Source organism: Spermophilus citellus (assembly GCF_964194105.1).
Source record: "Spermophilus citellus genome assembly, chromosome: 4".
NCBI classification, from domain to species: Eukaryota; Metazoa; Chordata; class Mammalia; order Rodentia; family Sciuridae; genus Spermophilus; species Spermophilus citellus.
The window spans coordinates 20625950-20696490 of NC_138185.1; the positions used below are offsets into that span (position 1 = coordinate 20625950).

Below are 70541 nucleotides of genomic sequence, written 5' to 3' on the forward strand. Positions count from 1 at the left end.
CTCTCTCCTGTAGGAACAATGGCCCCAAGTCAGAACATGGCACTTTCAAACAGACATCATCATCTCAAAGTCCTGAACTGGGCAGTCTAGATGAGCAGAGGAGTTCACAGAGGAACCCCCTTAGGGCAGAAGCCCATGGCTTCAATCCAATTTAAGAGGTGGGTCCTGAGTGGCCATGGGGCTGCGACCCCAGCTTCCTGGGAGGCCGAGGCAGGAGGATCGAAAGTTCCAGGCCAGGCTGGGGGACTTAGCAAGACCCTGTCTCAAAACTAAAATTCTGAAAAAGGGCTGGGGCGACGTTCCGTGGAGGAGTGCTCGCCTGGCTCTGCGAGGCCCTGGGGTCCAACCCCGACTTGGAGAGGGAAGAAAACCACCATCACCATCACCATCACCATCACCATCACCGCCACCGCCACCCCCACGCCCCCTCCCCTTTGCACAGCTGGAGAGACCGAGGCTCCTGTGACTGCTGGACGCGGAGGAGGGGACGCTGGCCGGCTCGCCTCTGCCGGGGACTACTTGGGCGGGCGCCATGGGGAGCGGGCGGAGCGGCTCCAGTTCTCTTGGCAGCCGGTGCGCGAGGGGCGGGCGGGGCGCCTGGTTCTCATCACGGCGGCGGCGGGCGGGGGGCGAGGCGCCGGCACAAAGGGGCCGCTGTCCCGCCCGCCCGCCGCTCGGACCTCGGCCCGCGCCCGCCCCGCCCCTGCGCCGCCCTCGCTCTCGGTCCCCGGCTCCGCGCGGCTCTCCCGCCCCGGCCGCTGTCCCTGGCCCGGATCAGCTCTCGCAGATGGAGCTGGGGTCAGCGCCCCGGGCCGGCCAGTCCCGCTGTCCCCGGGGCTAGGCCTGGCGGCTGCACGGGAGGACCACACCCCCGACCCACAGACCCGAGCGCAGGAGAGGAGCCGAGAGGAGCGAGGAGCGCCCCGTCCCGTCACCATGGTAACGCTGCCCAGGCTGGACCACCCCACTTGCTCCTTTCTCCCCTAACCCCCGGGCCCCTGGGCGGTGCCACGACCCTTACAGACAACCCTCGGTGCCTGGCCAGGAGTCCACGCCTGACCGCCCCAACCCCAGCGCGGGTGGGGTCTTAGGGGTTGCAGAGTCCTTTGCTTGGCCAAGTTCTCCCTGGGCCTCTCCAGGCTTGAGATGGATGGACTAAGGGACGATGTGTTAACTTTCCTATTGTCCCAACCCAGAGTCAAGGGCTAAAGTTGAACCCTAGCTCGCGGGGCCTCCGACAAAGCTTGGGGTGGTTTTGCATTTTAGATGTGGGGCAGATGGTCAGCTAGGTACGATTCCATCGTGGGGTTTGGGTGGAGAGGGGCCCAGCAAAGCAGGGCAGGGAGGACTCATGGTGCAGTGGTGCAGAGGGCAAAAGGGACTGCTTCCCCAAACTCAGAATGGGTCTGCTGTTTTAGACCCAGGGCTGGAAAGTCTGATGTCCTGATATGGGGTGCTCTGGGAGGAATGGGGGAGGGTTACCTGAGGGGGGGGGGCAGAGGAAGGGCAATACCTCCACACCTGGGCCTTCCAGACTGGCACCTCCAGAAGGCTGGGACACTCTGGGAGAGTTGTGTATGTGTGTTGGTGCCAGAATCTGGACACGGAAAATGAAAGAAAATACTGTTTTCAAAGACTCCCAGCTCAGCTCCAGACAGGCCCAGGAGCCCCGGGCAGATTCACAGGAACCATTTTCTTAATCAGGGGATTTGGAAAGCGGCTGTGAAGACAGACCAGGGCTTTAACTCCTGGACTGCGATCCATCAGGCTGAGTTTGTGTGGGTTTTCATTCATGTGCACACCCACACAGAGGAATTCTGCACAGAAGTGGGTTCACACACACACGCACACACACACAAACACACACACGCACACACATGCACTCACGGAGCACACCCAACACACTCCCATTGACTCACACAGCTCCACACATGTGCCTCCTCATATAAGCAACCCTTGTCCACCTGCTCTCCCATGCTGCCAAAATGTGGGCATATACCTGCAAAACCAGGTGCCTAAATCACACCAGCAGGACACACTGCCATACATTGCCCTTGGAGCTATTCGAAAATAACCATTACAAACTAGTTGTTATTTACCTCTCCCTACAGGCAAGACCTTCCACTATGTATGTGGGAGTTCATGTCATACCAATGTCATTCACACCAATGTGTGTGTGTGTGTGTGTGTGTGTGTGTATGTGTGCATGTGTGTGTGTGCACACGTGTGCAACTGGAGATTGAACCCAGGGGTGCTCTACCACTGAGCTACATCCCCAACCCTTTTTATTCTTTATTCTGAGACAGGGTCTCACTGAGTTGCCCACACTGACCTTGAACTTGCCATCCTTCTGCCTTACCTCCTGAGTCACTGGGGTTACAGGAATGTGCTGCTATGCTGGGCTTTACACCAACTCTTAGGAGTAGTAGATCGCTGATATCTCTACCCCACAGGCGGGGGCCTTTGCTCTGGGAGCTTAGGTGACTATCCAAAGTCACTCCACCAGGAAGTGCAAGTCAGGGCAGGCTGAATTCTAAACCTGCATCCAGCTGTACTGCCACCTCAAGCCACACCTGCACAAGGGGTGTTTGCCCACGTCTCCTGGCTGGACCTAATCTAGTTATTAGTTTTAGAATCCAGACACCCCTCACCAAACCCCAGATACTTAGATTAAGGGTCAGTCACTGGGCTGGGCCTCTCAAAGACTCAACATCTCTTTCTCCATTGGGTACAATGGGCAGATTTTCCTACCTTTCTGTCTTTATATATTAAAGATTATAATCTGTCCATTTTTCTGGCCTTACCTACCCACTCCAGCCACTCAGGCCTTGGTTTAGAAGCTCTTATGGTTTATGCTTCCTTCTGTCCCAGGGCCTTTATACATACTGTACCTCCTGGGAGAAGAAGCACATTTACCTAAGGAATACTTATTCATCCCAGAAATCTCCACCCAAGTATCATCTTAGCAAAGATGGCCCTTGCTCTAGCCTGCCAGAGACTCCTCCCTCATGGCCTCCATTACAGTAGTAATTTTTGTGGAATCTTTGATTAATGATTGTCCAGTGTTCAGGGACAGCTCAGTGTTGGAGATTCTTACAGTAAAGGGGTTTAGGGCTTATCCATTTCCACACTTCCCAAATTTCAGTATCTATGGAAAAAACTTATGAATCCACTTATCTGACCAAATATTGTAAAAGTTGCATGTGATGGCACACACCTGTAATCCCAGTGGCTTGGGAGGCTGAGGCAGGAGGATCATGAGTTCAAAGCCAGCCTCAGCAACCTAGCAAGGCCATAGCAACTCAGTGAGACTCAAATTAAATACAAAAAAGGGCTGGGCATGTGGCTCAGTGGTCAAGGGCCCCTGAATTCAATGTCTGGTACAAAAAATGTTTATATATATAAAATAAATAAATAAAAAGTAACTGTAAAAATCTATGCAATGAGGGCAGATCTGTGTTAGTCAGTTCTGGCTGGATGAGGCTGACTGTGGACCCTTCCTCGCCTGAGGACTGGTTTCATCTGCTAAGGGGAGTAATGATGAGGTGTCTGAGAGGTCTACCAGACACCTGACGAGGCTCTCTCCTGGGTGTCGACAGGAGGCCTGGAGAGGGGAGGAGTAGGTTTCTTGCTGTGATTTCACATCAAGTCTGAGTCCTCCCAAGATGGTCTTGTGGGCCACCTGCAATTCCATCCCACACTTTGAGAAAAGCTGCTCAAATCCAGTTCAATTCACTCCACATTGCCAAGGAACCTACTACGTGGTGGTCCCCACCCAGCCCCTATTTGGACTAGGCCCTTGCGGCCTCAAGGTCCCCAGGGAGTGCAGGCCTGTTCACTAAGGGTCCTGAGCTGTCTGATGGGTGGTGGGAGGCCCCTCTTCCTGGAACCACGTGTGTCCTGGAAGGCTCAAGAGAAGTAACGCAGACCACTGGGCTCTGAAGTATAGAAAGGAGCTTGCCCAGTCCAGGGAGGGGTGCAGGGTGAAGGGAGGCAGGGCCGCATCCAGGCAGCCCTTCCTTAGTTGGGGTCCCCACCTTGGATTCTAGCAGGGAGATTTTAGGTGGCACTTGGGTGACCATTTTTTATTTTACAGCTTTTCATCTTAATGAGCGTTAGGGGGTTTTTAAATAGCAGAAACACATGACAATCAATAAAAATAAATTCAAGTTGCAAACGAATAGACAAAAAGAAAAATACTAAGCAAATCATCATAAATCTCTATCAAGCAAATAATAAATTAGGATATGCAAGAAAACCTCTTGTGTGCGGCCCATTGATGACTGGAAAGCCCTGGCTAGAGCATGCAGTGTGTCTAGAAGAAGTAGGACAGGAATGCTGGGAGCTGACTGGTGACTCCAAGCACCAGTCCAAACTGGATCTCTATATGAGAAAGGCCACTACGGGGGGCAGAGGGGAACCTGGACTGGTTCTCAGTTTTATACCCAGCTCTGCCATTTATTAGCAGGAAAGTTGTGGCCATAGTTTTTCAACCTGTGAAATGGGAACAAAACATCTGGCCCATAGAATTATTAGGATGGTAAAATACAATGATCATGGGAATTGCTTGGCACAGGCCTGGCTCCAGAGACTCACTTCTGTAAGAAGCAGCACCCACTGCAATTATTGTTATGTGGCTTGGATGGGAGATGGCGCACCCCAGGGCAGAGGCAAACGGGAGAGGGAGAGAAAGGAACGGATACAAGAGTAAGGCTCAAGGCAGGCGCCGTGGCGCACGCCTGTAATCCTGGTGGCTCAGGAGGCTGAGGCAGGAGGATGGAGAGTTCAAAGCCAGCCTCAGCAAAAGTGAGGGGCTAAGCAACTCAGTGAGACCCTGTCTCTAAATAAAATACAAAACAGGGCTGGGGATGTGGCTCAGTGGTGGAGTGCCCCTGAGTTCAATTCCCGATAACCGCCCCCCCTCAAAAAAAAAAAAAAAAAAAAAAAACAAAACTAAGGCTCGGAGACGAGAAGTGACTTGCTGGAAGTTACTCAGGCGATACCCAGTAGAGCTGGACTTGAACGTGGGTCTTCTGGGGCCGGCTCACTTCTTGGTTCACTGTGTCTGGGCTGTTTATTCAGTTTTGAAAGTCTTTTGTTGTTGTTGTTGTTTTAAATAAAGAGCCAATTCTCTCTCATATCTCCGCCCCCACACACAAATAAAAAAAGGGCTTAGTGCAGGGAAGTGAGCAGAAATGCTGGATTCAGCACCCCAGCCTGGGCCAGTTCACGAGGAGTGTCCCGGGTAGTTGAGTCCAAAGGTCACAACCCGATACCTGCTGGGATGCACCTGGCTCACAGATGGGTTTGGAGAGGTTTGACCAAAAGATCTGTAATCCAGGCACAGAGGCCACAGCCATGAGTGGCTGATGCGATGAAATGGGTGTTGCCCCAGGCCCCATGGCTCCCTATTGCTTCCCTGATGGGGACAGTGACCGTCAGGGGCTGGAGGGGTTGCTTTCTCGACTTAGACCACTTCTGTCTTCCATATCACCTGGTGGTTCCCTGAAGGCCTATGAGTCTGTGGCTACTGGTTTAGGTCTCCCTGGATCCGAGGCAGAAAGACACACCTTTGGAAGTTTTCTCAGCAGCTAAGGTCAACTGGTCCCATTGAGAAACCACCTCCTGGCTCCAGACCTTCCTGAACCCGATTTCGCTTTGAATTCTAGCATGTTCCTAGCAGAAGAAGGGTCCTTGGAGACTGATATGCTCAGTGCTTCCCTTTTATGGGGGGTGGGGAGGGGAACTGAGGTCCAGTTCACTGGCCAGTCGGGGGCAGAACCTCCCCTTCCCCAGGCATCTCTGCCCAGGTGGAAGGCAGCCCTGGGGCTCCTCCCACCCACCTCAGCTCTTCTCATATGAGGTGATGCTGAATCCTTCGCCTGTTGGACTAAATGGATAAACTGGACCTTTAAGAAAAGTTCAGCCCACGTCTCTGAAGGCCCAACTAACAACATCTGGAGAGACCATTTAAAAAAGGAGGGAGGCAGCCTTCCAAACACATGCAATCACACCCTCCCATCATAAAAGCTATAGGAGCTGATTATAGAACTTTTGAAAACGCAGCACACTAGGAAGAAAATTCAAATACTGCCCCTACCTGCCCTCCCCCCTCCCCCGCCCTCGGGGTAACTACAGTGAACACTTCATTGAATGCCCCTTGGACTTTTCCTAGGCTCACACACACTCTGAAGATCACACTGTATGAAAACTTTTCTTTAAAAAAAAAAGAAAAGTTTCAGCAGTATGTGGGGAAGGGGGTTTGGCCATGAAAGAGCCTCTTTGTGGGGTGGCGGAAATCTGTTGCGTATTGATCTGGATAATGGTTACAGAAGTCCATCTCTAGGTCCAAATGTATAGTCCTGTACATTTTTTATTTATTTGATTCATTTGATAAAAAAATAATACAACAGTAATAGAGGCTCATTACAAAAGACATGAAAATAGACATCTACGAACACAGCTGCTCCCTGCGCAGACACAGCGTCTGTAGTAGGTAGTTTTCTAGGTGTCCCAGCACAGACAAGGTGCCCACATCAGTAGGAACAATGGCCCCAAGTCAGAGCACATGTCAGCGTCTACTGGGGCACAGGTGGGCTCCTTCTCTGGCCTGGAGTGCCATGGTGGCAGGCGGGCGGCGGCAGCTTTGACTTAGCTCCTTGTTCAGCTTCTCTCCTGCCGGGAACAGTGAAGGGTCCTGCCAGGCTGCCTCTCTGGGAACTAATGGAAACAAGTCTATTAAATTTCATGGAAATCATTTTGAGGGCTCCACGTCTCCCCGACGTGTTTGGGTTCCTGTGGCCCCGGGGCTGGGCTGATTGGGATGGCGAGTGGCCAAGGCTCCCCTTTCCCTGTGCGATTCCCTGACAGCCGTGAGCCCCTGGGGTTCAGGCCTGGAGCAGGTAGCGTGCTGGCCAAGAACACCGAGTCCTGGGAACTTGGAAGGGGCTCCGCTTTGCTGGCTGCCCCTTAAATGGTTACAGTGTGTGGTGAGCAGAGCCAATTTGTCAAAGCCAAGGGCACCTCAGTCTGCCAGGCTCGCTCTTCCAGAAGTAAACAGTTTCCTGAGGCATGGTGGAGACAGGGAAGGACAGGGTGCTGGGCAGGCCACCCTTGGGCTGGTGCCTCCAGGCAGAACAAACAGCTGGAGGCGTCCGTCCATCTGTCCGGGATGGCGCTGCTCCCTGTGTGTGTCAGCCAGAGAAGGTGAGTTAGGGCCTGGCACAGGGGGTGCCTGGAGCCTGCTGTTGTCCCTGGGGTGACAGTAGAGGACTCAGGAAGGCACAGGAAAGGAACTTGGACCTCAGCTTCGTCTGGCAGGCTGAATCAGCATCAATTACAATGAAAACATGAACTGCAGCAGTCCCCGCTCTTTCCCAGAGAGCAGTTCCCATCAGGGCAGGGTGGAAGGCAGGATCCTGATTACACATGGGAAAACCGAGGCTCCAAGAGGGAGGAGAGTTTGGCCCGCTGTTTCCTAGTGGTTGAAGCACTGCAGTCAGCTACAGTGACGACCTCACGTAGGTCTCTGGCCAGAACTTAACAACCAGGAACCACGTGGTCAGACAATCCCTTCAGAGTTCTCTGATCTTCTGCAGACTTAGGAAGCCTTCCCCTGGCGATCAGATGTCTTTACCGCCTCCCTAATGTGCTGCAGTCTGGCTTTGGGAGAAAGGAAGAGTCTGGCCGAGCCTTTGGGAAGTGTCCAAAACAAGACAAACAGGCAGCCCAGCTCAATCTGCATGGGAGGAAAGAGGCCCAGAGAGGGTAGGGACCTACCCTGCACAGTGAGGTAGAAGCCAAGAGAGCCAAGGTCCCAGCCTAAACGATTGAGTGTGTGTGTTCACAGAGGGTAGATGTCACCCTTGACTTCCCATCCTTCCTCCTGCGGTCCTCAGGGTTGCGTGGGGTGACAAATGTCAGGGTTTAACCTTGCTTAGTGAGGGTTGGGAGAGTGGGAAGAAGGTACCTGCTGTTCTGCCACCCTGAAGATCCCTCTCTGCAGCTCACTGTGCAAATAGCTCCTGCTGGGCACGTGCCCTTTGTCACCAAGTCCCTGACAGCCAGGCATCCCTGAGAGCCCTCACCATGACAGTACCAGGTCCACCTTCCTTCAGAATGGCTGCGACATTCCTCTGTCCCCCCTTCTTCAAAGTCCCTCTTTTATTTCCTTGTATTCGGGGTCTTCATTTATAGAAAGGGCCCCTCTCCTAAATAAGCTCTATGCTGGGTTTTTATTTCCATCTCCCTTCGCACCTCAGCAATCGATGGACCAGAGTTTGTGGTCAGTCAGGGGCAACCAGCATGGCTTCCATTACACTATTTAAGAGTAGAAAATCGAAGCCCGCGGACCCACTTGCTGCAGATGGTTGACAGTCTCTGGCCTGTTTTACAAATGGAAAAAAAAAATGTGGTTCAGGGAAGACTATTTTCCTGCTTCCAAATTTGCTGAGCACCTATTTTGTGCCAGGCCCTGGATCAGGTATGGAGGACCCAGGGGTGAATCGGCGCCAGCGTGCACTGTGCTGGCTTTCTATTGCTGCTGTCACCAATGGTCACACCTGCAGGAGTTTAGAGCAGCACGACTTTATTAGCCCGCAGTCCTGCAGACCCCAAGTCTGACATGGGTCTTGCAGGCCTAAAACCACCGTGTGGGCAGGGCTGCATTCTTTCCTAAAGGCTCTAGGGGAGAATTCCTTTGCTTGCTCTTTACAGAGAGCTGCCCACATTCCCTGGCTCTTCCTGCCTGTTCAACGCCAGCTACTTGGCATCTCTCTGACCTTTTTGCTTCCACAGTCGCATTCCCTCTGTCTTCTGGACTATCCCCTCCCCCTCCTTTTTTTTTTTTTTTTTTTTTTTTTTTTTTTGGTACTGGGTATTGAACCTAGGGGCGCTTTTTACCACTTGGACCTTTTTATTTTTCATTCAAATCTGTCTCATTAAGTTGCTGACACTGGCCTTGAACTTGCAATCCTCCTGCCTCAGCCTCCAGAGTCACTGGGCTTAGAGGCATGTACCACCCCACCTGGCTCCTCTCCCCTTTTGCAAAGCCCTCTCAGTATCCTAGGCCCACTTGAGACTCCGGGAGACTCTCTGGGTTTTCTGGCCGGATGATCGGCAACCTTCATTCCATCTGCAACCTTAATCCCCTTTTGCCTGTTAAGTGACCCAGTCACAGATCCCAGGGGATAGGAGGTGGGCATCTTTGAGGGCTACTCTGCCTACTCTTAGGGATCCAGAAATCACAGTGGGAACTGCTATGATAGGGACACAGAGGAGGGGACACCTGACCCTTCTGGGGTCGAGGCAGGTACCAGATCAGAGACAAGGGCTGACCTGAGTCTTGGAGAATAAGGAGCTGGCCAGGTGAGGGGGCAATGGAAGAGGAAGGTGCTCGGGAGGAAGGAACAGCAAGGGCAAAGGCCTGAGGGGACAAGAGAGTACCCGTGCCATCGTGGTGAGGCATGGAGAGGCTGGGCCTGCACGGTGCCGGGTCCGGGAGCTGGACACGGGGCTGCACGCATCCTGAAGGCAATGAGGAGCCCTTGAGGAACGCTGAGCAGGGGGCTGACATGTGGGAAATGTCACTCTGGGTCCCTGGCGGAGGTCGCTGCAGGGAGGAGGGCCCGAGGCCAGCATCCAAAGTGAGATGATTCCTGGGAAGAGGTGATGGAGACCCAGCTCGGTCAAGGGCAGGGGACAGGCTGGTGGCAGGAGAGGGCAGCTCAACACGCGGGTTCTGGTCTCCTAGTCTGACGGGAATGTTGGGACGTCCCTGGGCAGGGAGGGGGTGGAGGAGGAGCATGTTTGGGAAGCTGTCCCTGAGTGGGGTGTGAGCCAGGGGGAGGGGATAGGAGTGGCCGGCAGCATTAGCAGGGGCCTGAGTCACGGAGACCTGGGAGGTCACAGGAAGTGCCCACTGCCCTTGTCGGGGTTGCTACCATTACTTTTTCATCCTCTCCTTCTGTCCCCCCAGGACCCTCCGTCCCTAGATGCCGCCATCCAGCACGCCTTGGCTGGCCTCTATCCCCCTTTTGAAGCCACAGCACCTACGGTCCTGGGTCAGGTGTTCCGGCTCCTGGACTCTGACTTCCGGGGAGACGGGTTGAGCTTCCTCTTGAATTTCCTGATCCCTGCCAAGCGCCTGTGTGAGCAAGTTCGCGAAGAAGCCTGTGTAAGTCGGGAGGGCGGTGGCGCCAGGGACAGTCTGTCCCAGAGGGCCAGGGGCTGGAGGGGAGCAGAAGCAGGTGGGCAGGGGGGTGTGTTGACTCATAGAAGAACTGAGGACATGGATGGTTTTCCACATATCATTGCTTGTCAGCTCCCAAGTGGAGCAGGAGGGCAGTTGGCCCTTATCCTCTGACATCTGGGAGTCAATTACAGTGCACTTCCACCAGCAGGAGGAACCGCTGCAGAGAGGCATCTGGGGATCCTGGTCCTTAGGAGCCTGCCTGGGGCCTGGCATCCTGGCCATCACCAGGCGGCTGCCTTGGCCAAAGTGGGGCACTTCCATGGAGATTACAGAGAATGCCTCATAGGTTTCCTGGAGTCCCTGAATTATTAGAATGTGCACTTTCAACTGTGGAAACCCCTCAAACATAGATCCCAGGAGGGCCTCTTCCATGGAAAAACAGAAAAAAAAATTAGGCAAAACTTATGGGCTACAAATGACAGAGTCCCCTCTCAGACCAGACCTGAGCTACCCTTGCAAACCCCTCAGTCTCTGCTTCTCTGCTTTCCAGCATCTTCTGATAAGCTGGGTCTCTCAAAGGTTGCAGCTCAAGGAAATGAACTAACTCTTCCTCAGCAGCTGCAGATAGGAAAAAAAAAATCTCAAGGAAGGATCCTGATTGGCCAGATTTGGGTCACATGTCCATTCCTGAACCAATCACTGTGGCCAAAGGAATGGGGACATCAAGATTGATGAAGCTTGAGTCACATGCCCACCTCCTTGGTCAGGGGACGAGACTGTTTTTTAAAAAGGGTGGGGAGTTCCTTGAGGTCCCTAAGAAGATCAAGCCCTCTGATGCCTACAGCATCACACCCGTCACTGGTTTGCTAACCGCTTCCTGTTATTTAATTCCTGCTGCCTGAGACCCCAGGGTCAAGAACCACAAAGGTTCTTGACCACCGTCCCCCACCCCTGGCCAGTCTTGCTCACTGCCTGTCAGGGACATAGCTCATGAGGAGCAAAGCATAAGGGTGGGGACTGTGTGTGTCGTTTAGGAACCAGGATGGAGATCATCCCTCCCAGCTGTGCCACCCAGCACCTGGCAAATGGGAACCCTCAGTGCACAGGAACTGGCCTTATAGGAGGGAGGTGTCTCTGGAGACATCAGGAGGCTTCCACACGTCCATCCGTGCTGACATTAGTTCATGGCGATCCTCCCCGATCCTTCTCCCTGATAAGCTTCGCAACCGTCACTTCCTGTATTTGGCCATTAAAACCATATCTGCACTGGGCCCTTCCTCGGCTCTTTCAGTGTCAAGGTCACAGCCTGTCCACATCTTTACTTTTTAATTGTAGGCAAATTTAATTTGACCACAATTACAGGCAAATTCATGTCCCCGCAGAGCAGGCGAAAGTGATGTGGGATCCACAGGAGGTCTCTGGGGTCAGGTGCCCAAGTTCAAGTCCCAGCTCTATCACTGTGAACCTGGAAGAGCTGAACCTCAACTTCCTTGTGAGTAAATTAAATGAGAACAATAATGCCGAGCAGCCGCACCATGCATCTCTGGGAGAGTCCAATGGGACCAGCAGAGCTGTCACCTTGGTGGTGCTTTGCCTTTTGCAAAACACAGCTGGGCTCTTCTGTCTTGTTTAATGAGAAGGCGAGGGCAGCGTGCTGGGGGGGGGGGGCGCAAACACCATCAGCTCTCACCATTGCCCCAATTAATAGTTCCAGGATACTCCGGGTCTTTTGCACCCATGTCCAAATTGTGCAAAATTGTCTGGGATTTACTTCATCCACGGGATTCAGAATCTTTTCCAAAAGTCAGGTGGAGAAAGACCTGTTGTCCATCCAGGGGACATTGTTACTGTTGTCCCCGCTGAGCATCTCTGTTGAACACTGGTCGGCACAGAAAGGGTAGAGAGGGGGGCTTGGCTGGGAGCGGATCGTCCAAGTCAGGTCTGCTCCAGGCCTTATCTACCTATTCAGAGAATTTCTGGCACCTTCTCCTCTTTAAAAAAAAAAAAAATATATATATATATATATAAATGGTTTGCCTCACCTAGCCATGTCCTTACTCGCTAATGGGAAATTAAAAAATAAATAATAAACAAACAAATAATAAGCATTCGACCCCAGAATGACTTTTGGGTCAGAATGAAAATGTGGAATGTCTTCTTCAAGGTCATCTAGTAAATAAGTGGCGTGGTCAGATCTCCTGTCTTCTCATTCAGTACTGATCCTGCTTCTCTCTGCTGCTGTTCTACTTAAAAACTAGAGGATGACACAAAACAGCAAATGAATTTTTATTATGATTGAAAATTACCACACTTTTTTAAAAGGATAAGTGTTTTCGAAAGGACAGGGAAGGAGCCATGTGCAGTGGCTCGAGAGGCTGAGTCAGGAGGTTCATGAGTTTGAAGCCAGCCTCAGCCACTTAGCAAGGTGCTAAGCAACTCAGTGAGACCCTGACTCTAAATAAAATATAAAAAAAAAAAATAGGGCTGGGGATGGGGCTCAGTGGTAGAAGGCTTGCCTAGCACATGTGAGGCACTGAGTTCTATCCTCAACACTGCATTCAGAATTAAGTAAATAAAATAAGGCATGCTGTCCATCTACAACTACAAAAAATTTTTTAAAAAACAGGAAATTAATATTTAGAGAACATTTGCATATTATATATTAAGTATGGTGTTGGCTTTGTTTTTAATGTTTTTATAAGTGCACTGTAGTGATATATAATATTGGGGTTCCTTTTGACAGAATCACACATGCATGGAATATAATTTGCACCATTTTGGTCCCTAGGACCTCCTCTTCTCTCCCCTCTCCCTCCCTCTGTTTCCCTTCCTCTACTCCACTGGTCTTCCTTCCTTCTTTGTTTTGTAAATTGATGCCTTATAGATACATGCAAATGTGGAATTCACCGTGGTATATTTATAGAGCACAATTTGGTCAATTTCATTTCATAGTTTCCCCCCTTTTCCTGTCCCTCCTCTCTCCCCCTCAATCCCTTTCCTCCCTCTCAATCTCCTTCCTCTACTCTATGGATCTCCCTTTTATTTTTAGAAAAACCACATCCCACCCACCCACCCACCCGCGCTTTTCTTTCTTTCTCTCTCTCTCTTTTTTGCTCTAGCTTCTGCATATGAGAGAAAACATTTGATCCTTGATTTTCGGAGCCTGACTTATTTCACTTAGCATGATGTTCTCCAGTTCCACCCACTGGCCAGCAAAAGTGTACTGACTTTCATAAATCATAAATATATACATATATATTTCATAATTTTTAAAATTATTCCAGGCTCAGATAAGTTAAATAGTTTGCACGAATTAGTGATCCATGCCTTCACACCCACGTCTCTCTGACTTTACAGCCCAGTCCTAGGGCTTGAGCTGGATGGGGAGCAGCATTGTGTAGACGGGGAGGAAAGGGTACGAGAGTCAGGTAAGAAGATTTCATGGAAAAAAACACTTTGCAAATCGTGCCTGGCTCTCAGCGTTTATTCCTTGGTGCGGTGGTCTAGAAAGTGTTTTCAAGGTCAGGGTCAAGTGAGGCAGAGTCAACCCTTGCACAGCCCTGAGAGCCAGGGCCCCTTCAGTGCGGCACCTGGGTACCTCTCTTCCCGTCTCCATCCCCAAGCTGTTCCGGATTCATCTGGAGAGGGCAGGAAGCGGATCCAGGGCTGAGGATTCTGGGGTCCTGATTCTGTGACGTCCTCCCCCACAGGCTCCCTACTCCCACTGCCTCTTCCTGCACGAGGGCTGGCCGCTCTGTCTACGGGACGAGGTCGTGGTCCACTTGGCCCCGCTCAATCCCCTCTTGCTGCGCCAGGGTGACTTCTACCTCCAAGTCGAGCCCCAGGAGGAGCAGTCCGTCTGCATGATGATCAAACGCCTCTCCCTGGACCTCCGCACGGTGGACAAGAAGCCCGTTCCCGAGTCATCCTACCCTATGATTTTCACCCAAGAGTGGCTGGAGGCCATCAACAGTGACTTTGAGGGAAGTCCCTTACACCACTGCCTGGTGGCTTCCGAGAATGGGATTTCCCCTGTGCCTTGGACTAAGATCGCCAGCCCAGAGTTTGTGGATGACAGACCCCCAGCTGTGAACGTCCCCTCCCCAGCCTGGGGCTCCCTGCAGTTAGAGGCACTGGATCTGAGCACCCCCCAAGAGCTGCACCAGGCCAGCTCCCCAGGCAGCCAGAGGCTTCTTGTCCCGAGTTTGGCCAAGAGCAGGGGCAGGACGTCTGGGGACAAGTATCCAGGCCTCATCAAGGTGGAGCAAGCCAGGCCTGGGGAGGTGGCCCTCAGGATGGACAACATGGACAGCCAGGGCTTGGCAGGAGACTACGTGGCTCTTCTGGACCCTTCTCAGGAAAGCAGAGGAGGGTCTCCCACTAAGGAGCTGGGGACACCTAGTGGCTGTACTTTGGGGGCACTGGAGGAACTCTCTAGAACTAAGGAAATGCCTCTGTCCGAAGGGCTACTGCCCCTCTCTGAGTCCAGTCGGGGCCCTTCCTTGGGAAAATGGGCTTGTGCGAAGCCAGCAAGCCCCGAGGAGGAACCCTGTGTTTTGGGCTCCAGGAGGAAGATCAAGAGCAAATCACCTGCCCACGACTCAGACCCACAGCCCCAGGGACCCTGCCTCAATGTCCTCGGGGAGCCACTAGACTGTGACTCTGGCTTCAGGGCAGGTGTCTCGGAACAGATGGCTGCCTCCAAGGTACAGGGACCTCTGGGAAACCCAGAAACCCTGGTCCAGCCCAGCCCCGGACCAAGGCAAACGTCCTCTCCTTACTTGTCCCCAACTGCCCCCGCTACCCCAGCCTCTGACACAAAGATGGACAAGACCAAGCGAGAAAGCGGGAGACATCCCCAGCCCACGATGTGCTCCGGCCGAAACACCTCCTCCTCCAGGTCTCCCATTCCCAGACTCAAAGTCTCCTTCTTGAAGGGGCAGAGGCAATCCCCGGTGCCCACGGAGAAAGCCTCGCTCCAGCAGGATGGGCCTTGGAGAGCCCTGTGCTCACTCTACCCTCCTAAACCCACCCGAGCCAAATCCCCAGGGAAAGGTAAGGTGCCCCCAAGCTCCACTGGACAAGGAGCTATCAGCTGGGTACTCTGAGACCGGGGTACAGGGTGGTTCTGGTTGTGAGGGGCAGGGACCACTGGGCTGGCTTTGCTTCAGAGGGTTAGTGTACAGTGTAGCATGTTAGGGCTGGAAGGCTCATGGGCCTGGGATTCGCTTGCCCAAGTTCACATCCTAACTTTGCCATGCACTGGCTCTGTGACCTCGGCTAGGTATTTAACCTCTCTGAGTTCAGGTCTCCCTCTCTGTGGGATGGGGATCTCACCTACTTGATAGAGATGCTTTCCTGGTCCAAAGAGATACTAGAAATAAGGCTCTTACACAGGGCCAGGCATGGAGTAGGTCAATACATGTAAGCTCTATTGTCCATTCCAGGATAGAAGACAAAAACATTTTCGCCTCAGAAAAATCCATCTTCTGCTTCACATCCTTTACTTTGTTATTGCTTTTCCCCAGATGGAACGACTCACACCAAAACATCTGGCCCTCCCGCTGACTCAGACCCACAGACTGGGGGAGAGGCCGGCTTCTCGGAACCTTCTGAAGGCCACCCAGCAAGAGGCCCCAGCCTGCAGGAAGAGTCCCCTGGGCCCGTGCCCAGGACCGGAGCCCTGGGTGTCGAGGTTTTCCACTCCAGGATAGCATGCCTGCCAGGTCCCGGGGGACTAGCGGGGAAGCGGAGGGAGACGGGAGGGAGCTGGAAGTCCCAGAGTGTCCTCAGGCACCGGTGGGTGGAGAGGAGGTCGGGAAAGCCCAGGAGGCCAGTGTTCTAGCCCCAGCCTCCCTGGGCCTGCTTCCTCACCTTTCCAGGGAAGGATTTGGGTTAGATGAAAGCAATTCCTAGGTATCTATCCTCTAGCCATCTACTCACCTGCCCATCCATTCGAATCTCAGTGAGGCAGCTAAGATAGAGCTGGGTTCCCTAGAAGTGCAGCCCAAGACAAAGATGAGCAAGCTGTGGTCTGACCCCCACAGGGAGCTCTGGAGCCTGAATGACAGTCATTAACTGCAGGCTGATCCTGGATCTGTCATCATTAACTGCAGGTTGATCCTGGATCTGTCATCATTAACTGCAGGCTGATCCTGAATCTGTCGTCATTAACTGCAGGCTGATCCTGGATCAGTCGTCATTAACTGCAGGCTGATCCTGGATCTGTCGTCATTAACTGCAGGCTGATCCTGGATCTGTCATCATTAACTGCAGGCTGATCCTGAATCTGTAGTCATTAACTGTAGGCTGATCCTGGATCTTTCAGTCATTAACTGCAGGCTGATCCTGGATCTGTAGTCATTAACTGCAGGCTGATCTTGAATCTGTCAGTCATTAACTGCAGGCTGATCCTGGGTATAGATGCAGGGTAAGCCAGTGATCTAGTTCAGCCAAGGGCAATTCTTGAGAAGGAGGCACCTATAAGCCATTAATTGCCAATACTTCCAGGCTCTGGGGGATCAGTGCTTTGCCTACCGAAGGGTTTTGGGTGAGGCATTAACAATATCCAATACTGAAAGTATTATCATTTCTGTTTAATGTTTGTGCAGTAAATATTAACTGAGTCTCTGGGCATAGCACTGGGGATTTATTAGGGAACAAGTCTGATGTGCTCTCTGTCCTCAGGAAACTTATATTCTAGTGGTAGAGAAAATTCAACAGCTTATTAAAACCTGACGTAAGAGAATTAGAACCATGAGGAGTCCAGCCCCTGTGGAGCACAGATGGGGCCCTGGCTCAGGCTTCTGCTGGGACAAGTTAAGTGATATAAAATGCAATTGTACAGTGTGAGTGGGCAGTGAGCAGGTGAAGTGTTGGAACAGCATTCCAAACAGAGGAAACAGCATGTGCCAAGGTCTAGGGACGCCCGAGACCTCAGTGCTTTTGGGGAACTGACTCTCCTGCAATTCTGTTTTCCTTCAGAGATTTCTACATCTCTGGAGGACCCTGGACACCACCTGTTGGTTCACAGCTCCTGGAGGGCACTGTCTGTCCTTCTGGTCACTTTGATTGGAACTTCTGTCGCTTGTTCCCATGTGAACTGCCCACAGGGATCCCACCATTCTCTGGGGCTGCCTTGTTCCAAGGGCTCGGCTTTTGTTCATGGAGGGTTAGGGTTAAGGTTAGGGTTAGGAGAACTTGGTTTCAGTTTCAACTCTATGGTCAGCTCCTTGTGTAACCTTGGAGAAGTAGCTTGCCTTCTCTGGGCCTCAGAAAGAGCCTGGCTCCTTGTCACTTTTGCTACATTACCTGTGTTGTGATTCTTGGGTCCCAAGTGCCTGGCACACAGTAAGTGCTCAGAAGGGGCATGATGATGAGTGAACAGCACCATGCGGATGCTCCCTCTGCTCCTGCCTTTGACTGCCCTTGGCCTCCTCTTCTCCAGGGATCCTGTCCTTGTCCCCCAGTGACAACTCCCATGGCCATTCCCCATCACTGACTGCTCCCTCCCTGCTTTCAATGTTGAGATTCCTACGCTACTGACTCACTCACGGCCCCAATCTTAATTATCTTTGGATCCTCCTGCTCCCCAAACTTCAACCTATCCTCCCAGCCGCCTTCTCACTGTGTCCCCCCAGTGGCCAACATGTCCTCAGTTGCTCCTTCCCGGCTTAGACGCCCTGCTCGTCCTTATAACCGCTTCCTCTCGATGGCTCCCGACTCCCTTGCCTTTCTCTGTCCCCTTCACTCTTGCCTGGAGAAGCCCCGGAAACTCTCCACCTGCTACCTTCCCCACACACAAAGCTGGGAAATGCACACCACCTGGTGGGTCACATGGACCCTCCTCCACCCTGGGTCTTGAGTGACCTTTCGCCGTCCTGAGCCCGTGACTTCTCTCCTCTGACCGTCAGTGCCCCCCCCATACCCAACTGCACTTTCAGCTGGTGACCTTCCTTCGGGTCTCACTGTGCTACTGGAGTCACCTGCCCACCACATCCAGGCCACAGACGCAGCAAACCACTGGGGACTGTCCTCTGTGTTCTGAGGCCAACCCCCTGGGGCACTGCTCCTCTTTCCCTACGGGAGACACCCTTCCACCACCTCACCTGGTCACCCTCCCGTCTCCGTTGCCACCAGCACCAGAACACCCAGAGCCCTGCCCGGTTACCAGGAACCCCTGAGGACCAACATCATTACTGTCCCCTCTTTCTCTCACGTGGGAACTCCACCCAGGAGTGGCCGTGCTCTCCGTCTCCGCACCCTCTCTCCTCTCCACTCACTCTACGCAGGACTCCCTCCCCACCTCGACGCTGAGGCAGGTTTCGTCAAGGTCACCGGGGACTTCTCGTTCCTAATGCCAAAGAGAGAGAAAGAGGTCGCTGATCTTGGCCTCGCCCTGAGACCTCAGTGCTCTAGACCTGCCTTGGACCTTTGGTCTTCACCATTTCAGCCCCGTGGTGCTCTGCTTAAGACTCCATTTACCCTTGCTTCCCGTGTGAATGCTCTAAGTTGCTTGCTCATTCCATTATCTCTCCCCCACCCTCGGCACAGAACGCTGCTAAAAGGTACAACAGGTTTTCCGGTGGCTGTGGGTAGCCCCCTGCCCACCCCTGTCCCAACCTGCCCTTCCCACTTCCATCTGAGATGCAGAACCCAGGGGGGACATCACAGCTTCAATCTAGGGTTCTGAGGTGACCGTGATGGCATTTCCAGCACCAGTTGTCAGGCCAGGGCAACACTTGGGGCAAAAGGGTCTTCCTTGGCCCAGTCAAAAGAAAATCACGGGGACAGCTGCTTGTCATTCTATTCAACTCAGGCAGCACTGGCTGTGTGCAGATCCCTGTTTCGGGCAGAGTTTGATGGGAAACAAGTCACATGAACTAGTGTCAATCGCTGGGTTCCACGGCAGAACATCCTGGGTGCTCGAACCCTTCGCTACTCAAAGTGTGGCCCAGGGACCAACAACCTGGGCCTCACCTGGGAGCTTGGAGGAGATGCAGAGTCAGGCCTGCTGAGTACGGTCTGAGTTCTGGCAAGAGCCCCAGGCACCCGGGATTTGGAAAGCACTAGGCTAACCCTGCCTTCACTGGTCCCAGGCTTGGAGGGTGTGAGCCCGCGTCGTGCTGAGCACTGGGAAGCAGCAGAGAGCTTGACCCAGAGTACACCCTGCACAGCTCAGTCTCACAGGAAGTGACAGAAGCCTGTGTTTGCTGTGAGAACCCAGAGTGGGCGACAAGCTTATATAGAGGGCAGGGAACAGGGACAGAGGAGCCAGTCTGGGCCAAAGGCCACAAGGGGAGACATCATGCATCAATTTGCTTGGACTGACAGGACACAGTGCCACACAGATGTGTGACTTGACTTAACAGATATTTCTTTCCTCACTGACCTGGAGGCTGTGTCCTCATTGGCCTCATGACCCCCACAGGAAGAGTGAGGCACCCAGCCCAGATCCCCGGGCCGGACACAGCCTGCCCAGGCCCCAAGGCTGACAGCCTGGCTGGAGAAGGGAACAAAGGCGCTGCTCACAGCACAGCTGCCTCCCGGGGATCCCAGGTCTCTCAGGAACTGTCTCACTTGATCCTCAAAATAACCTCATCAGCTCGGTGTTTCATTTGTCTCATGGAACAGATGAAACCGAGGCTGAGAGATGCAGGAACTTGCCCCAGGACACGCAGAGTCTGTGCTGGGCCAGGACGGAGCCCCTGTCCCTGTGACTCCAGAGCTCACTCCTCAGGCTTTGCCTCCCAGGGTCCCCTGTACGCAGGATGGCCCCAGGGGCGTGAGCCACCCCCTCTGTGGAGGGGGGTTCAGAGAAGGCAGCTCTCAGGAAGTGGCTTTTAGGCTGGGTCTTTGATGGTGAGGGGTCCACAGCTCATAGAAGGAGGAGAGGAAGGGCATTCCAGGCAGGGGGACCGGCATGGAGGCCACAGAGGGGGTCCCACAGGCAAGGGCTCTGCTCAAGGGTGTCCTCTGTCCTCCAGGCAGTCAAGACAGGAAGGGGCGGCCCCTGCTTCTGGTGTCCACCGCAGAGGCAGCCTGGGAGGCACCGTGGTGCTCGGCCTCCGAGGTCACCAAGCTGCTCTCCTACCTGTGCGGCGTCCCCAGGTAAGGGCCGGGCCGCCTGACCACTCCACCTCCACCCTCTCAACCCCGCCATGGGGAGACTCCCAAGGTGGAGGGGGGGAGGGATGGACAGGTGACTTTCCAGAACAAGGTGTAGAAAACAGAGGGACGTTGACGGTCTCTGGGTTTGAACTTGAGAACCACTAGCCTCAGACTCCCCTGATGGGCTGTGAAAACAGATTGCTGGGCCCCACCTCCATTTCCAATTCAGTGGGTCTGGGGTGGGGGGCCTGGGGAGCTGCATTTCTGATGGGTTACCTGGTCATACCGCTGCTGCTGGGCCAGGGACCACACTTTGAGAACCACTGTTAGAGTGTGGGGGAGGGGCGCGGAGAGCTACTTTCAATTAGCAAATCAGAAAAGGTTTCCCTGAGGAGGTGGTAATTGAACTGGCATCTGAAAGATAAATATCTGATGAAAATGTGAAGGGGTGGACGAGGGAGGGAGGGAGGGAGGGAATTAAAGCATGAATGTGAGTGAGGTGGGGGCCCAGGCTGGTCTCCAACGCCCTTCCTCTCACCGCTAGCCCCCCACCCCCCTGTCCTCAGACTCCATGTCGGCCTGGCTGGGAAGAGCCATGTCCTTCCCTCTGAGACCAGCCCCCGGCCAGGGCAGCCTTAGAGTGGAGCCTTGGGACTGTGCACAGACCTCCCACCCCACCTGGAGGTTCACTGCGGAGGGTAGGGTGAGGGACCCAGGGCACCCTTGGGGACCTTCTTTCATGCAGGGAGTCATTACTGCCACCTGCCGGCCACTGAGGGTTTTCTTCCTCTCGCCCCAGGTGGGAGGCTTTTCTAAAGGAGGGTCTGGGACCCAGCTGAGAAGTGGCCAGTGTGGTAGCCTGGTGTTCCACTGATTTGCTGTGTGACCTTGGGGAAGTACCTTCTCCTCTCTGAGGCTCTCCTGACAGAAGGAGATGGCCAGTGGGTTCTGAGGACCCAGTGTCAGGGGAGGGAATTGTGCCATGGGGACTTCTTGGTCCCTTGTGCAGCTGGCCTTTCCATTTGGGCTCTGAACAAACATTGGTGGGACACCTGCTCAGGGCCCAGCTTTATGCTGGATGTGCCAGGGACCTGAGGAGTCTCCCAACAGGCCCTGTCCTGGAGGGGCCTCCAGGCTCGGGCAGAGACAGGTCTGGAAATGAGTCACTGTTCCAGCAGGGGCCTAGCCAGAGACGGGCAAGGTGTGGGACAGGAGGTCAGGGACCTGGTGTCACCTCCCAGAGACTCTCCTCACTGTCCAGTGCTTTGCCTCCTGTGCCTCGGTTTCCCCTTTTAGGACAGTAACAATGGCAAAGTTTTGTAAAAAAAAAAATTACGTCTCTCCTGTGGTGCACAATCACTGGGTGCATGACATCGATGACCTCATCTGTCCCCACGAGGCCCCCTCAAGCTGGTACCATTATTATTCAATTGACTCAGAGAGGTACAAGAACCCGCCCAGGTGACCAGATACTAAAGGCAGTGCCACAGCTCAGCACCCACCCACACGGGGCCACCTCTGGTTTCGCCTGTGAGTTGGAGGATTGGAAGAGTTGAGGCAGTTGGGGTTATGATCACCTTTCTGATCATCGGAGTGACCAAGGGCATTCACAATCACCCAGACCCACCCTGTACCTGCTGCCAACTGTCTCAGGGGACAGGGGAGGAGGTGGGATGAGGAATCCTTATTTTAACAAATGCGGACACTCGGGCCAGTCTGGGAAGTCCTGGTGTAAACGATGGAGCGTAGCCCCCCGTCAGCTCAGCCCAGGGGGTGTTGGCCATGAGGAACCGATTCCGATTTAAAACGTCTGGTCTGATGAGCAAAGGTATCAGTCTGAGTCTCCGCCTCACAGCTCTTTGAAGGAAATGTTCAAAGGAGAGAATGTCTTTCTCCAAAGGCCCCGGGGAATTTGCCCTCTCATCTCACTGGGCAGAGATATGTCACATGATCTCCATCTAGACCCGTCATTGCCCAGAGAAATCGGTCGCTCATTGGCCTCCACCAATCAGAAGCCAACCCCTGGGGGAGTGGGATTCTTGAATTAAATGAGGGTTTTGCCCACAGAAAAGGTCACCCTTACAGGTGACCCACTCCAACTTTATAAGTGACTGTCTTTAGGACTATTGGGCCTTGGGAGAAGATGCATGGGGCAGTGTGGGGACCTGTGGGGAGGCACTGGCTCTCCTGGAAGAGAATGGGGGGGCTTCCAGCAGGGAGACATGGGGCTTGACCCTGCAGGGTAGGCCATTCACCACCGAGTCAAGACTCCCAGCAGCCAGTTTCTGTGGCCTTCCATTTGGTCTTGCCACCTGGAGAGGCCCCAGGGCTGCCCAGCGAGACGTCATCCTGTTTTCCAACCACAGGCCCGAAGATAAAGCCAAGGGGCTGGTGGTCGTGGTCGATGCCAGGAATCAGCCCCCACAGCCTGATCTGGTCAGCGCCCTGCAGGCCACCCAGGTGAATACAGACAGAGCACCCCGGCCCTGCCAGCCTTGGGGTCACCTGGGGCCTCTGACACGCTTGGAGTATGCGGCAGGCTCAGGGTTGGAACCAGGGACTGCTAACATCCCAGGGCCAAAGAGCTTTAAGTCAAAAGGACTTCACTGGTTCATGTAGCTGGATAATCCAGGAGTCCAACCCAGCTCGGTAGGACTCCATACAAGGGCTCCGACACTGTCACCAGACCGTCCCTTCTCTCCATCTCTGGCTCTGTCCTCCTGGGAGGGTGCCATCTCTGACAACCCCCCTCGGGCGGCCAGATGGTCCCCGCAGCTCTAAGTTCCCATGGTCTCCCACTTACATCCAGCAGAAAAGAGGGAGAGAGTATTTCCCCAGAGTTCAGCAAGTTTCTTGTGTCTCTCTGGTTCAGACGTCCAGCCATTAAAGGATCCCAGGGCCAGGGAATGGCACCGCTGTGATTGCCTTAGCCTCGGGTACCAAAACCTCATCCCAGAGCGGGGAGGGGGGAGGAGAGTCCCAGGTGACCCCGGGCAGCAGGGGCGGTGGAGGTCTGCCACATGCTCAGGTCTGAGCCCTCCTTTATAGACGGGCAGACTGAGGCGGGTGGGGCAGGGCATCCAGGAAGGCCTGCAGCCCAGCCTGGGCCTGCTGCTCTCTGCACTGTCCCTCCAGACAGCACACAGTTACTCCCACCCTGGCCACCATGGGACGCATTTGCCTGCATCTTTCCAGGGCAGGAGAGGCCATAGAGGGACAGGAGGCTCAGGGGAGGCTCGGGCAGAGCAGCCCTGAAGCCGTTCTCATTGACAGGCTCTGGCCCCAGCCCCGTTCCGCAGCCTGCTCTTCCTGGGGGAGAAGGAGGATGCTCTCCAGCTGCAGGCCGTACCTGACGTCCAGGTGAGCAGGAAGCCGCTCGGGCAGTTGAGGAGGGGGTTGTTGGGCTGGAGCTGAGTGGAGGTAGAGAAGATGGAGAATTGCAGAGTGGACAGGTCAGGCCTTGAAATAATCTAGTGTAGGGGAAGAAGGGCCAGGCCTGGGGCTGCCCCTCTCCAGGCTGCCTGCTGTGGCAGACATCACCAAACCATCACTGGATCATTCCCTCTGGCTCCCAGCAACTCCTGGTGGACACTGCCACGTGACATGAAACCTACTGAAGTTTCGCCTAGTCAGGCCATCCCCTGTCTTTGCAGATGGGGATATCAGGCAGACGGCCACCCAGCAAACCAGACAGAGCAGCAAGTCCTGACCTGAGGCCCAGGGCCTCATCCACGCTGTCCCGGCTCTGACTGCGGGTTTGTTTTTGGGTTTTGGCTTTTTTTTTTTTTTTTTTTTTTTTGGTACTGGGTTAAGTACCAGGGGCACTTAATCACTGAGACACATCCCCAGCCCTTTTAAATATTTTATTTAGAGATAGGGTCTCACTGAGTTGCTTAGTGCCTCACTAAGTTACTGAGGCTGGCTTTGAACTCTCGATCCTCCTGCCTCAGCCTCCCGAGCCCCTGGGATTACAGGCATGCACCACTGTGCCTGGCTCTGCCTGCGCTTCTTTCCCTAATTAATACAGCTGGAGTTGATTGGGAACGTGGCAGAGAGCCCTGAGCTCCCTTTAATTAGTGCTGTGCCCAGCCTCTGCCCCACTTCAGAAACGGTGCAAAAGGCCCCTGCTTCCTGGTCAGTAGAGGCACAGTGTGAGCTGGAGGCTGTACTCCTCAGCCCTGGATGTGCCTGGATTGTGGAGGTTGGTTCCTCAGCAACAACTCCTACGCTGAGGAGCCGCCTACCCGGTGGGAAGTGGCCTGATGTCAGGTCAGGGACCCAGGCAGGACAAATCTCTTAGGGGTCTCGTCAAAACCTAGGCTCTGAGTGGGGCCTGGGGTCCTGCGTCTCTAGTGTGCTCCAAGGTGCTGCTGACCCACAGCCTCCTTTGATGATCAGGGATGGCAGATGGGCCCCCAACCCTGCAGACTCCACCCCACCCCAAGCCTGGGTATCTAGAGCTATCCCCAGGATAAGCCTGAAACTTCAATGTCTGGGAGGAGCAGTCACCTTGTCCCTTCTCCAGATCTTTGGGGACACTGTTAGGCTTTTGTGGCTTTTCGCATCAGGCTGGGCGGGTCACTAGAGAACAATGCAAGGATTCTAGGGAAGGCTTATCACAGGACCAGCTGCAATCAGTTTGTGGGATTGCCCCAAAAAACTGGGAGAGAGCCAAGCTCAGGTGGAACAAATGCTGCGATTGATTAGTGATGTCTGCCTCGGGCACAGGCTGGCGACCGGGGTGTCCCAGTGCTGTGGAGCTGCTGTCTTAACCCGGGTCTGGTTCTGGATTGTGATTGATCAGAGCTTCCAGAGAGATCCGGTGCCCAGAGAACAACTCTGCATTTTCCCTCTGGAAGATGAACTGGTTCCGGGGCAAGGATCTAGGCGGGACCTTTTCAAAGTCTGTTCCCACAGTGAACCCTCTGGTCCTCCTGACTCACTTCTTCTGTCTGCAGATGGAGGTGCTGACCTCACTGAAGGCCCTCAGCCACCACGTGGACCCCAGTCAGCTGCCAGCCGCCCTGGAAGGCCCCTTCCCCTACTGTCACAGCGAGTGGGTGCAATTCTTCCAGGTGTCTACCATTACAGCCTTTAGCCCTGTCCCTCCTTCTCTTCTCTCCTTCACAATCCTGCCCCACGGAGCCACCAACCCTGTCAGTTCAAACGGATGTTTACCTCGAAGATGGAGAGTGGAATGAGTAAGGGCTCAGCAGGGCCAGCTTGCCTGAGTTCTGATTCAGCTCTGGCTGTGTGACTTTGGGTAGGTTACTTACCTTCTCTGAGCTTTGGTTTCCATCAGCAAAAAATGCAAGGGGAAACAATAGTACCTCTTCATGGGGTTTTTGTGTGAACTGGATTAATGTGAGTGAAGGGCTTAGGCGAGCGTCTGCCACATGCTGAGAGCTAGGTGTTAGCTCAAAACAAATGACAGGTGTCTGTTCTGCAGACCTACACAGGTCTGTTGGGGGGTGGGCGGAGGAGCTCCCTCCTGTATGAGGAAGGAAATAAGGGATCGGCCAGTGCTCAGCTCCTCCTGCAAGCCACGATCCCTCCCAGCTCACCCCTGCGAGGGGGCCTTTTATGCCCAATTTAACACCTGAGGACACACGGGGAGGGGTTTCCCAGGACAGCCCCGATCCTCCGCTCAGGACATGGAGAAGCCAGTGCCCACAAACCCTCCCACCTGGCACGCTCCACCTCAGCCTGTTCCCACCCGAGCCACCGTTCCTCTCTGTTGGGAGCTGCCCTGTGCACTCTGGTGTGTTTAGTGGCCCTAAGGTGTGTGTGGCCTCTCCCTACAATTAATGGCACTCAAAAGTGTCCCCAGACATTGCCGAGTCTCCCTGGGTCAGGTCTCTCTCCCATTGAGAACCCTGAGGATTGATTTGCTGTTTGCTCAGGAGCAGCCTCTTCAAAATCACGTCTGGTTTGGAGGGGGCAGTGGGTGGCCCCGCACACCCTGGAGTCCCCACCATGGGCTCGGCCAGCTACGGAATGAACATACTGGGGGAAAACATTGTCCCTGCAGTGAACACGCACGGGCTGTTTCCTTGTCGTTACTCCCTAAACCGCGCTGAGAAACAGCTGTTTACAGAGGGTTCCAGCGTGGCAGAGATCCTAGGTGACGTCGGGTGATTTAAGCACACAGGACAATGTGCACAGATTATGTGCCACCGCCATGCCACCTTCCATAAGGACTCCTACCTGTGGAGCTTGCTGTCCACGGGGTCCTGGACTCACCCCACAGATCCCCAACGGTGACTGTACATTCCGATTTCAGGTGACATGTGCCGAGAAATCTCCTTCCCTACTCATCCCCGGGTTCCCAGTTCCCTTTTGAATTTATACTTCAGCAGTCAGACCTTTCCTTTAAATCAGTTCTGAACTCTGACCCGGAGACCCAGAATACAACATCGATGACGATGTCCAGTAGGCTCTATTCTAAGTGGCTTCCCAAGTGAGTCCATCCAATCCTCACTCGACCCTACAAAGCAGGAACTCCTGTGGCCCTCATTTCAACAGAGGAGGAAGAGAAGGCCCAGAGAGGTTAAGTAACTTGCCCAAGGTCTCACAGCGAGGAGTGGCAGAGCTGGGCTGAAGTGGGACCAAGCCAAGGATGTCCCCCTGATCCTGTCCTCCTACTTCCCGCCTCCCCCTCCCCACAAGGTGCCCCCCCCTGCTCTGGGAGTACCTCTTTCTTTTCTTTCTCCTCCCTCTCTCATTCCCAACACCAGTGGTTCCCAAAGTGTCCCCCCAGCTCCCAGGCCAGCAGCAGTAGCATGGCCCGGGGACTGTCTGCAAGACACTCTCCTGCTCTGCCCGAGGGGACCTCAGCAGGAAGCTCAGCGAGGGTCCTGGAGGTCCATTTCACCATCCTTCCAGATGATTCTGAGGCATCTGAAGCTTGGGAACTGCTGCCTAATGCCCCCCGGGTCCTCCTGGGTGGCGGGGGGCGTCCTCCCGCCTGGCCCAGGCTGACAGCCCGCCCTGGCCTCTGTCCTGCAGAAGATGGACCCTTTCCTTGCTGACCTGCGCCAGGCCTCGGCTCTGCTACGGGCTTCCATCGAGGCGTTGGAGAAGGGGGACCCCCCTGGGGGGGTGCAGGTGAGCCTGGAGCGGAGCCACAGCACCCCCAGACTCACGGACCCCGGGCTCAGTGAAGGGGACAATGGGAGGGCGTCATGGTCCCTGTCTTGTTCATTCACTCCGTGAGTGTTTGCTGGGCTCCCGGGATGTGTCCCACACTGGGGCCTCAGCCTGGGGCCAGCAGACTCCCCTCTGCCCTGGTGGGGCTCATGCTGCGGGCAGAGGTGGTCATTCCAAATATAAACAAAGAAATAGACCAGTAGTTGCCAATTGTGCCAAACTACCATGAAGACCCAGAACAGACGGAGGAGGGAGGGCCTGAAATTCAAGGAGTCTGCTTTGGAGGGAGACCTTGCTCCAGACAGAGAACCAACGTGTGCCAAGTCCCTGGGGCAGGGTGCTGTTTGGGGCATGCAGGAAGCTGGAGTCACTGTGGAGCTGAGTGAGTCGAAGGGAAGGAGAAGAGAAGCTCTGGAGGATCCTGGACGTCCGGCAGAGGGCTGGACCCACACACTGGGCTGAGACTCCATCTTGAGCAGGGGATGACCATCTGCACTTTCCCATCCCTGTAACTGCCCAGGGGAACTGGCTGTAGGGGGACCAGCAGAGGCTGGAATGGGTGTCCCAAAGAGAGGCCACGGAGCTTGGAGGATGATGGGAGTTGCCGTGGTGATGAGAGGGGGTGGCTCGAGGGGCTGAGACTTTGTGGAGGAGCCCAGATGCCACTCTAGGGAAGTGGGGCTTGATCTGGGGTCGGGGGTGTGGAGGGAGAGTGGGGACTGAGCCTCAGGACACCTCCCTCTGCTGGCAGGACGCTGCCAGGTGCCTGGGCAAGTCCAAGGAGCTGATGGAGGCGGTGCTGAAGGACCCGGGACTGCTGGGCCTGCAGCGGGAAGGTGGAGCCACCCTGGCCGGGCTGCAGCGCGAGGCCAGCAGACTGGACTCCAACCCTGACGTCAGGTACAGATGCCCAGGCCCTCCCCCTCCCCGAGCCTGGGACTCGAGGAGCCAGGCCCCATGGAAGCCCAGCATCAGGGCTCTGTCTTGGCCGGAGGCCCGGTCACAGGCCCCCTTTTCTCCGTGGCCCTCAGGGGACCTTGCCTCCCTGTTTCTGCTCACCCCCATGGACCAAGCCCTTTTCTGGCCCAGACATTGGGCTGAGCCCCTCCAAAGCCCATCTCATTTATTCCTGGCAGGACCCCTGTGAGGCCCAGGGCAGCCTCATCTGGGGACGGTGACCGAGGCTCAGCCAAGTGAATTAGCAGCCAGTGATGGCCCCCTGGGGACCCAAAGCCAGGACCGGCCCTGCCCTTCCAGCCAGCTGCCCGGCACGGCCCAAGAATCTCATGGCCGTCAGGGGTCTCGGAGCCTTGGGATAAATGACACCCCAGGAAAGCACCAGCTTTCTTCAGTTTACAGAGTGGGGAAAGTCCGTCCAGTTTAGAGGGCCTCCCGAATCTGAACATCAGAAATAAATCCAAGATGCTCCAAAATCTGAAGCCTTTTGAGCACAAGTGGAAAATTCCACGTTCCGAAACTTTGTTTCATGGGCAAAACTATTTAAAATGTTTTATAAAATTGCCTTCCGGCTACATGGAAGGTGTGAATTTCGTGTTTAGACCCGGGTCCCCTCCTCCAGGGTAGCTCAAAATGTATAGGCGAACATTATAGAAAGTTTCAAAAGAATCTGAGACACTTTGGTCCCAGGAGAAGGGACATTCAAACTGTAATTACATTGCTCAGTAATTGGAAGGTTTTTCTCTATTAGGACACAACTACTTATATGCTGAAGTCCAGTGAAAAGTTTGCATAAGCTTTTAAGAACAATTTGTTTATTGAACCAGCTCCTTGGTAGCATTAAGTACGTGTTCAGCATTGGTTCCAGGGATTACAAACATGAACTCATTTAATTCCCACTGCTGAGGTAGAGCCCAGTAACATCCTTGTGACAGCCGAGGAGCCTGAGGCACAGAGAGGTTAAGTAACTAACCCAAGGTCAGACAGCTGGGAGGTGGTGGGGCCAGGACTTGAACACAGCCTGGTCTCAGAATCTCATGGCACTGAGTGGATTCCATGGACTCAGGGCCTGTTTAGGCAGATGGGAGTGCTGGCGCCAGGTGTAGGGACATCTCCCTGCCGCTCGCAAGGCCCAGTGGGGCTGGCGCCGGCTTTCCCAGCATGCCCCTGCCACACCTATGCAGCTGGGCCCTCTTGTCCACCTCCGGTCCCTGCAGACCCCTGGCTGCGGGCAGCCCCACCAGGGGGCGCTGTGGCCCTGCGCGAGGCGCTGCAGCCCCGCCTCCTCCCTCCTGTGGCTCCGGGTTGGCGTTTACAGTCCCCTAAGCTCCCTCACCCCTGGGCCTGCAAGGTGGCCACCTGGGGGGCTGCAGTCAGGTGTGGGGCCCCCGCAAAGCAGAGCTCCCTCCTGCAAAGCAGGCTCCCTACTGTCTTCCTCCTTCCTCCTAAAGACGACAGATGCTCCAGGGCAGAGGAGAGCGGCTGGGATTTGAGATTCCTCCTGCACCCAGGGTCGCCATGCCTGGAACCCCATCCCGGCCTCCTTTCAGGTCTTCGGCCATGTTTTAAAAGCCCTTGCAGAAGCATCCCTGGCCTGTTTTCAGTTCAGATGACATTAGAGTCCCTGCCCTCTCTGGACCCCTGTGTTCCCCTCTGTGAAGGTGCTGGGGCTGCCCGTGCGCCCCATGCCAAGGCGGGGCACATCACGGGTGCCAACACCTGTCACGGGCTTCATATGCCTGAGGGTGGTTCTCTCTGCAGCTCTCCAGAGGCTCCTGAGGAGCTTTAGAAAGCACCCCATGTTCGGGCTTCACCCAGAGACCAACTTCATTGGCCTGGGGTGCAACGTGGGCTTTGAGATTTCTAGGGCAGGCTCTGGGGTGTAGCCGTCGTGGAGAACCCAGGCTTTCTACCGTCGAGTCCTCATAGCCACACCGTGAAGTGGGTTCTGTTACTATTCCCACTTTACAGATGGGGAAACAGAGGCACGGAAGGTGGAGAAGTTTGCACAAGTTGCCATCATAAGGCTGGGATTCGAACCCAGATCTGTTCAGCTGGCTTCCTCCTGAAGAAAGAGGGCCTTTTCGTTTCCTGCTGTGTCCCCTGGTCCTCCTGATCCCACTGAAGCTCTTGAGGTTCCAAGGCTGAGACCCAAAGAGACGCAGGGACCTGCCCGTGGCCACACGGTGGGCCAGCAGCTGGGAGCCCAAGGAAGGCCACAGAGCTTGGGCCAGGCCTGCGCTGGGCAGGAGCACAGGATGGGGTGGGAGGGCACATGGGCTTCTCTTACCTTCCTCTGCCTCCCAGGAGCCACCTGGCGGAGGCTGCTGCCCTGTACGGCCTTGTGGATGAGCAGCTTCACGTCCTGGTCACCGCCTCCAACCATCTCCTGGGGAGGCTGGAGCTCCGCGTCCGCCTGGGCCACCTGGAAGCCGCCATCCTCCAGGTGAAAAGGGAAGCTGGCCGGGAGGTGGGGCTCTGCCAGGCTGCCCTCCACAGGCCGGCCCCAACCAGACGCTTAGTGCTGAAGCAAGGACACTAGACTGGTGTCCCTTAGGCCAGGTACATGACATGGCAATTAATAAGTTCTTAATGGGTAAAGACATAAACGCAAGAGCTGCACTTATTGAGCACCAACTGTGTGCCAAGAGCCTCTGTGTACCTCATTGCTTTCTAACTTCATCTCTTGCCCGTGATGAGGAAGTCCAAACCTATGTCCTTGCCCCAGGTCAGCTAGGGCCTCCCCACTGCACAGGTGAGGACGCCGAGGCTGGGGGTGCGCCACCCATCACATTGCACACGGGTCTGACTCAGGAACCTGCACAGCACACTTGGTCTGTCTGCCGGTGCCTAGAACCAGCGCACCCTTCCTGCCCAGGGCTGTGCCCACTGCCCTGGGGACAGCCTGGCTCTGATGCCTGCGGATGACCTCACTATTTGGGGCCTCTGTGTCCTCGCCTCTTAATTGGGGATGATATTAGTGCCTGGCTTCAGGGGCTGAGTGAGTCAGTATGTGCTCTTAAGACACCCCAGAGTAAGAGAGGAGCTTGCACCCATGGGGTCTAGAGACCCCTGCACCCTTGGCCCCTCACTGAATCTCCACGTCCACCCTGTTCCCATCGATCAGCTGAGGCCAGAAGCGGGCAGTGATGAGCTCCGTTTGCACAGGGAGTTCATGGCCGGCCCGTGGGCCCTCCCCTGCCCCTGGCAGCTGCTTCTCCAGCGTTTTTCTGGCCCCCCAGGGACCAGGAGGTTGTCCCTTTTACGGCTGGGCAGCATGAGTGGTTAGACGAAGCCGAGACTCGCCACCCCATGACGTCATCCCCACACCGTGTGCACTGAGGGCCTACTACGTGCAGGGCGCTGGCCAGGCCAGTTCCCCACCAGGGCCCTGCCTGGGGGTCCCGTCCCCTTCAGATGTTTGAAGAACATGGCCTCACGCCCTGCCTCCCCCAGGCTCCTGCCTGGAATCAGGAGGGCTGAGACCAGGCTGGTGACAGTGCAGGAGGACCTTGGCCTCCCAGGGAACCAGGCAGCCGGCAGAGGGATGTCTCCCTAGCAGCCCCTCAAGTCCAAACCTGTGTCCTTGCCCCAGGTCAGCAACTGGATGGAGCAGGAAGGCAGCCAGTGCCTGCAAGCGCTTGCCCCCAAGGACGGAGGCCTGGAGACGGTGGAGAAGGCCCACGCGGAGTTTGAGGACTTCTTCCTTCAGGCTGCAGTGCGTTGGGAGAACCCGGAGCAGGACGGGCGTGGACGGATAGGGCCTTAGAGGGGGTGGCCCTGGTCAGGTCAAGAGGTGGAGGCAGGACAGTGCAAGAAAACTCACAGAGGTGACATCCAAGCCCCCAAAGGGTCAGCTTGGATGCCACCTCCTCCGGGAGGCCCTCCCAGACCACACCCAAAGAATACTTAGAATCCCAGGGGGTCTTAAGATGCAGATTCCAGGGTCTTGCCCTGACCTGCCGTCGGCCTCAGAGAGCAGGGCCAACAAGCTGTGCTGTTGACAAGCTGAGCCCGGGGCCTGTCCCAGCAGAGAGCTCTCAATCCCGTGGAGGACGGATGGGGATGGGAGACAGGCAGGGGAGCCAACAGGGAGAACTGGGGGCGCTGAGGGGGCACTTCTGACCCCGGTGTGGGGTCAGAGAACTTTCCAGAAGGAAGTGAACTGAACTGCCAAAGCTAAGACCTGGGGCTGTCCAGCGTCCTCCCTGCTCCTTCTGTCCCTACCAAGAGCCAGGCCCTGCAGGGTGGGTGCCGTCGCCCCTCCACCGATGGGAAACCGAGGCTCAGCAGCCTCAGGCTCAGCTGTGGGCAGTGGGAGGTGCCTGGCTTCTGGGGAGGCCCCCACGTGGGGACCCAGGGGACATCCCGTCTCCCTGCCCAGGCGCAGTACCGCCGAGGCCTGGAGCTGTCCAAGCAGGCGGCCCAGCTGGGAGCAGCGGCCAGAGCGGCTGGTGAGGCCGGAGGGACAGAGTCCCCAGAGCTGGTGGCCTTCGCCCGCACCCAGCGGGCCTTCCAGGCAAAGCTGACCCACTTCTACATGGCGGCCGAGAGGCAGCGCACGGACCTCGAGACCTTGCTCCACCTGCACCGCTTCTGCAAGAAGGTGAGCCCGTGGCCCCTGCGCAGGCCCGCGTCCTCGGGTCTGGGCGGGTGGTGGGGACAGGGTGGCTTAGGCTTGGCAATAGGCTCTGGGCATGATTCCCTCCCATCATCCTGGGAAGGGGACAGAGCCCCGGGCAGAGGAGGAGCTGGGATTTGGCCAGCTGCTGACACACCCCATGTCCTCCTTCAAGAAGAGGAGACAGACAGTGGCACCGGAGTCCCTGACACAGGCAGACGTGGCGATGGCAGAGGGGGTGGCGAGGTCCTTAGGAGACCCTCCTGTGAGCACCTCCCACACCTCCCTTAGTCCCCACCCCAGCTGGGGTGCCAGCGCTGTACCCATCTTACAGACAGGAACACCGAGGCCCAGAGAGGGACGTGACCTGCCCAAGGCCACCTGGAGTCCCGGCGTCAAGCAGGTTTGACTTGAGGACCCTCCTAACTCCACGTAGCCAAACCTCTCATGTTTCTGAGCAGGAGACCAAGGCCTACGGGCAGCAGGCAGCAGCCTGGGAGAGCTAGGATAGGGACCCACAAGGCTGGCCCCTGGTCAGCAGACTTGTCACTAGGGACAGTGTGGGAAGAGCCTGACCCCTCCGCCTCGCAGTCAGGCTGACCCGGCCAGCACACAGGATGCCTCAGAGGGCAGCGTGAGCTCATGCCGGGAGGACAGGCCCCCCTCTGTCTCCTTGGGGCAGCAGAGGACAAGGGGCAGTCCCCTCCCTCACTGCCCAGGGGCTAGAGAGGCAGAATCTGGGACTCAGAATCAGGGACACATGTGTTCCTTGTCACCGCAATGGCAGTCTGGCTGCCCTGAATCTCAGTGCCCTGACGATGATGATGGTGGTGATGATGATGGTAGTGGTGGTTGATGCTTATGTAGCCTGTATGGGTCAGGCTCTGTACTAGTCGTTTCGCATCTTGTTTTATTGTCACACGGACCCAATACTAGCATTACACCCCTTTTACCCATGATGAACCAGACAGATGGAGTAACCCACCCAGGGCCACACAGCTAGGAGAGGGGGCAGAGCTGAGATTCAAACCCAGACCCTCTGGTCCTAGTGCCCGCCTTGCTGGGTACTGAAAGAATGAGATTAAACCTAAGTGACCCCTGCACAGGACTGTTCCAGTCTGAAACCATTATTAGCATCACGATTGTCATCATCATTAGGAGTTGTGTCCTGAATGCCACCGGCCTCTGGAAGCTTCTTTCCTTGCTCACTGATTTCAGCCCAGGGCCTCCCCTGGATCAACCAAACTTGCTCCGGCTCCTGGGCCCTTGCACGTGCCATCTTGGCTGCTAGAAACCTCTTCCTGGGACTTGGCTCCTCTTGGTTCTTCCTCTCTCAGCACCCAAGGGTGCTTCTTTCTGAGGCCTGTCCTGACACCCCACAACCCAACCCCTTTCTCTCCTGCCACCTGCTTTAAGTCCTCAAGGACTCACTGTGGAAACAGTCCTGCTGCTCACCACTCACTTGCCACCACTCACAGCTCCCCTGGGCGGTGAGCTCTCTTTGGGACCAGGTCCAGGCAGCCCGCTGGCGTGGAAGGCTGGCCGAGGCAGATGAGTGAGGAGGCTGGAGAGGAGGGCGGACTGGGGAAGACTGTGAGAAACCGACTGGTGGCAGGCTAGGAACGGTACTCTGGGTGGTGACAGGCCGAAATTGGAGTCCTGCCTCCGCTGACTCCCACTGTGTGTTCTTGGCCAGGCGCTGCCCCTCTCTGGTCTGAATTTTCATCTGTGCAGCAAGGGATCAGGAAAGATGGTCTCTGAATCCCTGTCCATGTCTGTCCAGGTTGGGAATGTGGAGTCCCAGACAGACAGGACAGCCCGGTGCCTCGCTGGACCCCAGGTGGGGCATTGTGTGCACTGGGCAGCTTTGGCACTGAGTAGTAATAACATGATGGTGGCGCTAAGGGAGATTTATGCAGCCCTTTCCTGACCATAAGCTTCATGGGCTGCCACAAAAATGAAGCCATTTATCTGAAGACAAGTTCCCTTAATCTGGGGAAGATGGTCTCAGTGGAGAAACGCCTCCCGGCCCTGCAGCCCAGAGGCTCGCTGACGGCTCCGAGTTAATGGAGAGAGAGAGATTAGGTTCCTCATGAGCTGCTGGGGACCAGAGGCTCCTTGCAGCCTGCAGACGTTTTGTGGCAGAATCCAGGACAGGCAGAAGAACTGGGGGCAGGCACCCAGCTGGAGGGAGGCCCCTGGGGCCTGACCATCCACCCGGGCTCGGTCAGTCTGTTTCTGCCCAGTGTGCTGCTTGGAGGATGCTCTGGGAGGCAGGAGGATGGGAGGTGGAACCCCAGCTCCTCCCTGCGGGCTCTGAGACTCGGGGCAAGTCATTTCACTGTTTGAGGGCCTCAGTTTCCCTCTTTGTAAAATGGGTTGCTGGTCCAATTCAGTGTGATCCTCCAAGAGACCCAGAGAGCCTAGCAAACAGTCAGCACTCAAACACTCCTCCCTCAGCACCACCTGCAGGAGTCCATCCACCTGAGGAGCCACATCTTCAGCTCTTAAAAGACTTCATGGCTGTCTTGGTACAGCTCCCACTTTACAGGAGAAGATGAGCCCTAAAGAGAAGTCAGTGCTTCTGGCCCCATGGTCTATTAGAGGGTGGCTGAGGAGCCAGGCGTGGTGGTGCACGCCTGTAATCCCAGTGACTCAGGAGGCTGAGGCAGAAGGATTGCAAGTTCGAGGCCAGCCTCACCAACTTAGACCCTAAGCAGCTTAGTGAGACCCTGTCTCAAAAAATAAACAAATAAATAAAAAATTAAAGGGCTGAGGACATAGCTCAGTGGCTAAACACCAGTAGCCATCACTGGTACCAAAATAAAAAAGGTGTCTGAAGAGCCCAGGGGCGCTAGAGGCTGCTTCCAGGTAGCAGTGGGCAGAGCTCGGGAGAAAAGGGGGAAGGGAAACCATTGTCGTGATTGTGCATGGGGAAAATGACCTCCAAGCTGGGCAAGCCCTAGCATTCGCTGGACTGATTAATCCAATCCAGCAACACTCAGCCTAGAGCCCCCGCTCAGAGAGGCACGCCCTCCTGTCCTCATGCGGTCTCCCTCCCTCCCTTGCCCGCAGATGGCCTGGTTCCACATGGACTGTCAGGACCTGGTAACCCAGCTCGGGCTGGGCAAGGCCCAGAGGGCCAGCCCTGCGGACCAGCGCCGCCTCCAACGCTACCTACAGCGACTGGCATCCGAGTTCTCAGCGGAGAGGCTCACGGCCATGGGGCTGCAGGTGGCCTCCCTGAGCCAGGCAGGCCTGGGCCAGGGCCTGTGGGAAGAGGCCCAGGCAAGGCACAAGGAGATCCAGGGCCTCCTGAAGAAGGCGCTGGTCCCCTGCCTGTGCCCAGGGGCTCCCGCTGCCTGCCTGTCACACCCAGAGCTAAGAGGGACAGCTACCAAGGGCCCCGGTCTGAATGGCGAAGTCGCTTCCAAGGGGAGGGGGGACCTGCCCCTACAGGACTCTCTGGGGGCACAGCACCTGCCCAAGTCCTCCCGGCCCCCTCGGGTTACCAGGGGGAAGCAGCCTAGAAGTTCCCAGCCAGGTCCTCCACCCCAGGAGGCTGGCCGAGCTGTAGAGGCTGTCGAGGACAAAGGCCCCCACGAGCTCCCTGAGCCGGCCCCGGAGAGTTTTCTGGCCACCCTCTTCTCCTGGCAGCGGTCCCCCAGGCAGAGCCGGGTCCCCTGCCCCACTGGAGGTAGCTTTTCCTCAGAGGGGACAGACTCACAGACATCCCTGGAGGACTCACCCCAGACCAGCCCGCCGGCGTCTCTCTAGCCGGGAGCCCCCGTCAATCACCAGGCTCTGGGGGTGGCCGGGGGAGGCCCGGGAAGAGGAGGAGCGGGGAGCCCTGGTGAACCCCATGGAGATGTGCTGTGGAGCACTGATTTCCTGCATTGCCTGTAGCTGGAACATGAGGACGTGGTCTGGCTCCCCAGCACCCAGGAAGTCCTGGTGCAAACACGTGTGCGGCACAGCGAGCCCCGGAGCCCGGTCCAGACCCAAAATAAAGCACCGATTGGCCCAGACTCTTGCTGTCAGCGGGAAGGCCTGTTGGTCAAGACCCTCCCAAGGCCTCAGGGGTAGGAGCTCAAATGGCCACCTGGAGATCACGGACACGCTCTCCCTTCCCTGTGGGGAGAGCCCGAGTGGCCTGCTGTCTGGGTCTCCCTGAGACAAGAACTGGGGTGTGCATGAGATCCCAGGCACCGCTGGGGGGGAAGAGGGAGGCCCACAAAGGCGTTATCAAGCAAATCCCCAGGGGGGCCACCGGAGTTCAGTGTTCCTGGGGACCTCTGGAAGACTAAAACATGCCCCAGAGCCACCCCCTAGAGGACAGGGGGTGGGTATGTGTCCCTCGACTCCCAGGCACTGGCATGGGTGGACTGCAGGCCATGCTGGCTTCAGGTGCCCGAGCAGCTGTGCCGCAAGGGAAGAGCTGCTTCCCACTCCTTCTCCTGGCTCCTCCGAGGGGCTGGGCCACCTGCTCAAATTCAAGGAACCCCACAGAACCCGGTCCTTGCATTCCAGAGAGAACCCTCACCTCAGCCCTCTAGATAGATCTCCCCCCACCAAGTCCCAGACTCAACGTCTCCTGCTTTACGCCTCTTTCTGCACAGTCTGTCCTGCCTGGTGGCTTTAGGTGCTGTGGGAGGGGGTCAGGGTGAATGGGCTTTGTGGTTGGGAGAGAGGAGGAGACCATCCTCACCCAGCCACCAGGTGGGGGCGTCAGGGGAAGAGGTCTCTCTGATGGAAGGTAGAGCCTGTGGCCCGTGGCACAGCCTTCCCAGGGCCAGAGTAGCACCCCCTTGTGCCTCCTCTGAGCATCACTAGGCAGAGGGTGATCCCCTCCTCTCTGAATCAGACTGCATTATCAGAATGGCCTTCTGGCAGCCTAACTGGATTGTCCTGACCCCAGGAAGAGGGTGGGAGCACACATCCTCCCCCAGTGAGACATGGAAGTGGGGAGAGGTAGCCTGGAGCAGGGGGGCGCTCAGGAGTCCTCTCAGCAAAGAGAATCATACACAGAAGGCCCCAGGTGGCTTCAGGAATCTTCTCTTAGACTCAAGATTCTCCAGGTGTGGTGTGGAGCCTGCCTGCTTCAGAACTGTGAGTGGAGGTGATCAAAAGGCAGTTTCCTAGGAGATACCGCCCCCAGCAACTAAAATCAGACTCTCGGGGCCAGGGATGGCTGGAGTGGTGGCTGCAGTCTGCCCCTGTGACTCCCGGGTCACTCAGTGAAGCGCGGAGGAGCTTAGACTGTGCTGTGCTGCTATCAGAGAGGACCGAGGGATGGGAACTCATAAACAATGGAAGTTTATTTGCTATCGTTCTGGAGACTGCAAGGTCGAAGATGGAGGGGCCCCCTCCATGGCAGAGGACGTCACCCAGTGAGAGCATACCAGCATAAGGGAAGGGGCTGAACTCACCCCTCTGCTGTAAGGAGGCCACTTGGACCCTAATCCCTCCAGGAGGACAGAGCCCTTGTAATCTGGTCACTTCTTAAAGGTCCCTCCTCTCAACCTGGTTGTACTGGGGAGGGGGCTGGAACACGCAAACACTAGGGCATTCAGTTAAACTGTAGCAGGGGGCTGGGGGGGCACTCAGGCCCAGCCCCCCACCCCCAGCCAGCTCTGATTCTTGCATCCCATTCCCTCACTTTGCATCCAGAAGGGCCCAAGGATGCATGAGGCATTCGATTAGCCCATCCATGCCTGATGCCTCGGAGGGGGAGTCTAAGATGCTTAAAACATCGTTGCCATAGCAACAGCATCCAGCCAGCGGGGACCACGGGCAGGGAGCAAGGGAACCTGGGGTGCAGGGATGGAAACTGACTTCTGAGAGACCGCAGCTGCTGCTAGAGCTGAGGAGGGCTACAGAGGTCCTCAAGTTCACCTGTTCTTCCCCCCGCCCCGTCTCCAAAAAGAACTATCCCCCCCAAAATCTTTCTACTCACAGCAGTTCCTGGGGGAGAATGGGATGCAGAAATGAAATGTGAATGAATAACAATGTTTTAAAATAATGAATAATAATAATAATAGCCCTAGCTTTATGCTAAGCTCTTTAAAAAGATTTCCAGGGCTTGTGGAATGTTTTGCAACAGTTCTGTGAAGCTGGAACTCATTTCACCATTTCCTGAGGGGGAAACTGAGATTCACAGTGGCTTGGAGGTGTCTTGCCCATGTCACAGGGAGGGACAGAGCTGAAGACACTGAAGCCCTGGACCACCCTCAGGCTGATTGCTGGGTCTCAGTGGTCATGGATTTGCCCCCTCTGCCATCCTACCATGCCTAGCCAATGCCCCATGCCCAGGGGCCCTGGGAGTGTTGGGCTTAGTCCTCTGGGCAGCACTTGCGTCCGGGCCTTCTGTTGCACATGAGGCAGTGTTGCACAGTGGTTAGTGACAGAGGCTCTGGACTGGCCAATTTCTCACCTAGGCTCTACCACTCACATTCTGCGTGTCCTTGGTCAGGTGGTGAGAGTGACCCTTAACCATCTGAGACTTAGACCATGGCGGGGACTGACCACCAGGGAATGGGGAACAACCTCCTGGGGCCACCAGCAACAGGGTAGAAGTGGCCCTGAGATTCCTGGCTCCCAGGATGCCCCCTGCCTGCCAACCCCTCAGACTTGATCAAGGGTTTCCATCCCAAGACACTCTCTGAGCCTTGGCTTCCTCGGCTGTAAAATGAGCACAATAAGTCCTCGGAGACTTGATCAAGTTAGCATCCAGAACTCCCTTAGAAAGATGCCCAGATCCGACCCCTGCTCTTTGGAGGGTGTTAGTGTTCCCCTTGGCACCAGCCCCACGGCCTCTGCTTTCATTACCTGGAAACTCACGGAGGAAGTCTCTCCCGCGGCCCCACTAAAGGCCTCTACTGGTTCCCAGGGAGTGTTTCCCTCCTTGAATCACGTGAGTTCATTTCCTGAGTCCCCAGTGTCTCTCCAAGGTCAAAGGGGCCTAATTTATCAGCTTTGGTTCAAACCTTTTCACTGGGGGGACACAGCCGACAGGGTCCCCACCCATGGGAAATTCCCCCAGGATTGACCGGGCAGCTCTGAGTCAGCAAAACCTCGGCTCCCGAGAGGCAGCTATGCAGAAACGGAGGCCACAGTGTCCTCCCAGGGGACTTTACAGCAAAGCTCGCGGCCCGTCTGATGGGAAGAGGAGGGACCCTAAGTCTGCCGGAGACATGCCTGAAATACCCCGGGATGGGAACCCTTGATCAAGTCTGGGGGGGGGGGGTCGGCAAGCAGGGGGCAGCCTGGGAGCCAGGGATCTCAGGGCCACTTCTACCCTCCAGGCCCCAGAAGGCTGCTCCCCCTCCCTGGTGGTCAGTCCCTGCCAGCCATGGTCTAAGTCTCAGATGGCTAGGGGTCACTCTCATCTTGGGAACAGAGAGCCCTCCCTTGAACCCAGGCTTAACAACCTCGGAGGAGATGGCGGTCCTCGGTTTTCCCCTTCTGTCTGATGGGTTTGAGAAGCTGCTGGGTCAGGGTAGTAAGATCTGATCCCTAAGCCCCGCCCCAGGCCACTTTCCTTTCCAGGGGAGGGCGTGAAGGCCTTGTGAAGGAGCAAAGGCTTGAAAGTCTGCTGGGCCGTGTCGTGGGACAGAGGTGGGATGAACCAGACAGAGGTCTAGGCACTTTACAGTTTACCAAGTACCTTTCTACCCATCTGTTCCCTCATTTGACGTTTCCCTCCACTCCAAGGAGCGTGGAGTCCTTCTCTGGGTCATTCCCACTTTACAGCTGGAGGGAGGTGTGACTGGCCAGAGGTCACACGGGCAGGAAAGGGGCTGAGAGGGGGAACCTGAGGCCCACACCTGGTTCTGATCAGCGCCGAGCCCTCCTCTGAGCTAGGCGCCCACACCCCAGTGCCCGCGAGTTACCCGCTGTAGACCCAGTCGGGACAGCTGGCTGGGGTCAAGGCACAGTCTGCCCTCGTTAAACAGAGCTGCTCTGTTCTCCAGGGGCTGTGAACTGGCTTCCAGCCCAGGACAAACACGTCTGGCCCCAAACCCCACCCTCTCTCAGATGAAAAATAGCTGTGGGAGGCTGGAGCCCAAGAACCCCTTCAGAGTACGTGTCTGACTGGGGTCCCATCCCTGCCACAGGGGGCTTGGCAGGTGAACTTTCTCAGGCCTCACTTGCCCCATCTAGGAAATGGGAGTGTGATATCGTGATAGAGTAAGAAGTTTATATTTGGTCTCTGTCCCGGGTTCCTGCCTGGCTCAGGGCTCCTAAAACCCTTGACATCCTCAGAGTGAGATGAGTGTCTTTATGCTAATGAGATGGTCAGGATAGGGGCAGATAGACTGAGGCATGACTAGAGGGTGGGAACTTTCAGCCCCAAGCCCCCAGTCCCAAGGGAAGGGGCTGACGGTTGAGCTGATCGCCGATGGTCAGTGACTGATCCAGTAGGACCCGGCTTCCTTGGAGAGCTTCTGATGGCTGACCCTGTGGAGATGCTGGCAGGCGGGGCTCCGGAGAGGGCCTGGGAGCCCACCACACACCTTGCCCTACTCGTCTCTGCCATCTGCCTGTTAGCTCGTATCCTTTGCAATATCCCCGATAGCAGCCCAGTACCTGTTAGCGTGTCCCGAGTTCTCTGAACTGTCCTAGCAAATAATTGAATCGGAGGAAGAGGAGGTGGGAACCCTGATTTGCAGCCGGTTGGTCAGAAACACAGGTCACCACCCAGGGCTCGTGACTGGCTCCTGAGCAGGAGCAGTCTTACAGGATGAAGCCCTCGACCTGTGGACGTCACTCTAACCCCAGGTGGACAGGGTCCAGCTGAAGGGAATCAGAAGACACTCTGTTGGCGTCCACTGGAGAGGGGCTTGGTATGTGGGAGCACCCGTGTTTCAGACACAGGAGTATTCTGGGCTGGGTGGCTATGGAAGAGGGCAGGGAAAATGGTTTGTTTTTATTTCTTCAGCGGGTGGGTTGACCAGCCCAGGGCGTCGATCTGGCGATGTTGTGCCCAGGGATCTCCCCATCCACCCTCCCAACCTACCTCCCTCTCTGTGCCTTGAGCATCCAGCCAGGTACCCGGGATAGAAAACCCACAGCCTGTCCTTGAACCTCCCCATTGCCCAAGTTCACTATGAAAATAAAAGGGAAAAATTACCATGAAAGAGCCTTTCAAAATGGAGCCAGGGTGGCTAAGGAGAAAGAATGTTCCAGCCACAGGCAGGGGTGTGAGCTCTGGTTCTTCTGACCGCAGGCCGCTGGACAGCTAATTACACTGTGCCCAGAGACCCCGGGTGTCATCAGGAGGCTATGGGGCTTGTGCTTTATGGAAATTTTTTTCTGAATATACATTCCTTTCTTTATCTTTTATCAGTCACGTGGCCCCTGCACCTGTTCTCGCCTGCAACAGATGCTTCCCCACAAAGAATGGTTATTACTTTAAATAAATCACACACAAGCTCCCACCTCCCTTAGAATACCGATTGGGAGATAGTTAAGCTTCTGTCTCCCAAATTGCAACTTCCAACATCCACCCTCCAACCTGCCTCCCTCCCTGTGCCTTGAGCATCCAGCCGGGTACCCAGGATAGAAAAGTTTTGGCTTTTGCGTTTTCTGACTCTGAAAGGATCAACACCACGTCCGCATCTCTCTGATCTTCTGCTGCACGCCCCCTCCATCTTCCCCGTCCTCATTCCAGCCTGCATCCAGTCTCCCCCAGACAGCTCTACCGTATCCTTGATGGTCTTCCAGGAGCCACAAGCATCCCCCTCCACCCCTTCCCCACACAGAAACCACAGGGGTCTGTGTGAATGTCAGTCCCTGTTCACACTGCCCAAGGGCATCCCCTGACCCTCCACATTAAAAAAAAAAAAAGCCCACTGTGCGCCTCAAAGCCCGTCTGTGGGGCCCTGCCCAGGCGTTGGCCCCACCTGACTCCCAGCAGCACTGGCCTCCCTTTAGCTCCTCCGCCAAGGTCTTTCTGAGGACAAGTCCCTCCAAAGCAGAACTGGAGATGGGGTGGAGGTGTGGGTGATTCTTGAAGAGATGAATGCCAGGGGAGCCAGGAGGGGATGCATGGGGCCTCTGAGGGCTAATTCACAGCTCCGAGATACACTTCAGGCTGTCTGCAAAATTGTGTGGCACAAAGCAAGAGTCCAGGAGCCTGAGAGCAGTCTTCCAAAAATAGTTGCTGATCTGAGCCTATTGGAGATGTTATTCTGTATTAAGAATACATAAAAAGATATCGCGGCTAAACAAGAGTAATTTTTAAATCCCAGAGGATTTGAATAAATATTTCTCCAAAGAAGATACACAAATAGCCAATCAGCCTGGGAAAAGTTGCTTACCGTCCTTGGTCCTCGAGGAAATGCAAATCAAAGCCTGTCATCCCAGCTACACAGGAGGCTGAGGAAAGAGGATCACAAGTTCAAGGTCAACCTGGACAACTTAGTTAGCATATTCTCAAAAAAATAAAATAAAAAGGCTCAGGGACGTAACTCCCAGTGGTAGAGCACTTGTCTAGCATGCGCAAGGCCCCAGGTTCAATCCCCTGCAACACACACACACAAAAATAAATAGAAGAAAACAAAACAAACAAAACTCTACAATGAGATAGTACTTTGCAGCCACTGAGATGGCTACAACTGAAAAGTTAAATAATAACAAGCCCCTGGTGAGGATGTGGAAGACCTGGAACCCTCACACACTGCTGGTGGGACTGCAAGATGGCAAAGCCACTTGGGGAAATAGTTTGGCAGTTTTTCAAAGGGTGATACATCAAGTTACCATGTGACCCAGCAATTCTACACATGGGTGTACACCCAGGAGAATTGAAAATAGATGTCCACCTAAAAATTTCTACATGCATGTTTACAGAAGAGTTATTCATAATTGTCAAAAGTTGGAAGCAGGTGAGAGGCGGTATCTCACTGTGATTTTGATTTGTATTTCCTTAACAATTAGTGATGTTGAACATTGTGTCGTGTATTTGTTGGCCAGTTGTATACCTTCTTTAGAATATTGTCTGCTTGAGTTCTTTGTCTATTTTTTAATCAAGGTGATATTTTATTTTAGCCCGGCACAGTGGTGCATGCCTGTAATCCCAGTAGCTTGGGAGGCTGAGGCAGGAAAATCACAAGCTCAAATCCAGCCTCAGCAAAAGCGAGACACCAAGCAACTCAGTGAGATCCTACAAAATAGGGCTGGGGATGTGCATCAGCGGTCAAGTGCCCCTGAGTTTAATCCCTGATGCCTCCCCCTGTTTGTGGGGCAGGTCACTCAGAAAACACACCAAGTCCCAGTTTTGTCCAAATTGAAGAGTCTTTATTTAGCTGGCTGCCAACTGCTCCCCACAGGACCAATAACTGTCTCTACAAGGAACAGTCCAAGCCTGAGCATTTTAGGATATTTAAAGGTAAAAACCACATCCGGATTGACACAGCTGCAAGCAAGCAGGTACAGAAGCTGGACTGGGCAGTTAGGGAGACAATGCAATGGGTACGTTGGTATTTCCCACGGGACTCTCCAGGTTGGCATGGCAGCAAGCAAGCAGAAGGAAAGGGGGTCAAAATGACCCTAGTTCAGTACAAGTTAGAGAATGGTTGCTAACATCTAGACAATCAATCTCTGACAAGGCACATTGCCCAAGAAAAATGGAAACCAAAGAGAACAATTTTACATTGTATAAGAATTGTCGTGGCTCAGTGGTAGAGAGTTTGCCTCGAATGTGTGAGGCACTGGGTTATATTCTCAGCACCACATATAAATAAAAAATAAAGGTCCTTCAGCAACTAAAATGAATAAATAAATAAAAATTTTAAAAATACAGAATTGCTATTTTGTGTTGCCAAGTATACTATTCTAGGTAACAATTAACGGGTACAAAGGTGGGGCTTTCCCACGGGAGAAGCACTTCTTTTTTTTTTTTTTTAGAGATTTTTTTTTTAATATTTATTTACTTATTTTTTTAGTTCTCGGCGGACACAACATCTTAGTTTGTATGTGGTGCTGAGGATCGAACCCGGGCCGCACGCATTCCAGGCGAGCGCGCTACCGCTTGAGCCACGTCCCCAGCCCCGAGAAGCATTTCTTACATGATATGGAATCTCAGGGTAAAATGGAGTCTGTTTGGTCATTGTCCATATAGCCTGGCCCATAATACCCCTTAAAAAAGATATTTGATTTTATGTTGTTGAGTTGTAGGAGTTCTGCATATTTCAGATATTAATTCCTTCCCAGATATATGATTTGCACATATTTTCTTCCATTCTGCGTACTACTGTTTTGTTTGGTTATAGTACCTTTTGATGTGCAAACATTTTAAATTTTGATGAAATCTAGTTAATCCATTTTTTTCTTTTGTATCCTGTGCTTTTTTTGTTGCACCCAAGTATTTTTTTAAAAACCAAATCCAATGTCATGAAGCTTTTTGCCTGTTTTCTAAGAGCTTTAGCTCTTATGTCTCAGTCTTCCATACAGTTTGAGTTAATTTTTGTACATGATATAATGTAAAGGTAAAAATGTTACTTTTAGAGTGTAAAAATAAGCATTTATGAAAATAACATGGAAAAGGAAAGTTATTGGAAGCAACCCCAATGTCAATCAACTAACGCATGGTACACAAAAATGTGGTACATCCATACCGTGGAATATTCTCAGCCAGAAAAAGAAATGAATCACTTCCTGAATTATTCTAGGAAGCCAGCATTATCCTGATAGCAAAGCCAGATAAAGACATCACCGTCTCCTGCCAATCTCCCAGCTGTTCACAGAGCAGAGTGGGAACATGAGTCAAACAGGTGGAAAAACATAGACCCCATACATATCATGAGGTGGAAAAAATGACCAACTTTTAGGCAAAAATAATGAATTCCTTGTGAAGGAACAATAGTCAGTCTAACGTCAGACTTCTCATCCACAACAATGGAAATTAGAAGATGGTGAAAAGGTACATTCGGGTTCCCGAGAGGGAAGGAGTGAACATGGAGATCCTAGAAACCCAGCCCAAATATACCTCTTAGGTCATAGGAAGGATATTAAGAATATAAATACGTCACCCAAATCAAGTGGAACCGAGTGAGTACCTCAAGCCGTGGATACATGAAGAGAGACAGAAATGAGAGGGATTCATGGCTTCCTATATATGAGAGTAGATGTATAAGTGCATGTTTAAATTTAAGTCCTAATATCTAGAAATGTGTTACATAACTTTTACATAGGACCTTTAGAACACAGTGCAAGAAAGAGTCTAAAAAGTACTATCCTATGTTTCAGTTAAAGTTGAGAGAGACCAGATAAAAGAGTGTTGTAGGTTACACTGCACTGCACCACCCCACGGCACCCCTGGAAAAAGTGGTATATTCAAGTCCTTACTCTCAGTACCTTAGAATGCGACCTTACTTGTAAATAAGATCATTGCAGAGTGAGCCTTACAAAAAGAGATTTGGACACCATCTCCCACAAGAAGAATACCATTTAAAGATGAAGATGTATGTTGGGTAGATTCTCCTACAAGCCAAGGAACATCAAAAATGTCCGGCAAATGATCAGATGCTAGAGAAGAGGCATGGAATAAACTCTGCCCTAAACCTCTAAGACGGAATCAGCTCTGAGGCCATCTTGATCTCAGACTTCTAGCCTCCAGAACTATGAGACAATGCTTTATGTTAAGCTAATAATAATAATAATAACAATAACACATGTGTATATATACATGCATATATCACAAGAAAAGAAAATTACACATGAATGTAGATGCACAAACTGCAACAAAATACTAGCAAACCCCAGATTGCATCATCTACACAGCATATCCAAGTGGGATTCTCAGGCATGCATAAACATAAGCTAATCAATGTAACATACCCCATTAATAAAATGAAAGAAAAAACACACAAATGATGGTCTCAATTGACTTAGAAAAACTTGAAAAAAATCCAGCTCCCTTTCAGTGCAAAACCACCCAGGATACTAGGAATAGAAGGGAATTGGCTCAACATGAGAAAGGGACATTTATGAAAAAACCCACAACTAATGTCAAATTCAATGGTGAAAGAAAGACTGAAAACTTTGCCCCAATATCAGGAATAAGACAAAGATGCCCACTTTTACATTACAGTTAAACATTGAACTGGAAGTTCTAAGCAAAGCCATCAGATAAGAAAAGAAATGATAGATATCCAGATTGGAAAGGGAGAAGTAAAATTATCTCTATTCACAGATGACATGATCCTATATATAGAAAATCCCAAATAATGCACAAGACAGCTACTAGAGCTAACCAAGTGGCAGAGTAATAAGATCAACATGCAAAAATTACCTCTGTTTTTGTATATCAGCAAGAAAAATCCAGAAGGAAATTAAGAAAGCAATTCCACTTACAAAAACATCTGCAAGAATAAAGTACTCAGGGAAGTAAAGATTTATATACTAAAAACCACAAAACATTGCTAAAATAAGAAATTTAAAAAGACCTAAATAAATGGAAAGGCATCCCATGTGAATGGATCGAAAGACTTAACATTATTAAGACATCAATATTGCTACCCAAAGCACTCTGCAGATTCAAAGTAAGCCCTATCAAAAGTCCTACAGCCTTTTTTTTTTGCAGAAATAAAAAAGCTAATCCTCAAATTTATATCACGTTGCAAAAAGCTCTAAATAGCCAAACAAATTACTAATTTCAAGACTACAGATGTATAGTAGTCGAGAGCTGAGGATGCAGTTCACTGGTAGAGAACTTGCCTGGCATGCCTGAGACCCTGGGTTTGATCCTAACAGCACCCCCTCCCCCAAATCTACAGTAATCAAAACAATACGGTCCTGCCATAAAGCTAAACATAGACAAATGGAATAAAATTGAGAGTCTAAAAATAAATCTAAATGTCCATGACCAGTCGATGGTTGGCAAGGATGCCAAGTCCACTCAATGAGGAAAGAATCGTCTCTTCATCAAATGGTGCTGAGACAATTGGATTTCCACATGTAAAAGGGTGGGGTTGGATCCCAACTTCATACCATATACAAAATTAACTCCGAGTGGAGCACAGACTTAAATGGAAGAGATAAAACTAGAAAACTCTTAAAGGAAAACACAGGAGCATATCTTCCTGAGCTTGGATTTGGCAATGAAAGACACCAAAAGCACAAGCAAAAGAAGTGAATATATATATATATATATATATATATATATATATATATATATATTAGATTTAATCAAGATTTAAACCTTTTGTGCATCGAAGAACATTGTCAAGAAAGTGAAAAGACAACCTATATAATGGGGAAAATATTTGCAAATCATATATGTTGTAGGGTTTACTATCCAGAATACACAAAATATTTCTACAACTCCACCCACACAAGAGACAAATGACCCAAGTAATAAATGGTAAAGAACTTGAGAAGCACATGGAAAGATGCATCGTTAGTCATTAGGGAAAGACAAATGAAAACCACGGTGAGAGGCCATCTCACATCAGCTAGGATGAAATAATAAAAAGTGCAGAAAATGACAAATATTGGTGAGAATGAGGAGAAATTAGAACATTTATACACTGCGGTTTGGTGATTCCTCAAAACATTGAACACTGAAGCGGCACCTGTAATCCCAGCAGCTCAGGAGGCCGAGGCAGGAGGATCAGGAGTTCAAAGCCAGCCTCAGCAATATCGAGGTGCAAAGCAATTCAGTGAGACCCTGTCTCTAAATAAAAGACAAAATAGGGCTGGGGATGGGGCTCAGTGGTCGAGTGCCCCTGAATTCAATCCCCAGCACCCCCCCAATAAAAACATTAAATACTGAATGATCAGGTAATTTCACTCCTAAATACATACCTAAAAGGTTTGAAATCAGAGACTCAGAGAGAGATTTGTACATCGATTCTTGGTGCACATGGAAATAACTCAAATGACCATAAATAGATGAATGGATAAACAACAGATTCCACAGATAGATCAAGCAGTAGGTAAATGTAAAATTTATATCCATATAAAACAGAATGAAGTTCTGACACATGCTGTATCATGCATGAACCTTAAAACCATTATACTGAAAGAAGTAAGCCAGGCTCAGAAGGACCACTATTGTACGATTCTGTCATATCAGATATCTAGAACAAATTCATAGAGACATAAATTAGAGGTCACCAAGGGCTGGGAGAAGAGGGGGCATGGGCAGTTATTGATTAATGGGAACAGAGTTTCTATTTGGAGTGATTTTTTCTAAAGTTTTGAAGTAGGGGTGATTGTTACACATTGCATGTATAATTAATACCAAGGAATTGTGCACCAAAGATAGTTAAATGGCAAATATTATGTTGCACATATTTTACAACAATTTTTTAAGATTTTAAATATGGATAATATATATAACATGGATAATCTTATCAACTATATGATAAATGAAAAAAATCAGTCATAAGGGACTGTATGTTACATGATTCCATTTATACAAACTGTCCAGAATAGGTAAATGTATAGAGATAGACAATATATTAGGCTCACTTAGGTCTGGGGGTAGGAGAAGTAGCATTTCTTTTTGAAAGGATGAAAATCTTCTAAAGTCAACTGTAGTGATGTTTGCTCAGACTTGTGAATACGCTAAAACCCATTGAGCTGCATAAATGGGTGAATTTCATGGTATTTTAGTAAGCTTTTTCACTGCTGTGACCAAAAGACCTGACAAGAACAATTTCAAGCAGGAAATGTTTATTTAGGGGCTCACAGTGTCAGAGGTCTCAGTCCGTAGACGGCCGCTGGGCCTGAGATGAGGCAGAACACCATGGCGGAAGGGTGTGGCAGAGGAAAGCAGCTAAGGACATGGCACCAGAAAGCGAGGGTGGGGGTGGGGGGACACTCCTCTCACCAAATACAAAATATATACCCCAAAGGCCTGCCCTCCGTGACCCACCCCCTCCAGCCCTACCCTACCTGCCTCCAGTTACCACTTGGCTCCTCTCAACCAGGGGAGTGATTCACTGATTGAGTTAAGGCTCTCCTAACCCAATCATCTCGCCTCTAAGCTTCCTTGCATCGTCTCACACGTGAGTTCTGGGGGGACACCTCAAGTCTAAACCATACAAGTGTTGTGTGAGCTCTATTTCAATAAGCTACTAAAAACACATCCCCAACGCCCTGATACACAGGAGCCAGTGGTGGGTGGTGCACAGGAAAAACATGGTCACAGGGGATCTGAGTGTACAATGGCTACGAGCTCTCCCAGGCCTCCGGGCCTGGAATGTTCTCCTCTCACCTGTCCAACAGCTAAGCCTTCCTTATTCTTCAGATGTCAGCAGCAGGGTCACTGAAGAGGTCAAAGCCCCCTCTTAGGGCTGGTGGTGTATCTCAGTGATAGAGCACATGCTTAGCAGGCTCTAGGCCCTGGGTTCAATCCCAGCACTGAAACAAAGAAATAACTTATTAAACAAACAAACAGGGGCTGGGGATGTGGCTCAAGCGGTAGCGCGCTCGCCTGGCATGCGTGCGCCCCGGGTTCGATCCTCAGCACCACATACCAACAAAGATGTTGTGTCCGCCGAGAATTAAAAAATAAAATAAATATTAAAAATTCTCTCTCTCTCTCTCCTCTCTCACTCTCTCTTAAAAAAAATAAACAAACAAATAAATAAATATTTTTTTTTGTTTTTTCCAAGGATGGGTTTATTTCAAATTTTAAAGATATATACACATATATTATTTTTATTACATGTAATAAGCAATTTTAAGCTTACAGTAAAAAGTTTCACATTTTTAAAGATTTTTAAAAAAGGATGTCTTAAAAACATAGACACTTTAAAAAAGCCAAATAAGCTAAGGATCTCTCACAGCACAGATTTCTCCCTTAAATATTCACATTTTAAAAGTTGTTTTGAAAAGATTAAAAAAAAACTGGGTAAAATTATTTAAAATTGGCAATGATTAAAATCTCTTTATCTTTGGAAGAGCATGTTAATGATACAGCAAAGTTAAAGCTAGGCACATTTAGCTTTTTAACTGAGTGTGTGGTCTGACCAGTACGCAGAAGGGCTTACGCTGTCCTGTGGTGGTTGCTGGAGTGACCACTGCACCAGGAACAGTGTGCTTCACTAGCAAGGGACTCTCAGCACCTCAAGGTGCTTTTCCAGGAGCAGTTTCTGATTTTCAACTTAGAAGAGAAGAGCAGCATTTAAGTACTGCATCCCTTGCATATGGGATGTACGACAGACTATACCAGGTCATTGATAAGAACTGCAATATGCAGAATAGTAAGGCCAGTCCCTTCTTATGCCACCAAAGAGCGGCACACAGGGTGAATATGAGGCAGAGAAGCATAATGACTGTTGCAAGTACTCTAGTTTTTTCAAACATTTTCTCTAGCTGCTTCACGGGTCCCATTAAAAAGCACGTACTGCGCGGTCAGGCCCTGCTCCTCGTCGTCCTGGCCGCTCAGGACGCGCCGCAACTTCTCCATGGCCCAGTCTGCGGGCCGCAGAGCCTGCCGCTCGCACCCATATTAATAAATAAATATTTTAAAAATAAATTATTTTTTAAAAAAGTTCTCTCCTTCATAACACATATTTTCAATTGCCATTTGCAATATTTTATTAATATCTATATACCCTACTAAACTAAAGTTTTGTGAGAATGGGACCTGAGTCTACCTGCTCCAAGTATCATTGGCCACGGGGAAGAAACTTAATAACATGTGTCAGATGAATGAATGAATAAACGAAGTGTGTGCCAACTCTTCGATTAGTAGGGGCTGCCTAGAACACCCGGTTCGTTCAGTAGGAAAGAATTCTATGATTGATTAATGACGTCTGCCATGGGTGTCGACAGGAATATATTTAGTGGATATACACCAAATTTGCTATTCTTGAACTAGATAGGGCCATGCCTCAGAGGTCCCTAGTCAGAGGGCACTCAGGGCTGTCTAGGAGCAGTCTCATCCCTCCCCTAGCTCCCGGGAAAGGAGTGCTGTTGTCATCCCAGCTGGCCTTGATAATCAATCACACAGCCATGCAGTGTCTGTTAGGATTTGTTGCTGAGCCACCTCCAGGTGCACCAGGCAGGAGCAGGCAGGCTCATTTGCATCACATCTACATGAAATTTGCATATGCCTCCACAGCTCTCTCTCCTTGCAATTTTCAAGTTAAAATGTCATTAGTGCTCCTGCGAAGCCTGTTATTTCTTGATTTCCTTCTCCCTTGCCCCTCTGCCCCCACTCCTGCCTACACCGCAGACCCACAACCTGGGCTGGGAAAAGGAAATAGAGCTTTGAGCTGGGGTTCAATTGCTGATTCACTTGTGACTCTCTCTCCAGACTGTTTCTGTGGCACGAGGCACCAGGCACCTGGGCGGGTAGCCACAGGGAGGCTGATGGAAACTTAGCCCCTCAGGGTCCTCCACAGAGACTTCCCCAGGCCCCACTGCTAAGCCTTTGCCCATGCTGTGCCCGCCTCCTGGAGAAGCTCTCTCCCCTCTGCCTGTTCAAATGGTAGATACCATTCAGGGAAGGCCCACCAGCCTCTCCCATTAGTCCTCTGCCCAGTGCTCCTGGCTGCTTTGACACAGGCCGATTGGGTGCAGAGAGACAGGTGACTCATGCTAACCAGGAAGATTCTTTTCCCCAGCATTTGCCTTTGGGAACCGGAGATGACAGGCGCTTTCTGAGCTGAGCATGTGGGTAAACTCAGGCGCAGAGGGCCCCGGTGTGTCCATACTCAAGGAGGGCGTTGGTCAACTTTTTGTTACTGTGACAAATAACTGAGAAAAGCAACTTAAATGAGGAAATATTTATTGGGCTCATGGTTTCAGTTCAAGGTCAGCTGACTCTATGGCTTTGGGCCTCCTCCCTGGTTCCCAACACCTCAATGGTCCACTGGAACCATTAGTGCATCACATGGATGGATGCACTGATGAGGCCAGAGCACTCGTGACTAGATCAATTCTAAAAGCCCTACCTCTATACCTTGCTGCACTGGGGACTAAGCTTGCCACTCATGAGACTTTGGGGGACACTATAGCATTGATGAAGGTCGTTGATGAAGGCCGACAGGCTCAGAGCCAGACTCAAGACCTGGAGGTGGCAATAGCCCTGGCCCTGGGTCCAGCCCCACCCAGCCAAGCTGCTCGGCTCACCCAGGTCCCATCACTCACCACCCATCTCACCTGTCACCTCCTCTCCCGTCCCCCTTTGGTTTGTCCTCCAACCTGGACGAAACAATGGGCATATGAAACGGGAGCTCAAGGACTTCAAAAGGAGCTTCTGGGAAAAAGGACAATATCTGAGACCTCAAGATCCGGCCTACGGAAACTTAAAAGTGGTAGAGCACTTGCCTCCCATCTGCGAGGCCCTGGGTTCAATCCCCAGTTCTGGGTGGGGGGGACCTCTTTAGAAACAGGAGGGTCCAGTCTGGGGTTGTAGCTCAGTGGTAAAGTGCTTGCCTAGCATGTGCCTGACCCTGGATTTGATCCCCAGAACCACATAGAGCAAGCAAAACAGGAGCATCCAATGACTTATCTTCCAAAGGGCCTTGACTAGACCCGGCCCAGGGACCACCTCTTCTAGGAAGCCCACCCAGAGGCCCCTACCCAAATGCGAAAGGCCCTCCTATGACCCTGAACTCCACAGCCTCGTGTCTCCTCCGTGCCTGGCTCTCATGGCCTTTAACCTGGTCTCTACTCCATGGCACTGTGAATAACCTGAGGGCAGGACCGTGGCTGAGCCCTTGAGGTTCACCTGTCTCAGCACCAGCGTAGTTAACTAATAACATTCAATTAATACAAAATGATAATGGTCTCTTGTTTACTGAGCCTGTACAGTTGTGGGGAGTTAACTTGTGTTACGTCATTTCCTCTTTGCCACAGTCCTACGGTAGTTTTATCAGTGAGGAAGCTGAGAGTCAGAGAAGTTAAGTAACATACCTGAGCTCACACAGCCCTCGAGTGGGACGAGCAGGATGTGAGCCCAGATGATCTCATTTCTTCCTCTGCACATAGACTTGACTCCCCCTCCGGGTGCCTCAGGACTTGAGGAATTCTCCAAAATGTACCTGCCCCAGAAATCTTTAACCCTGACCTGCAGCCGTTGCTTGAGTGTCTGACATTAGTGCTTCTAATGCTTTGAGTTAAGCAATGACTGTTCAGTAAGATGACCAGATACCTCTGTTTGCCATGGACAGTCCCCACAATGCCTGCTGCCCCTGTATAATCGCGTATAATCATTAATCTCCCCGCCCCATAGTGTTCCAGCAACTGACATGGCCACTTTACCCATCTGATACATGTATCGAAGAACAATGTTCCCTGGGCATTAGCAGGTGGCCTGGTGCCTACCTCACTGCCAAAGAGCAAGGCTGAGGCAGAAAGGTTGAGGCCAAGGCAGCCTTAGGGCCACTGGGATTGGGGATGAGTCATGGGCTGTCTGACCAGCTGAAATCTGCAGGGAGGAGCTGCTGGCCTTTCCCTGATGCTTGTGGTTCCCACGCATCTAGCTCACCCTGGGGAAGGAGCCGTGGGCAGGACCTGAGCAGCTGCAGCTGCTCCCACCCACAACTCCTCCAATGGAGGGTGACCTGGTTTCCTCTCTGGGCCTTGGTTTGCCCATCTGTTAAATGGGGGCACCTATCCTGGCTCTGCCTGCCAGGTTGACTCCAGATGGGGTGCCTGCAGGACCCACCTGCCTCCAAACTTTCCAGGAACCCCTACCAGGGCAGCTTCATCCAGGTGGGTCCCCTGGGAGTCCTGGTTGTCAATCATCTGGAAGTTCCAATGTGTCTGGACAGGGGCTGGGAAGTGCCCGCATCCCCAGGACCCTCAGCAAGGGCCCCCTGCACTATGCCCTCAGCATGCGCCAGGCTTCAGGTCTCACCCCAGCTCAGCTATTCCTTGCGTAAGGCACATTTCTTCCTCTGACGCGTAGAGAAACTGCGAGAGTCTGAGCCTTCAGGGCTGTGGCGGGGTTGGGTGAGGTCACACGTGCAATGCTCAGCACACGAAGTGCCCTAAGGTGGCGTGGTTATTAATAATTAGACCCACTGGGGCTGGGGCTGGGGCTCAGCGGTAAAGCATTCACTTAGCACGTGCAAGGCCCTGGTTTCGATCCTCAGCACCACATAAAAATAAATAAAAATAAAGATTTTGTGTCCAACTACAACTAAAAAATAAATATTAAAAAAAATTAATTAGACCCATTGACAAGGGATTCTGAATCCCGAGAGGCCTCTGCAGGACCACCTCAGTGGAAGGTCACAGGGCCAGGGCCCCAGCTCAAGTCCCAGTTCTGCTGCTACCCTCCTGAGTCCCCAGGCAAGCCCCTGGGAGTCCCCAGGGTCACTTGATTGCTGGGGAAAGGGTTGGAAGGCAGTGGAGGAGGAGGAAGAGGAGGAGTTCTGGAAGGAGCCGGACCAGGGGGCCATTGGTAATCTAACGGAGGCTCAGCAGCCCTGATCCTAAGGATTCCTTCTGCTCTGCAGTCTGCTCGCAGCTGTGTGACCCTGGTGTGCCCTGGCCCCTAGCAGGGCCATGTTCCCCTCAGCTCCCCTCTAAGGGTCCCTGCTCCGCGGGCCAGGCCAGGCCTCTGGCTCCACCCTTGGCCCTCGATACACAAAGGCCTCTTTGGCTGGGGAGGCCTTTCGCAGCTGGCCTGTCTCACCATTCCCCCATCTGCTTGGCAACACTTCTGCCACTGCTGGGGTCACAGAGAAGTTGTGGGGGTGGGGGCTGTTTGCCTTGTTTCCTTCGTCGCTTGCTGGGAAAAGGCTTAACCAGTCTCACTGCTGATATAACTTTGCCACGGACGGCCCAGGACCCGCTCTGCACGAAAACCAGACTAAGCCATCAGACTTGGACAGAGGAGGCTTGCCTGAGTCTTCAGGAGGTCGCTGGTCACAGGACGGAGGCTGCTGTACACCAATGAAGCAAGGCTCTGGGTCCCATCCCACCCCAGGGGGTAGATCATACCTTCCAAAGATGAGGCAACCATGTCTCCCAGACCACATGGTTTTCTTACAATGTGACCTTGACTCTCCTGTTGAGCTGGGGGTGGGGGGTCTATGATCCCTTCCTTTTTGACTATTTTGACACTAGAGTAACAAAAATGATACAGTGGCTTCCGAGGCTAGGTCACAAAAATGACTTTGCCTTTTGCTCTCTTGGAACCCAGCCACCATGCTGTGGGGAAGCTCAAGCTAATGCACACAGAGAGGCCACCCAGGGGCCACATGGAGGTGCTCTGGCCAACAGCCCAGAGAGTTCCCCGGTATCAGCCAGCATCAGTCCCCGGATCTGCAAGCGACATTGTTGCTTTGGGATAATCCCAGCCTCCGGGGATTGACTCAGCCGGCAAGTGTTCGCTGCTGTCACAGACTGTGACGCCCTGCCTCTGGTTGTGCCCTGTCTGGTTGACTCCTGACTCACAGAACCCGTGCTGGTCTCGAACCAGGAGATTAGAGTGCAAGGAGGGTACCAGGTCCCGGGGCCTCGCTGGGGCTGAGCTGCCCGAGCTCCCAGGCCACCCCCACTGTGGGTGGCTTCCTTGCCCTTGCAGCATCGCATCATGGCAGGCCTCTCTCAGACACTCCCTCATTGTTCAGAAAAAAAGAGTTTCGGAGGGAGGAGGGACCTGCCCAGGCCCCAGCCTTCGGTGGCTGAGTGCCCTGCAGCCCCGGAATCTCTGACAGGTCAGATTCCCTACAGCCCTCAGCAGGCTGCAGCCTGGGGCGGCCAGAGGTAGGCTAGAAGAAATTAAAAACAAAACTCCAGAAAGGGGACAAAGGGAATGTGATTTTCAGTGGCTTCTGCAGGCATTTCCAGGACCGTCACCTCTGAAGCCGGTTCCTCTCCCAGCTCAGCCACTTCTACATTTCTGGGAAATCTGTAAACCTTCTAGTTACCCTAAATATATCCACTTACGAACATTACCCTGCGCGCTGTCCATCAGCTCGGGCAATAAATAGAAGAGGCAAAGATCGAGATGACATTTTAAGAGAACTATAATTCAGGGAAGTTTTCGTGGTATCTACAGATCAGATCACGGAGAACACTTCAGCCTAAGGGTCCCCAGAACGACCAGACTGATGTCATCCTCACACACCTTCCCATGTCCGAGAACCCCAAAGCATCTCTTGCCCTTGAGATGGCCCTCGTTCTCCCTTGAATACATCTTCCTCGCTTGACCCTAAAAGGCCTCTCTCTTGAAATCACCCGCGCTCTCCCTTCCTGAACAAATCTGTCGGTGCCTCTGACTGGCATGTGCTGAGATTGTTTCCAAGACCCAACTTGTCCTGACTCCAGGTCCCCCTCTCCTGGAACTCCTCAGATCTCTCCCGGTGACATGTCCACTACCTGACTTTATAAATAAGTAAGTTTTTGTCATCACACAGTCGCACTCACTTCCATATCATCTGTAGCTGCTTTCAAACCACAAGGGCAGAGTGGGGCCTGCTCTACGAAACCAACCACCCTTATAGGAAAGAGTTGCCCTCAGTGCGGCCATTGGGAGGCCGCGTCAGCTGCAGCCCTTGGAACAGCTCCAACCTCCCCAAGGGCCAGGGTGAATGTTTTCCAGGAAAAAACCATAAGGAGATCTGGGTCCCCGTCTCCTCCCTCTCTCCAGGCCTCAATTTCTCTTCACAAAATAGGGCAGTAACTGTTCCCGCTCCGGCCAGGGGCAGGCCAAGGCCCTCATGGAAGTTTCTGACGTTCAGGGAGGGGCGAGAGTGGAGCTGGAACCCCAGAGAAATGAGCCGGTCCACCTGGTGGCTTCCCCTCATTTGTGATGTTAATTGGATGGAGTTCCATGATGTGCTCAGGGAGGTGTCCTTTCACTTCACATTGAAATCATCTAATCATCTGTGGGTTTTCCCCTCTTAATTTTAATGCCAGGAAGAGGGGTGGTGGCAAAAAAAATAGGGAAACCAGGAGTCTGATTGTCTCTCCCTCCGCTTGTGTCTTACACACACACACACACACACACACACTCTGGTGTGCAGCCCAACTCATTCTCCATTTTCACTGGCTGGGGCTCCAGTCAGGCCTCAGGCACAGTGCCACCTGGTGTCCTGCATTCCCTGGGCTTGGGACACACTACCCCAGTGAGGGAAGCAGGGGTTCCCTGTCCCACTTCCCTGAGGCCTTTCCTAAACCTCCCTGTCATTCAGCCCTCCGACCCTCTCTGGGGACCTACTAGTCACCATCCAACATCATTGTGTAAGGTGTCGGAGGTGTCTTTTGTTTGCTTGTTTGTTTGTTTGGGCAGAATGTCAGCCCCTGGCTGTCAGGGCTTCTGAGGTCTCCCGAGCCCCTGGGACTTAATAGGGACTCAGCAAACATTTGTCAAATTAATGATTGCTTTAAATGTTGAAGGTGCAGAGGCCTCAGAAGGATGAGAGGTCATGACTGTGATGTGACAGGCTGTCCCGGGACACGCAGCCTGAGTCCAGAACCCACACCAGTCTTGCTGTCACCAAGGCCAGCTTTTCTCCAGAAATGGAACTGTTTCTAGAACACTCTCAAAGCGCTGACCCCAGGTCAGTGTCCCTATGGGCTGACATTTCCTAAGCAGGCAACAAAGACTGTCTGGCCTGGAGGGAGCCCGCCCCAGCTGGCTGCCCCATCCGGAACTGGCAGTCATTGTGCAACCCAGGCACTGAGTGGGGCCCTGAGGGACAGGCTGATAAGTCGAGAGGTCACAGTCTGACCACAGAGGGCAAAGAGAGGAAGGCTGAGGTCACAGGGACAGAGGGCCCAGAGAGTTCTGCCATGGCTGCTGCCCTCATTTCTCAGTGGGTGTCTGGGGGTCAGAGCTCCCTCCGCCTTCTGTGCAGATGAGGAAACGAGGCTCCGCCCAGGTGTCCCAAACAGGGGCTTCTGGGGCCAAGGGGCCACCAGGGGAGTCCTGGGCCACCGGCCATTCCCACAGTCTCTGCTGTGCCTCTTCCTTTCTCGCTCTCAGTTCAGACGTCACTTCCTCCTCCAGTAACGCTTGACGCCCTCACTTAGGTCAATCCCTCTGTTATCAGAAAACCACACTTTTGCCCACGGGGGTAACTCCTACATAGCCTTCAGAGCCAATGCAGGGTCACCTCCTCCTGGAAGCCCTCCCTGCCCAGACTGTGCCCAGGCTGTTCCTCAGGTTGGGCCCCACACCCTCTCTGGGCACCCACGTCTGTTCCTGCCCCAGCACAGAGCTCGGGTCTCCTGGAGAATCAGGACTGGCTTGCACAGAGCTGAAACCTGATGACCCAGCAAAGGGAGGACCCAAAGACACCATACAGGTGGTCAAACAGACCGGATGAGCCAACGAACAAATGGATTAAGTCACCAGGTCACCTCGGATTTCCCCGTCTGAGTTTGTGGCTCAGATGTCGGCGGGTGGGGGGGCGCTGCCCATCGTGGGTTTGTTTGATTGCGTTTTCTTTTGGTTTCTCCTTTTCCTAAGAAAATGGTTTTCGTCCCCTGAAGGGCCCTGAGCCAAACCTCTCGTTGTGAAAGACAGTGCGGGCTCTGGCACCGTGGCAGCGTCTGCAGGGCTGGAGGGTGATGGTCACACTCCCTTCTGGGGGCCCAGCACGCGCAGGTCCCGCCCAGTCTCCCCCACCCTCTCTGGGAGTCGCAGTGGTGCTGTGGAGAGGGGGACTGTCCGACCGGAGTTCTAGTCCCAGGGCCACCCTTTGCTCCTTGGCTGATCTTGGATAAGTGACTTCCCTGCTCGGTGCCCCAGTTTCCCCCGGTGTTAAATGGACAGCTTAGAAGTCCTGGCCGGCATTCTGGGACTCTTTGCCCGTTTCTTCCCTCTGGGGAAAATAAAGGGTCAAAATATGTGATTAGGGATAAAACAAGGGTCTCTTATCAGGAGAGGGTCATGATGAGAGACTGGGGGACACATGCTCTTGGGGCTGAAAGTCCTCAGGAGCCCAGCCTTGGTCCTGGGGACAGTGGCTTTGCCACCAAGGCCCTTGCAGGGCCGGGCAGGCTGAGCTGGCCAAGGGAGGAGGCTTGCTTTCCAGGGCCTGGCTGTCTCTGGGGGCAGCCCCTCCTTGGCCCACAGGACTTCACCCCATCCCGGGCCCAGCCAAGCCTCGGCTGGGGTGGGAGGTGCCAGCAAGTGACCCTGGCCTGGCTCAGTCACCCTGTCTGACACCAACCCGTCCCCACTTTGGTCTCCCCTGCTTTCTGCCTGGACATATCTCCCCTGGAGGCCACCCCAAAAGGCCTGGCTCTCCTGGACCTGAAGTGTGCATGGGCTTGAGCCTGGGGTGCTGCCAGTGGCAGTGACCCTAGGAATTAACTGTCACAGGGCAACGTCTCTGAACAACAGAGCATGGTGGGTAAGGGTTGGACGGCTGCTTTTTTCTGACTCCAAAGTTGGCCTTGCAACTTGTCTGATCCTCAGTGTACTTGTCTGTAAAATGGGCAAATGATAGTGCCTCTGAGGGCTTGAATATGTAGTTAGTCAGGAGTGAGAGTTTGGGGCACAGCACATGCCCTGTGGTTCACACTGGGGTCCATGCACCTGTGGAGTCCAGAAGTCCACACCTTCAAGATCTACTTTATAAGGGCCTGAGTAAAGCCAGGAAGATGGGCAGCAGGTCAGACAGAAAGGGGGGAGGGAGGAGGAGACTCTCAGGCAAAGGAACCTGGGCTGCGGTGGAGGGGTTTGTCTCTGACTGGGGGAGGGCTCCTTTAAGAGATGTGGGCACGCGGAGGACAGGGCAGGCTGGGTCCAGCACAACTCAATCCGAGCTGGATCCAGAAACCAGCTCGGGGGCCCCACTGCCCAGCCAGAGGCAGGACAGCTCTGGGCTTTCTCCGCTCATCTCTCCCCGTGGGCTCAGGTGAAGACCTGATGCCCACTGCACAGACTCGGAGACCGACTCGCAAATCATTCCTCACCCTTCAGCAGCAGGGATGGTTCCAGAGCCTTCTGCGGGCATAAAATTCCTCTTAAAGAGAACCGACTCACCTGGTGCAGCGTTACCCAAAAGCAGCGATGGATTCTGCCTCCCTAGGGAGGGGTGCTCGGGGTGACCTGAGTTTGCAAACAGGCTGCCTTGAGTATTTCCAGCTCTATGCAGAGTGTCGCAGGACAAAAGCAGCAGCCGTGGAGTGGGGCTGAAGCGGAGGCCCAACGGGAGGTAGTGGGAGATGAGGCACCGGTGCTGAGGAGCTAAGCAGAGAGCTGGGCATGGTGGTGCACGACTGTCATCCCAGCGACTTGGGAGTGCTACTGCGATGATCCAGGCGCAAGGTGAGAGCGGGGGCTGGGGAGACAGTGAGATGCACCCCAAAACCGAGTGTGGGTGTGAGAGAGAGCACGGGAGGTGAATGCAGGGTGTTGACCCGAGCAGGGGACTTGTCATGGGGTGGGAAGGCTGCGGGAGGCACTGGTTTAGCCTGGGACGTGTGACGTGAATCGCCTCAGACGTCCAAGTGGGAATGTCATTAAATTAAGAAGCCCTGGGGCCACTCCCCAGTTAGCGGGTGACCCGACGGATGCACTGGACTTTCAGAGCAACACTGCTTGGTCAGGAGGCAGGAGGATGGAACACAGCTTGGTCCAGCATGACCCTGTGGGCCTTCTGGGACTCTGTTCTCACTCTTTGCTCAGCTGCTGCTTCTCGAACTTTCCATCCTCCTGCCTCCTGACCAAGCGGTGTTGCTCTGAAAGTCAAGTGCATCGACGGGTCACCCGCTAACTGGGGAGTGGCCCCAGGGCTTCTTAATTTAATGAGGAGCGTCTGACATTCCCACTTGGACTCTGAGGCAATTCACGTCACACGTCCCAGGCTAAACCAGCGGCTCCCGCAGCCTTCCCACCCCATGACAAGTCCCCTGCTAGGGTCAACACCCTGCATTCACCTCCCGTGCTCTCTCTCACACCCACACTCAGTTCTGGGGTGAATCTCACTGTCTCCCCAGCCCCTGCTCTCACTTGCGCCTGGATCACTGCAGTAGCACCCTCTCCTGTCCATCAGCTCTGAGACTCCCCTCAACGTGTGCTTCCTGCACAGCATTTAGAACATCCTGCCCAAACCCAAGGCAGACGACTTCTCTGCTCACACTCCTTTGATGGTACTCTCAGAACGATACAATGTCTTTGGAATGTTCTAGAAAGCCTACTAGTCTAGTCTTGCTTGTGGGACCCTTATAATATCTCTGGAAGGTGATCAAAGGAGGAGTGACCACTCCCACTCTACAGATAGGAAAACTGAGGCCCTAGAGGACAGAAGAGGTGAGGTCCCTGCTTTGGAGCATAGGCGGTCCATGTGGGGCTCTAGCCACTACCCCATCCCAGATGCCTGAGTGGGCAGCTGCTGATCAGTTGAGGCCACTTACCCCAGGCTCTCCACAAAGTGCTGGCTCCCCGCCCATTCTTTGGCATCAAGCCAGATGCCAAAATAGACTTGTGGCTACCGCACGCTTGGCTGGGGCAGGCCCCTGGATTCCACCCCTTTTTAGGCCAGATTAGACCGTGGCCTACTCTGAGCTGCTGAGTCTCCACCAGAGGAATTTAAAACCCCTGGGGCCTGGATCAGGCGTCAGTGCGGGGCAGACTGTGATGGTCTGGCTTTGACTGACTCACCTGGGGATCCTGGGCAAGTCCCTTCCCTGTTCTGAGTTGCACCCTTCCTATCCTGCTGTGCTCCTAACACTAAAGCATCCTAAGAACAAGTTGACGACACATTAGTGCATCCTGTGAGGTCAACACAGAGCCAGAAGCCAGGGGATGCCAAGTGTCAGCTCACCACAGGCCGCTGGAAGGTCCAGGGTGTTCCCAGGCCCATCCTGTTCGACTTGTCTATCAATCACTTTAAAGTGGAAATGGCTGGGAGGAGCAATAAGACCTGGGACAGTAAAGCCAGGCTGTCTGAAGATCTTGGTCAGCAGGACGGATAGCTGAATATAAGAAGATGAAACTTCCTAAGAGGGAATATCTATCAGTAGTATTCTTAGGCTCAAACATCATGCACTGGCTTTGTGCAAAGAGAACAGGATTCGACGTGGGTTGAAATCAGCAGTTCTCTAGGGGATATTTTATAAATTATAAAGTCATTTTTGGCTGCCGTAATCAGTAGGGGCTCTAGTGACATTTTGGGTGCGAGAATAGGGATCCTGGGGATCTGACAAAGCACAGAACACTCTCATGCAACAGAAATTTGCCCCACATCCTCTGCAACTTTCAAATGTCCACCAGTGAAAATTCAAAACCAATATAAACCAGTCGGGCTTTAGTACATCACAGTCCTGAAAGGTTTATAAAAGAAGTTACGGGAAGAACTCAACAACTCTGGGAAAGGTTGCTACTGTCAGGGGAGTGTAAAAGGAATAAGGACAGGGACCCAACTATCCAACCGTCTTCTCCTTCTGCCCAGCCTGTCTGGTCAAGTATTAGACCACCTCCAGCTACAGATTCACAGGGGAAGCGTTGGAGGGATAGGTGCCCGCAACCAGCAAGACCAGCTGCCAGTATTTGATGGAGGAGATGTGACTATTATTTTAGAACCAACTATTAGCCAAATAGTAGAGCTACAAACAATGTCACTGCATATCTGGAAGGAGGGTCCTTCTGATTCTGTCCTGTGAGAAGTGTGTGCTGGGATGACTGGTTTGGGGCTGTCCTGTTGTTTTTTGATCTGACTCAGGAGTTGTCAGCATCAGGGTGCCACGCGCTGTCTCTGCGATGTTGGATGAAAAGTGTCTTTTGGTGACTGTCACTTGTCGCCTCTGCCTGATGAGGCACGTAGTCAGAAGGGGCTTTCTAACCCCTGAAGACAGAGGCTTCCTCTGCTGGTGGATGGGCCGCCAAGGACGCTGTTCTTTCTGTGGGACCCACCGCCACCCCTCCTGTGCGCCAGCGGGCGTCCTGCATCCCTCCTCCCGACAGGCTGCAGTGCTCCCCGCACGTGCTCCCTCCTACCACTGAGGTGATTTCTCTTTCTCTTATTACATACAAATAAGTGGAATCTGTTATGTCCTGCCCTGACAGCAGGTTTTATTTTAATTTCCACCTGCACCTCCTGTCCCTTCCATTTTCCTGCACTTCTTACGTGTCATGGTGACTGGTCTGCTTACGTCCCCGGAATCCAAACTCCCTCATTATGCAGAGATATGGATCTGACATTTTCCTCCTGCCTTCCCGGGCAGTTGTTCCCAAGAACATATTGAAATACACATCATTTCTTGTAAATTACTTCCCTTTCATGTTTCCTTGGTATTACAGATGGGGCACTGTATTGACATGTGTGTGCACACGTGTATGCATGTGTGTGTGTGTGTAAATGTATCACTTAAGTGCACTCAAATATATATATGTACCTGTGTGTGCGTGTATGTATATATGTGTGTGTGTGTGTGTGCTTGTGTGTGAGTGTGCATATCAGGGCTCACCAGAGGAACTGAAAACTGGTTTATTTTAAGCATCTGGCCTACATGATTATGGAGGCTGACAAGTTCCAAACCTGCCGGTGGGTGGGGGAGGCTTAGGGGGTGGCAGCGGGCTGGAGGCCCAGGGAAGGGCTGATGTCGCAGGGCAAGAGTGAAGCTGTCTGTGGGAAAGTGTTTTCCTTCCTGTGGGTGGTGGATATTTTTCTGCTAAGGCCCTCCACTAGCTGCATGAGGCCCATCAATGTTATGGAGGGTGATCTAACCTGCTTTATTCAAAGTCTACTGGCTTAAATGTTAATCTCATCTGAAAAAAAATTTTAGAAAATGCCTTCATAGAAACACCTGTAATCCTGTTGACCCAATACCTGGGTATCGTGCTCAAGCTGAGTGGACACATGAAATTAACCATCGCTGTGCTGCATCTCAGTCAAAAGTTATTAAAGACGGGGGCTTGGGATTGACAGGGGTGAGGGTAGATGTGGTTCATAAAAGGATCCGCACTGATCTTAGTTGCCAAAGAGCCAGATTTACACCGGGTTCCACCAGCAGGAGTGTCACAGCTTGATGAAGGGACAGTTGTGCCTGCCCATGCACACTGCCCCGCATTGTGACCAGTCATCACCTGGAGAGTGTTGGTCATTTCTGGAGGCCGCACCTTCACAGTGACCTCCTTGTCATTGGAATGATGTGGCTGAGGGAGGAGCACCGGGGGAAGGCTCTGTATGTCCAAGGGCATGATTCACACAGCAAAACCAAAACCCTAAAAACTGGGTGCGACCTCAACCTGATAAAGGGCACCTATGAAAACCCACAGCTAATATCCTACTTTCTGGCAAAAACCTAGGTGGTTTCCTCCCACAGACCAGAAACAAGATAATGACTTCAGTTCTTACCACTTCTATTCAACAGTCCATTGGAGGTTCTAAGGAAAGCAATTAGTTAGCACACAAAAAATAAAAGTCATCAGATTGAAAAGAGGCCAAACAATCTCTATTTGCAGATGACATAATCTTACATATCAAAAATGCTAAGGAATCAACTAGAAAATTGTCAGTCTATTGTATTTCTATATGATAGTAATGAAAAATCTGAAACAGAATTTAAAAAACAATTCAATTTATAATAGCACTTCAGAGTGAAATTTACTGAGAACAAATTTAATGTGCCAGATTCGTGGAATGAAAACTACAAAGCACTCTTGAAAGAAATGAAAGATCTAAAGAAATGAAGAGACATACCATGTTCATAAATCAAAACTTCATATTAGTAAGATGGCAATACTCTCCAGATGGGTCTAAAGATTTGATGCAATCTGTGCCAATCTGTGTCACAATCCAGCTGGCTCTTTTCTTCCCCCTAAATTTCATATGGAATTACAAGGGACCCCAAGTAGTGAAAACAGCAAAATTGGAAGATTGACACTTCTTTTGGGGGGGCAGGTAGTAATGGGGGATTGAGCCCAGGGGCACTCAACCACTGAGCCACATACCCACCCCTATTTTGTATTTTATTTAGAGATAGGATTTTACTGATTTACTTAGTGCCTAGCTGTTGCTGAGGCTGTTTTTTTTTTAAAGAGAGAGTGAGAGAGAGAGAGAGAGAGAGAGAGAGAGAGAGAGAGAGAGAGAATGTTTTAATATTTATTTTTTAGTTTTCGGCGGGCACAACATCTTTGTTTGTATGTGGTGCTGAGGATGGAACCCGGGCCGCATGCATGCCAGGCGAGCGTGCTACCACTTGAGCCACATCCCCAGCCCCTGAGGCTGGTTTTGAACTTGCAATCCTCCTGCCTCAGCCTCCCAAGAGGCTGGGATTACAGGCATGCACTACTGGGCTCAGAATTTCACTTCTTAATTTCAAAACTAACTGCAAAGCAGAAGTAATTAAGACAGCAATCCTTGCTGGTATAAGGACAGACATATAGGTTAGGAGAATAGAATTGAAAGCCCAGAAAGAAACTTTTATATTTATAGTCAATTGACTGTCAATAAGGGTACCAAGGCCACTCAACAGAGGAAAGAATAGTCTTTCAATGAATGGTGTTAGAACAACTGAATAATACAGGCATACCAGATATAAAAATCAAATCAAAACAGATCATAGACCTCAGTGTAGAAATTAAAACTATAAAACTCCTAGAAGAAAATGTAGGAGTAGACCGTCATGCCCTTGGGTTTATAATAGCTTGAGATGTAACACCCAAAAGCAGAAACAGTAAAAGAAAAAAATAGATTGGGTTTCACAATTAAAAACTTTTGGCTACAAAAATGTAAAAAGACAATCCACAGAATGGGAAGAAAACATTTGAAAAATCACAAATCTTCTTAAGGTATTTTTATCCACAATATATATGGAACACTATAATTCAATAATAAAAAATCAAATAACTCCACCAAAGAATGGGCAAAGGATCTGAAAAGACATTTCTCTGCAGAAGGTACATGAATGGGTGGTAAGCAGATGAAAAGAGTGTTCAGCATCCTTAGCCATTAGGGAAGTGCATATCAAAACTATGAGACACCGAGCCGGGTGCAGTGGCACACACCTGTAATCCCAGTGGCTCAAGAGGCTGAGGCAGGAAGATCACAAGTTCCAGGCCAGCCTCAGCAACTTATCCATGCCTTAAGCAACTTAGTGTCACCAGTCTCTAAATTTAAAATACAAAATACGGCTGAGGATGTGGCTCAGTGGTTGAGTGCTCCTGAGTTCAATCCCCAGTACTCCCCACAACCAAAATAAAAAGCAACAACAACAACTATGAGACACCACTTTACACTCACTAGAAAGGTTATAGCAAAGAAGAGAGGCAATATTAGGTGTTCCAGAGAGTGTGGAAAACCTGGAAATCCATGCATTGTTAATGAGAATGTGAAATGGTGCAACAACCTTGGAGAACTGTTTGGCAGCCGCTCAAAAAGCGTCACAGTGTCACCATGCAATCCAGAAATCCCACTTTTACATGTATAGTCAAGAAAAATTAAAACCTACATCCACACAAAAATATACATAAATGTTCACAGCAGCATCAGTCCCAAGAGCCTAAAAGTAGAAATAATCCAGACGTCTACCAACTGATGAACGGATGAATAAAGTGTGTTATATCCACGTTATAGATCATCATCCAACAAAAAACAGGAATGATATTCTGATACAGGCCGCAACATGGACGAACCCTGAAAGCATTCAATGAAACAAGCTGTTTACAAAAGATGGCATATTTTACAATTCTGCTTATACAAAATGTCCACAATAGGCAAATCAAAAGAAAGAGAGAATAGATTAATAGTTGCCCAGGATTGAGGAGGGGGATGAGGAGTAATGTCAATGGAGATAAATTTTCTTTTTGTGGTGAAGAAAATGTCCTAAAAGCAGAAAATGATGGATCAAAAACTCTACAAATATACTAAAAGCCATGAAATTGTATAATTTAAATGGGTGAGTTTTGTGGTTTGTTTATTATATCTCAATAAAACCAAGCAAAGAAAGAGTGAATTCTGGGACTAAAAGTTCCACAGTGAGAAATTTATTCTGAGGAAGTAACTGCAAACAGGCTCAGAGACCTAGCATACATTCCATAGGCTTTTGTTGCAGAACACAGAAAGCTGTATTTACTACTTTAAGCAGGAAGAGATTTAAAACAGGAAGTTGGGTTTTTGAGAAATCATTCAAAGACCTGGAGAAGTAGCTTGTGGGTCTCTAGGAATGACTCACCACAGAACTAACTGGCCCAGAGACACTGCTGACTGCCATAATCTGGAAGCCTGGGAACTACTGTTTTGAGGAATTTGTCACCTTAGTGTTAACCCAGAGGTCAGATGCTGCCGATGTCTCACCACCTTCATTGGACACCCAGGAACTGGCGACTGGGCACTGAGACTCTGCCGCAGACAGTCTCAGTGCTTCCACAGCCGCCAAAGCAGGAGAAAGACGATCTCCACTGTATTTCAGCCTTTAAAATCTGTGCAAAAAATGGGCACAACCTAATTGGTCTGCACACCCTAGCTGCAAGGGAGTCTGGGAAATGCAATCTTCACTCTTCCAGCCCCTACAGTGTGGGGAGGCACATAGAAGGCCGTTGAAGCCAGCCCACCACATGAGCCAACGGCTACAGGGACCCTACTGTTACAGTAGTTTAAAAAACTGGGAAGCAACCTAAGTGTACAACAAAAGGGGACTGAAGATAAACTAGGGTTCAGCTATTTGATAAATAAGTTGTAGAAATATTTACAGTAACTTGAGAAATGTTAGACTCACTCTGAAAAAAAGACAGGAGACAAACGAATCTTTTTGGGACAATTTTCTGAGAGGAGGAACCACATCTGCCTTATCCGCCGCTGGCACCTACTTGGCACACGGGTGGGTACTGGATAAACACTCCTCAGATGGAGAGACTCCATTTTTGGAAATTAAATGTGTATTTTTATAAGTTTATATAAACACGTATACTTAAGTCTAACACAGCAACACTAAGAGACGCAGCAAAATGTTAACAGTTGCTCTCTCTGTTGGGGATGTGTGGAGAGACTTCCGCTTTCCTCTGTGGGCTCTAATGTATTTTGTAAATGTCAAACCCTGAGCGTGCATCCCTAATATCAATTAGGGGAAAGCCACAGATGTTCTGTTAGAGCCCCAGAAGGGAAACAGGCTGGCTGAGCTCATTTCTGCCTCCCACAGGGCCTGGTACTGAGCCGGGCCCAAAGTGGGCACCGCTCCCCACCTGCTGATCAGTGAGCCACCATTTGCTGCCTGAGGGATTCCTGGGCCTTTCTCTGGGAGCTTAAGAGTGGAGGGGAGCTCCTAAGGTGACCCGGATTCCCGCGGGGTAGCGCTTCCCTCAGTCTAAATTTGGCCAAGCACGAAAGCCACGCCATCCTTCCCAAGTGCGGGTCTGAATGTGGCTGAGGCTGAACGAGGTCACGTTCAAGGGCCTTTCAGGGCAGGATTAATGACTCAGCTGTGGCCCTGGGGTGCACCGGTCAGGCCCCGGGGCTATTGCTGCCTTGGCCACCAAACCAGGCCTTACATCACCGTCACCAGCTGTACTCAGCCAGACAGAGGTTTCTTGGGACACTAGGGAAGGGTGGCCTGTGCTTCTTCAGGGTGGCCCTAAAGTCCCTCAGTGAGGAAGTGGTTCCTACCACTGTCCCTGGCACAGCTGTTGAGGCGAAGAGGGGCACAGGGACCAAGCTGAGAACAGTGAGGCCTGGGAGGCTCTGCGCCACCCTCCCCCACGCTTAGGCTAAGAAGGCAGATCATGGGTCTCAGTCTCTCCATTTCACCAGCACCCAGCTGCTGCCCCACACTCAGGGCACCAGGTCATGGCTGGCCTCCTTCCTCCTCAGGACCACTGTGGAGTTGGAGGGGACCCCAGAGGACTTGAAGGTCAGCACCAGACATCGGTACACTGATCCTACCTGTCAATCAGATGGGAAACGAAGCTCCAGGTCAAGGGACAGAGCCAGGGTCACATGCCTGGGAAAGAACCACGTGAGAGGGGCTGCTGGGCGCCATGGTGCACCGCTGTAGTCCCAGCTACTCAGGAGGCTGAGGTAAGAGGGTCACAAGTTCAAGGTCAGCCTGGGCAACTTAGCCAGACCCTGACTCAAGATAAAAAAATAAAAAGGGCCGGGGAAGTAGCTCGGGGGTAGCTCAACCCTGGGTTCAGTCTCTAGACTACAAAACCGAAATAATAAAACAAAATACAAATAAAAGAAGAGGGTTGGCATACCCTCTCTAGTCTTCTGAGACTCCAGGGCAGGACCAATGGAAAGAAGCAGATGGAGGGACATTGTGAGGGCGGGGGCCTGGTCCCATGGGGACAACTTACCTCAAGGATCTTCAAACACATCCCTGTCTCAGGCTCAGCACCCCCTGCAGAGCCCGGGGGGAGCAGGCTCCTGCCCTGACCAGCTGTGGGCACCGCTGCCCTCCATGTGCTCATCTTTTTAAAAGAGCCCAAGGGTGATGACATCACTGAACTCAGGCTCTAAAAGTCCGTAATTAATGAGACCCTATTATTTTCCAGACTCAGGCCCGAACATACCACTCCTTGGCCTTAAAGCCTTTCAGCTCCTGGGGCCTAACCTGAGCCTGGTACACGGCCTCTGTGGTCGAGGCTCGGCCAATCTCTCCAGCCTTGCCCTTCCTCCCAGGACCCTGAAACTCCAGCCACGA

At 52.5% G+C, this 70541-nt stretch overlaps 1 protein-coding gene and 1 pseudogene across 3 annotated transcripts; one reads left to right on the forward strand and one right to left on the reverse strand.

Annotated features, from left to right (window-relative positions):
- Positions 1 to 372: 372 nt before the first annotated feature.
- Positions 373 to 37057, forward strand: KIAA1755. 2 transcript variants are annotated; one of them, XM_081291641.1, is made up of 14 exons: positions 373 to 939; positions 9977 to 10174; positions 13903 to 15247; positions 15721 to 15918; positions 20179 to 20302; positions 22669 to 22762; positions 23576 to 23662; positions 25261 to 25377; positions 27311 to 27409; positions 28203 to 28351; positions 30716 to 30854; positions 32004 to 32126; positions 32793 to 33014; positions 36105 to 37057. In XM_081291641.1, the coding sequence occupies exons 1-14, from the start codon at positions 937 to 939 to the stop codon at positions 36804 to 36806; spliced, it is 3600 nt and encodes a 1199-aa protein (XP_081147767.1). In that variant the 5' UTR covers positions 373 to 936; the 3' UTR covers positions 36807 to 37057. The 2 variants fall into 2 exon arrangements, with proteins under 2 accessions (XP_081147767.1, XP_081147768.1); XM_081291642.1 differs by lacking the exon at positions 27311 to 27409.
- Positions 37058 to 50655: 13598 nt separating this feature from the next.
- Positions 50656 to 51450, reverse strand: LOC308646828 (vesicle transport protein SFT2A-like; annotated as a pseudogene). Its single transcript has one exon. The product of its transcript is annotated as a vesicle transport protein SFT2A-like (transcript).
- Positions 51451 to 70541: the final 19091 nt, after the last annotated feature.

Bases quoted from the DNA above. Each gene is read 5' to 3' on its own strand.
- KIAA1755 (XM_081291641.1), top strand. The intron at 15,919-20,178 runs GTCCCGGGGGAC...TCTGTCCTCCAG, and splicing joins CAGGATAGCATGCCTGCCAG to GCAGTCAAGACAGGAAGGGG. The intron at 28,352-30,715 runs GTACAGATGCCC...TCTGCCTCCCAG, and splicing joins GACTCCAACCCTGACGTCAG to GAGCCACCTGGCGGAGGCTG.